Consider the following 72,089-nt stretch of genomic DNA (forward strand, 5'->3'; position numbering starts at 1 on the left):
TGAAAAAGATACTTCTTACGACAGACACTGTTTGTTTGATTTTTTTTTTTGTCATCGATCAAATAACGTGTAAGTCTATGCAGTACGTCTAAGCTTTAATGATACACTGAATATCATACGAAGATTAATGAGACACTGAATATCATACGAAGATTCCAGCTCGCTGAAAATGAACTGAAGAGAGCTGATCTCTGTAGTTTGTATCAACAAAATCTCACTAACTGCGAACATGAAACCAGTCATGGTGAAAATCCGACTCCTGTAGGACGTACATACCTTTGATCGTAACGATTCTGTTATGTTACTATGAGGAGCATAAGGAAATAATTTTTGAAATAGTGTGTGAATTTAGGATTCTTTTTCAAAGTTATATTTCGCCACCCCTCCTCCTGATACAATTAAAACTTTAACAGCCGTCATCCAAAATTTGTTTGATGACCGTATAACTGAATTATACCGAATTGAACCTACAAATCACAGGAAGTCACTACAAACTCAAATAAAAACTCGATAATTTTTATGTGTTGTATAGCTAAAAAGAATCACCGAGATCTCTCAATGAGTAAGGGCAACATAGAGGGGAGGCATAGCTTTCCCGCATGAGCCCCCATCGGTATGAGTGACAGCGAGCGCAGGAAATTGGCTATGTGGAAAATAAGCTGAAAATGTAATCGGTCGCATTATATTTTTGACTCGTCGCCATCACTCCTATACCCTTGACAGCGGGGGTAGGAAATAGCGGTAGGATGGAAAGCCTTCGATGGAATCTCGCCCCTCTGACAGAGGGCTGACTTCTTGTCCGGAATGTGTCAATACTTGGCTGGAATCAGAAGCGATAATGAAATACGTGTCGACGTCTGAATATTGGTCTTCAACTTAGCTGTGGACAAGATCGGGACGATAAGATTCACCTGGGAGGAGATGGTTAAATCATTGTGAAGGGGAGTATGAAATGGATGATGTGTAATTAGCTTAGCAAGCGTTACCTTAAAGTGCCAAAATCGACGGATCGCTATTGAATGTGATATTTTGATGTTTTGATGAGTATCATACACTTCCAAGACATGACGCACAATCTGAGCTGAGAAGTGGAAGGGGATTCCCAAATATCTTATCACCTGCTTTTCTTTACGTGCTCATGCCAAACTTAGATGATAATCAGCGTTCTAAGTGAAGTTCGCACTGCAGATGCCATAGCAATAATAAACTATCATCTATCCCTACTTTTTTAATGTCTCGAAAATAATTATGAATTTTCGCAAAATATTTGACATTTCTGTAGGTATTTACAATTTCTTAATATAAAGCTATACTCCGTTCACCGAGGTGAACCGAAAGCACAGACACATACAGGGGATATATCATAATGGTTCCATGACACTTGCTCCTGCGACAATTGCTCCTATTATATCTGCACGATAAGCCAAACATAAATTCTACACACTAACATAACCCTAACCCTAATCGTAATCCTAATCCTCACAGCAAACTAAACCTAAAACTCTGTCACAACCCTAACCCTAACCCTAACCCTAAGTCCTTGGAGAAAATTAGACCCGAGCAATTGTCGCAGGAGCAAATGTCAGATAGTAGAGAGTAAGGATGTTAAAACACAAGCCTGACGTCATCTCATTCAAACATCAACAGACTACATCTAAGAATCTCCGATAATCATCAGGAGCAAAGCTTGCACTTCGTCTTTGTACCCACAAATATTGTGGTGATGTGGCCTTTTCCGTTTGTACCCCCCCCCCTTCTCCATCAGGCTCGACATACACTGACACTTTCAAAAAGAAACTCAAGACCTACCCACTTGAAGAACAATATCGATGATTTCATAATACATGGATTATTTGAATTTCCAACTGATTAACATGTTTATTTCATCTACTGTTTACGTTCACTAGGCAATTGCTAGGTGTAATTATTTTGAAATGTACGGCGCATATAGAAACAGTAAAGGCGTTATACAGATGCACTTATATACTTTTAAATACAAATTTTACATACTAATATCATCATTGTTTTATCAATATCATTTTGTTTGTTTGTTTGTTTGTTTGTTTGTTTCATTTTCATCTGAGAAGATGCATGGCTGAATGACCCATATTCAGCTACATTAGCTGCTCTTCCATGGGGTCCAGTTGGATGTGAGGCGGGACCACTTTACCGGGTTAAACACCTTGCTCTTTGCGATGAATAAATGAAGCGGGATCTTTCACGTGCATGAGTTGTGACTTTGTCACACAAGGGACCTCCATTTTATGTCCTATCCGAGGGATAGAGTGTTTTGCCTCTTGCTATGGGACGGTATGATTACACACAACATTGCTCAGTGGGACTCGGGAATCGGACCCTGAAATATCACCCCCCCCCCCCCCCAAAAAAAAAAAAGAGCGATTCTAATAAAGTGTGGGACCCACACTTTATTACGATCTCTTTGGTTTACTTTGTTTTTGGATGTTTCAGTCATTCCAAACCCGATTTTCATCAGATAAATCTTGAATTGCTCTTAAAATGGTATGCCCTGTACTATATCATAAGTGTTTTATTGGTATCTCGCAAAAAGTTAAAAGCCCAATTCTCATCTCCACCAATACTGTATCCATCCCTTTAAGGTTAAGTAAGCACCTCCATTCTCTAAGCATTGCTTTTAGTGATATCATCGTCATCAGTTATCATGTACTTCCGGAAATATTAGTTTCACCTAATCTAGTTAAATTTTCAATAATAACAATAACAACCGCCCTCCCCTCTCCCCCTCCCACACACACACGACAACATTCAAACATCCGGCTCCTTGCCTGTAGACGCAGAGACGAGTGAATTCTGCTTCGCTTGTTTTTCTGTGTCACGGTCTTCCGTCTCAGTTGCGGAGATATATGGAAGAAAAAAAGGGCTCCCATTCCAACTCTTATTGATGTAACTCTGTTGACTTACCGTGCTAACAGCACGTGCCTCCATGTCTGTGAGTTATTTCTCATTAAGGAGAATGAATTTTGTTTGCCTGACAACCAACGGCAACACAGGTGAATTGCAACACCTAAGCTGACGTTTGCAATTATGTCTTAACTTGAGTTGGCGCACTGATTGCGGACCTTACTTCCCGTGATTTTTACTCGCATTCCTCAACCGAATTCCTGTTTCCTGTGACTTAATTGAAATATGTATAAAAGAAGTTGGTAGATGTTGTCCTATATAGCAAGAACCGAGAAAAGTTTATTTCGTCTCTCTCACAACGTTATAGTTTGTACACTAGTGTTCAGTATCATTTTCAGTTTTTCATTCAAACGCAACTACGTCGCTGTCTCAGATCCTGATGCTAGTAAATCTTTACTGATCATTGTATTCTGAAGTTATTCAATCTGGAATACTAGCATGTATTACACTTTAATAACAGAAACATCGAATTTTCTTTATTTATTGTGCACGATCAATGGAAAATTGTGAGGTGAAACTTCATGATTTCGAATCTTTTTAAATTTTCATCCAATTTTGATCAATTAATGTTCACTATTGTACTTGTAAGATTTTACTCTTTTTACCGAACTAAGATTTAACTAGACTTGCCATTCCTCTCTAAACCTCTAAAAATAGAGAAAAAATAATAAGAAAATATAAGATTTGTTACCACGACCTATACAGAGTGTTGATTACGCAACAACTGAGATATCACTGAAAGAAAAGTTTGATTTTGTTCTCTCTGATGATGGACCTATATACTTTAGTATATACACCTATATATGTTAGTATATATATACACACCTATATATCTACATACTTTACTATATATTATGCTATGTACCCTAGTATGTACTGGAGAAGTGTTTAGAAAGTAATGATGACGCTTAACCCGTTTTTGCTTTCAAAATCTTAAAAACGTCACGGCGGAGGTAGTAAAGCATTCACTCGGGGAGGTGGGAAGGGTCTGATTCAAGAAACGTACGATACAAACCTGACTTTGGTTGTTGGTGATGGTTATTCTGTACTTAATCGTGTTCTCCTGGAGGCTGGATGACAGATGTAATATTGTCGACTGGAGACATGGGACTCATCAGTCCCTTCACACACACTGACTCAGTGCAGAGAGGTCTGCATCAGTTCTTATCTCATCAAGTTTTGTCATGATTTCCAATCGTATCCAATAATGTGATAACTAAATTAGTCTAATTTTCACTCTGAGAAGCAGACGTTAGAGTGGTATGCACTCTTATTGTGAATCCGTGATAAAGCTGCGGGCGCGTGAAAGGAATACGAGACAAAAGAATCTATTATATCTATTTTCGTTATAAAGATAGTGCATTGACCTTAATATTTTCTTTTGTTACCAAGTATTGTCTTCTACTGACAAGCCGTTCGCAAAAGTCAATATTAGTACAGCACTATGTACACTCTTGCTCATCTCATTACCGTATTGAAGATGAGTGATATCCAGCAATCTCTACCGAATCATTAGTTGTTGGTGGTTTTTTGTTTTTTCTAAGAAATCCGAAAAAAAAAATTGAGGCAATGAATGCATCGTATCCGTATGTTTATTTATCCCGGTTTATTCTGGGGTATTCATCGCATTGATACTCAATAATGCTATTTTCAGTAAATTCCCCATCCTGTGCGTTTGTTTTCAGGCCTGTATAAAAGTGTCACGTATCAATCTATCAGAAACCTCAAACATAATAAGCTTTACCGCAAAATTAGAAGCCTCTTTTGACAGTAATACAGCATTTGATAGTAAGATAAAGCACACTCGTGGTAGGAGTTGTATCTATACATGATACTCTCTGGGGTAGTATGGTCTTAAGTCAGTCTTTAAGCATTATTTCTGGGTAATACAAACCCCGTCATGGCTAGACGAAATCGGCGTCAACTTTATTTAACTCAGGATGTGGTCGCGATCTAGGGAAAGGTGTCGGCACGGCGGGCGGGGAGAGAGAGTGGAGTGACACATGGCTCGTGTGTAAGGCGCAGGATGGACAGGATTTAAGTCCGGGAGCGTGGAAAGTTTGCCATGGTTGCCATACCATCTTTTGTGCCGAACAGGTGAGGGGATATAGGAGAGGGGTTATATGAGTACAGGGAGAATACTCCACGCCTGTGCTTGGAACTAAATTCGTCTCATTTCACCCTTTGTAGTGTGACGTGTGAAAATTTCCAAGATTTTGTTTTCTCTTTCCTACCAGCTTTATAAGGTTTGTAGAAGAGAAGCGATCTCCAGGGAACGGACAGGAGTACATATTTTGTTGTACTAAACATGCACACACACGCACGCACACACACACACATACATATGACATGTATATGACATGTGTGTGTCTGTGTGTATTACACAGGGAAAAATGTTTAATTCCTATATCATAATGTGACAAGTAAAATGAAGGGAAATGCCTAGCTCTCCTATTGAAAGTTATCAAACGTCTCACGTGAGCATCAAGGGAAGTGCAGGTAACCCAAAGCAGACTCCGAGGTGTGGAGGCTTAGGGGCTGAAGAGTAGGTAAGTCAGGAGAGTATACCTCATACTCCAGTTACAACATTTCTTTATTGATATATGATTATCATCATTGATCGTGTCACTGAATAAAGTATGAAAAGACCATTTGAAATCACCGAGAGTTTGGAAATTACACCGACGCACGCTTTTGTGATGATTGGGGTATTAGATAAGGAGATATTGCTGAAATAGTTCGCACGGTGATGGAAGACCTATTGATAAAGCATTAGAAAACAAAGTGAAATCTCGAAATTCCTCCTTTTTGATGACACGTCCTACCTTCTTTTTTAATGATAATGATAATGATAATGATAATGAATAACATTTATATAGCGCTTAATACTGATGTTTCTAAGCGCATCAATCCGGAAAAAGAAAAGAAGAAAGTATAACATGAAAGTTATACACAGATCTACACAGAGAGGGTAATCCTAGATAGAAGTATAAGAACAAACGTAAACATTATAATGGTAATAATGTGACGTTTCTACGAAAGACAAAGGAGAGAAAGTTGTGTATTATTGTGATAACAATTACACAATAGATGTGATGATATTGACAATCTCTTTAATCGAGAAATCATGCTTTGGCATATTAGAGAGAAAAATGAAAATTAGTTGTCATTAATTCTAACAGAGTATAAAAATAGAAAGTAGCTTGTGTGAAATAGACACGATTATTGTTTGTAGATAGCATACTACGGCACTGATTATCGAACATAAATATGATTATAGTTAGAACACAAGAATACAATTACAAAATACCAGCTTTGATTACTTCCTTATATCAATAACAGCGACTTTAACAATAGTTCAGAAAAAATGCTTTGCACTGAGCCATAGAACTCTTGCCCTCTGTTAAATACACTCGTACAAAATTAAATTCTGCAAAATGAAATTGTCGTTCTCTTGACAGGTAGAGATACCGTTAATGAAATTATCGCCTACTTTCCAGCGCTCTGTGATAATTGCAATCTCCTCGGACATCTAAACATGTTGGATGGACTTTTCCGTACTGACATCTAACATCTATTAGCGATGATGAACAACTTGTACTTGATATTGAGGGCTTCACTCACTTGTCACAACCAACGACGAAAACAGGTAATATTTACCTTCCCCCATTGTGCAGCAACTCTCTGTCATCATCGCCGTGTTCTTTTGTGACTGTCACTGAAATGGCTTGATGTGATTACCGGACAAGAACAAAACAGAAGCAGAATTGATAAATAGGAAGAGATAGGCATTTGCTTACCGGCAATAGAGCTCTCGCAAAAGCGTTGGAAAGGAAATCAAATTCATTACGGAGTATGAGAAGGGGGAAGTGTAGCGCGGTCGTGGTAGTATCTGGTCCAAATTGGCCTAAGGGGAGATGTTTCCCCTCTTATTTCATCCCAAATCACTCTGGACACTCGCAAGTAAAATCTATGTCATCTCCCGCCGCTCGAGGAGTATGAATGAAGCAGTGTGCATGGCAAACGATGATAACTCGTTTTAGGTAGATGATGGCGTCTTGGAGGTAGGATGATGCAGGATTACTAGATAAATGGTCATCCTTTGCTTCTTTTTTCCCCATTCCTCTCACTCTCACACTTTCACTCTCCCTCTATTCTTCTGTATGTCTCTCTGTCACACACACACAAACACACGCACACAAACACACACACACACACACACACACACACACACACACACACATGACCACAATGTGCTCCTGTACTCACTGCATATTCAATTTAATATAAAATTCCACCCATCTCACTTATCGAAGCTTCTGTGAAATATCAAATTTACGCATCTGTCATATTTGTCTGGATGCGTAAACGAGTCAAATAAATCAGTGAATTGTACATGAATTCGGATATTTTGAATATGCCTTGGCTATCGTTCCTGATTCAAACCCATTTTGTCCGATGTACTATGTTTCAAATGCGCATGATTTCTTGTAATTATGATTTAATAATGTGTTCCTAGACGATGAATTTTCTTTCGCATGATCTTATACTACGTATAGATGTTAATGTCGTTTTTAACTTTATCATATCTCTCCCCCCTTTTCTCTCTGTTCCTCTTTCTGTCTCTACCACTCCCTATGGCAATAATTTTTACTGGCAAGTCACCGTCCCCGAAGCCGGGGAGGAGCTCATTTCCTCTTACAGATTGGATCCGTGTACTTCATTAAGACGTTCTTTCAAACAGGCAAAATTCATTATAAGACAGCCTTATTGCCTCAATATCTTTGATTACCATTGGTTTGGGTCAGTGATGTGGTGGATAACAACAAACGGTGGTAGGTAGGCAAGGCAGGACAAGGACAAACACTGTAGAACACCAAAGTTTACCTGAAGGGAGCCAAACAAAGCTCTGTACTCTTCACACAATACACGATAGATCACTGATCACTTAAACATAACTTTTAGCTCTACTCTGTTTAAACGGAGCTCATAAAATGATCAAATAATCAATACATTTCAGACGTACAGTTATCAAAAGTAACAGTTACCCAAAGAATTGTTTGTATTCAAGTTCCATTAATCATATTAATACAATAATTCTTCAATTCTAAATGTTTTGTAGTCCGAGATCTGTTTCTTTTCTTCTTTTTTACCCTCTGAACTGTCTTCGATCTGGATCATCTTTTTACTTCATCACGCAGATCATTATAACTTCGACCTCTTAACTCGTTGAGGACGAGTCCCGAGTATACTCGGGCAGGTGTCTATGGGAAATGCATGTTATAGCAAAATCAAACCGTCCTCAAAGCAAAAGTCGAAACTTTCACATTTCAAAAAGTCTGTCGAATCATGAGTCACTATTAAATGATATCATGACGCAAGTAACATTAAATTGATTCTACAAAAAAAAAAAAATCTCTGGAAGCTTGTAAAAGGCCGCGCTGCCAACTTTCCTATCGTACATCTATCAACAAGTTTCCACAATGGTAGAATAAAGAGTGAATCAAGCTGAACGAGGGAACGAAGAACTCTATACCTACAATAGCTCTAACTCTCATCTTCGTGTTGGGTGGGTTTCTCCGAATTGCAGTCACTCGAGCTGGGTTTGGCCGATAGAGTCCCGCGGACTTAAGGCGAGGTGTGTCCAGCCAATCGCATCAGTCATCGGCGGACGAGTTTCTACACCAGACTTTACTGACGAGTTTTCACTCGCCAACCTTTTGAAAAATAAAACTTCGGCTTTTCCTGGATATGGCAAAGCCAGGTTGAGCCGTGGAAACTGGAGCATGGTTTAGCAGACAAAGGGACCGAAGCGGAGTGGCGATTCGACGTCAGCAGCTCTTGAGTAAGCCAAGTGTCGTCACCTCTCCTGGCGCGGTACAGTCCCTGTTTGGCCGCGGCGCTCGAGCACTGACATTTTAGGTAGGACTGGTCTGTACCTTGCCTGCTGTGGAGGAACGGAGAATCGTGCTGCAGAATTGTTATGAAAAATGGTGCGAAGCTGTTTTATTATTGGATGACTCTCGATTGTATCTCCTAAGATATTAACCTCTTAACTCACTTTAATCATATTCTCACCTATAAGCTGTAAGCGATAGTATTTTTTTTTTTAACCATTGCGAGGTACATATGTTTCGTTTGTGTACCCGTCAGGGAAAACATTTTGTGTACATATCTGGTTCGCATGGACAGAGGTTACGATCAGAACTCATCAATCGAATCTTTCGAAGATTTGCGAGAACAAAAGGAACCAAAAATCAAATTCTAAACACATTGTCGTTAGGTTTTTCGCTATAAAGAACATTTCGATATTTTGTATTCATTTTGTCAAATAGATGTTATCACTTGTATGTTTTCCCCACACTCTAAGCTCGTTTTGACATCCCAACAATTACCAATCTGTTGAAGAATGAAATAAACATTGAATTTAATTGATGAGTCAATATGAATAGAAGAATATGGGAACCAAGTCGAAAGATGAACACATGACATTAATATGCTTGCATTCAGATTTCACATAAATACAGTAGATTCCATTCAAACACCTTGATGCAATTGCTTTTCTAAAAAAAAGTTTCTAGTATATGAGATGAAAGGTCCTGAAATAAGTTGTAAGACAGCATGGAAGTTACTTTCCTCCCTTACCTCCTTAAGGGGCTACTCTGCCCAACACGAGAAACATCTATCTCTTGAAGTCTGCCGTGCTTCAATCGTGTCACACTCCATGTTTTAACTGTAAGCGGGCAATACTTTCGTTCCTTTACATTGTTTGCGGGCCTACCGTCAACCTGCTCAACATGGCTGAAGGCTAGACTGGTAGACGCCACCATTCTTAAAATCACAACCTTCATGAAGATGATAGTTACAAAGATTATTGTGGTGACAATGATGATGATTATTGTCAGACCAAAATTGTGATTAACAGTTAAATGTGTAAAACTTTATAGACTTAAGACTTGCAGTAATTTTCATCTTTATTATCGATAACATGTCATCATCATCATACCTCGTATGGAGGGAGCTCCTTGTGTGACTTCTATTACACCTATCACTATTTCTCATTAACGGAACAAAAGTCTACTCAGTCTAAACAGTAGATTGAATATAATCCAGCGCTATAGGGGTATATCGATTCATTAAGCTGTTTGTGGGGCTGGGGTAATAATTCCAGTCCTTAATGTCGTAGAAGAGTCTGGTGCGTGCGTTGCTTGGTCCTTCGTGAGCCATTTGATAGACAAGGTCTATTGTGCGATGTGTGTAAGTCACTCTTCGAAACCTGACAACCTACAGAGAGCTTTAAATCGCTGAATCTAAGGTTTGCGGGATTAGAGCAATTATTCATGTCACAGCAAGCACAGTGAGTCAGCATAATATTTGTCACATGCTGGATGAAAAAAAAAAAAAGGTTGTCAGGTACATCAGAATTTAAGTAGAAGAAGGGAGGGAATGAGAAAGAGAAGTAGCAGCTACCGTGTAACTTAAGGAAGCTTTTTTAAGCTTGTTCAGAGACTATGAAACAAAAAACAAAACAAAACAAAACCCTACGCGCGGTGTATAATGATGATGACAAAATCACATTGTCTATGCTTGGTTTGGGCAATGGTCCAGACATTGGAAGGCTGGTACTCGTCACCAAATGCTCTTCGTGTTGAGTTCTTTTTTTTTTTTCTTTTTCAAGAATAAACATTGATGAATTTAATCGCACGTCGAACAAAGCTTGTCAGTACTCTTGACAGGGAAATGAACTATTGAAATAAGTCAAAATGATAGCTATCACCCATTTTAGTAGCTTGCAGACAATGTGTTCCTTTGTACATGTATTTATTTTGCTCTGTTCTCTTGCAAAACCCTTTTTTCTTTGGTCCCATCAAACTTTCCTAGATTCATACGCCGTTGACAAGGTAAAAGAACTTGTGCTGTTATTTTTGATGCAATATTGATATACGAGAAGTATGAAATAAATTGAAATTGAAATTGAAAGTATCAACGCTGAATGAAATACAAGGGAGAAACGATGTTGCAGAGGCGTGACAATTTTATTACTTCCAACGAACTTGCCCTTTATACTATAAACAACACATTCATTTCTTGCTCTCTGATAAAAAAAAGAGAGACATAATTATGCCACTTTCCTAGAAGCCTGCGAAATACAAAATTTCCGCCTGAGATATGACGTCATAGGAAGATATGAACATTGTCGGTGCTGTCCCGGCGCAGCGGGCAACTATTGTTCACTGAAGCGTGAAATGTCATCACGCTTCACTAGGCACAAACATCGCCATAACAGTGACGTCATAATACTCGTAAATGAGACGTAATGAGTCCACCGATTCCCCTCCCCTCTTGCTACAGCCTGCGTAAAATTGTGCGGTGGTGCGTTATGGCATAATGAGACCCTACCAGAAAAAAAAAAAAAAAAAAAAAGCGGTCTCGCAATATCACGCGGTAATTATGATTGCATCACCGCCATAAGAACGTAACACTATCCCAACACATCAGCGTGTCGTTACGGGAAACGTGTGAGCATAACAGGTCAATAAATGAACGCCAGAGTCCTGTCATAAAGAATAAAATAAGCTCACATGGAAGCAATGGGGAGATATCTATGTTTCTATCGTTGTGTTCATCACGTGAGGAATATCTACTCTAGGTTTTTCCAGGCAATAAGATGTTGGATGTTAATTTCATCGAACACGTGATTATACATTTCAATTAAATTCCACATGATAAAGAGAAAGAAATATGAAGGTTAACCTTTCTATCTACATACATGTGTTTTTAAGTTTGTTTGTTTAGTTAACACTAACCTTTGTGCGTCAAGATTTGTTCTTTTCATATTTTAATTCTTAGCTTGAAAAGGGGTGGGGGTTCTAATCAGACTGATGTACATTATTCACAATAAACAATAATAAAGCAATGAATAAAAGACACACATTAGTTTGTTGTGTTGTTGTTGTTGTTGTTGTTGATAAGATGTTTTCAATTCCCCTGTTATTACACGCTCTGACATATCAGCGGATAATGCCCTCATTTCGCGACTGTTTTGTTTTAGTTTGTTTATTTGTTTACTTGCGTTTTCGTCATGATTGACTGGCTTCTACACGGCCTCGCTTAGATATTACGCAAGAAAATCGTCAACCATTATAACAAACACTATTTCGAAAGACTGAATACCGAAATTCGGGGCTTGTCAGGTTTATGAAATCGTGATTATAAAAGAAGGAACTTGAGGATATTCCGTGCACCTAAGATTAATCAATTAATGACAATTCCCTTGACTTAATTGGCAGATTTGCATTATTCTGCGTGACCAAATACTATAAGCGCGGGAGTACTTGAGACATTTTGAGCGATGAACAATGAAACAACCTTGGGCTCGTTTTCAAAGCTCGTAATCCGGCTTTAATTTTCAGTAGAAAAGGAGAGGCGTTTTTTGATCCAGAAATGGATGGCGACCCAGCCCCTTTCGATAAGCATTTTGCCAACTCTGACTTCCACACAATACAGTACAAAAATAAAGGTGATTAAAAGGCAGTGGGTATAGGTTAGAATATAGAATATGCACGAAAGTTGAGTTGTTAAAAAAAAGAACACGATTGTGCGTTGCAACACTTCAGAGTTTGTCTTATCATTGATTACATGAATTGCGCAAACAGTGAGATAACAAACTTCATATCATAAGTTGATATAAATCCTGCAGCCCATGGCAGCAATGTTGCCTCCATACCAAGGGACAATTTCTAATGTCAAATAGCCGTTATTCGGAAAAATAGGTTTAGTATTCAGACCCATGCAGAGAAACCCCACACCTGGTTTCGTGTTGGTTTGTTTTGTTTTGTTCTATTTTTTTTTTATTTTTTTTTTCGGGCATTATAGTTACTGTTTGTTTATCTTCATGATTTTGCATGTTTACAGGCAAGTGTTGATAGTCTGCTCCCAAATGGACGAATGATGCTTCGGGGCTAGGCAATTAAGAGGCATCATGGAAAAGTGTCTCTGTATCCTAGGTTGTCATGGCAACTGTACGTGGAAAGCTGCAGGTGCTGGCGGAAGGAGTGGAAGGATGAAGAAGGTTTTGAATCATTTGCACCACACCGATCCTGATGGGAAGATTTGCGATTTCATGCACCCACCTTATCCCCACTCTAATATCACGGGGGAAGGAGTTTCCTATTGGCATTTCGCTCAGGTGCGGGGACTTGACTTCCCTATAGCTGGGAGAGGTTCTTCAAAAACCAACCAGCCAAACAAACAAACAAACAACAAATGAACACATGCATGCCTTGAGCATTGATACAACAGAGTAATACGAAACGCATACTTTATTGTTTCAAAGGCATTGACCATGGCAAATTGAGACGTTGTCGGAGGAGACTTAAATTGATTGTTTTTTTTCAAAGGGTATTCGGGAAAAGGGAAATTTGCTTTCAGCACCCTTCTGAGATGTTCTGAGGTTGAGAGGAACCTGAGAGTTGGGATTGAGCCATCTCAGTCTGAAGCTAAATTGTGCATTAAACACGTGACAACAGTGGCGATGGCCGTCTTTCTTGTTAATACCCAAAAGCTGTCGTGCCTCTCTGAATCATAGCACAAAGTCACAAGCCATTAAACCTTCTCCCTTGAAATCGTTTCTAGCCACAAGAGCATGGGACTAGTGTTGCAAGATTCATTCTTCCTAGGGGTCATTTTACGAAGCGTACATCAAAGAAACCGAGTACCCCTAAACAATCAACCCCTAAACAATCAAATTGTTATGGTTATTCGTTATTTCAGTAGATAATAGATATAATACCGTCTATTATAGAGCACAAAATAGTCGGCGATGACCATGGTAAATGCTAATCAATGAAGGTTGATCGGAGTCAGTAGAAATCAATGTTTACATACTTTTATGCAGTATTAGTGTACATCATAAGATGTTGATAATTCCAGTTGAGTACTTCACGCAGTTGCCATTGCTGTCTATCAGTATCATGTGATTTTCGCTATCCAGTCAATTTTTTGAGCCGTCTGCTTCTATCTATATGTCCAAAGAACATAATACATGTATAATGATTATCACTATAGCATCTAATAGAATATGAATAGAAATGTACGTACCATGACATTGTCCTGGCCCTCAACTTTCTAAGTATACTTTAACATAGAATGATATTCATACAGCGCCTACATCATCATTGCTATAAAACACTTCTTCATTGATTGGATCAAAACATGGATTTACTCCAAAATGCTCAAGCTTTCATTACGAGAAACAAGCGTAGTTTCTCACGTGCACGCCATACAGTAATCTGTGAACATTCGGCTTCCTATGTAGTAATATGAGTTACACATGTGTGTGCTGTTCCCTGTTCGTTGTAGGTGAACAGGATATCACTTTCGACATGATTGATAGTAGAGGGTACTTTCTTGGCATCATGTGTGAAAAATGATTTCTACTGCAAGCATTCAACAAGTTTCTGAAATGTTACGATTACCCTTGCCCAAAATTCGATCGTGTAAAATGCCGAAAGCAATTATGGTATGTCGATATCATAATCGAAGCGGCGGTGAAGTGCGCTAATTTTAGATGCATTTTGGACGGCTACGCGTCTTAATGCAAGAATAAATCTCTTTCAGAGCACACTTCCTGTTTTCTGGCTGTGAAAAGAAAACGCATTGTGATTAATCAGCTTTCTACTGTAAGAACTCTGAATTCAACTAGTATATCGTGTACACCCAAACACACGTTATTAGGAGAACAATGGTAAGAAATATTTTTCATACTGCAGTGCATTTCCGACACTTAATCTAAAAAGCAAAAGACCGGAGTAAGTAGAATAACGACAGGAATGTTCAGTACAAGTACGTCTCACTATACATTTCAATTATCTATATCATAATATTATTATTATCATACTCTGTCTGATAAATGCCTAGTCATTTTGTCAATTTTGGTGTGTTGTCATCCAGTTATCCGCAATTCAGTTAGAGTATAGTGTGTGTCCCTCTCTTCATAAGTCAGATATCATACAGATATTGCCTTTGTAGTGGTGTAATACAGTATAACGCCTGACATCCCCGCGAAAGATGTATTTTTCCAAAGAGAAAACATTATCTGGAAGACACCAAGAGACTGTCAAGTATTAAATTACAAATATAAACAAGGCAATAATTTTCTCTCATTATTATATTCGCTGTATGAATATACTCATCATTTCATACTACCCCAGTAGGCGGTCAGTAAAATTATGGGATTTTATTACTTGGCGTGACGTCACTCAGGCAATATAACAATCCGAGTTAGCCAATTGGTGCATTATGACCGATCACCTACCGATTACATAGGTCATTGATGCACTAGTAATCAGTTATGGTATACTTATACTCAGTGGAACTCGAAGAGAAATATATATAGTTACATAAAACAACAGCAACATGGGAAACGCGCTGGATGTGTGCACATTGTATGTGTGTGTCTTCCTCGGAAGTGTTTTCTTCTTTGTTGGTTTATTTTTGTTTCTTTTGATATTTCATTTTCAGGTGTGGAAGTGTGTTTGTGGGTGGAGGGGAGGGGAGGTGAGGAGGAGAAAAGTCATGAAACACACTTTTCTTTGACGTGAAACAACCTATAACGCAGTGAAGTCTTCTACGCGTAATTAGCGCTCCTCGAGAATCATAACAAATGCTTAATTTTCCTTTGTGTGGTACAAACTTGTATGACGTGCAACATGGGTTGGGATTGTACTACGACTTTCTGGCATTTCAAATTGTCCATTGCTTTAGTCTCCCTTTTACCCGAGTAAAGGATCAAACGAACACTCAGTGAGCGTCAATGTGTGGAGACAGAGGATAATCACATAGGCTTCGCTTTATGGATTGTTGCATCAAATAAACGAATAGAGGTAGGCCCAATATCTATATCTAAGAAATTTTTAGGCAACAATCTTACATGAAATTTGACATGAAATTTGCACAGTATATTAAGGTGAGGCAGGGAGGTTTTCTTCTCACCTCCCTTGATTGGTGAGGTAATAACCAACTGGTATAGCGTGTAGCAATCCTAGGAAGCGAAATTATCCTGCTATGGTTGCAATGGATATGATTAATTCGCTGTTACTGATCTGATAAGAAACGCTAGATCAACTTAGTGCTCTGAAGAAAAATATTTGTATCAATGTTTTTTTTTTGTGAATATGTCATGACCTATCGGTTGTCTACAAGAACCGTCTCCACAACTTGGTTTCCTTCTCTCTGGGGAGTCAAGAGTGCTTATGAATTCAACCAACGGATTTTAAGCAGCCGCATGAGGATCGCGAGAAAAGAGTCGCCTACGCGCCGCTTTCCTCTCGCGAACGTCTGCAGGGGTGCACGGAAATCAAATACACCTGTCTCTATAGGTAGGCAGTAGTATTGCCTCTGCTCCTAACCCCTCGTTCTCCCTGGCTTAAATACCTTGTGTCCTCTTCCTTCTTCCATTGATGCATTTATTGCTGCACCAATCACACACCTTTCCTCGACCTTTGTCACACTGTTTCCACCATGGTGACATCAAGGGCAGGTACGTGAAATCTTCATTTTTTTGTTTGTTTGTTATGTGTGTGTCTTTGTAAAGTGACACCTATCCGCCTTTACTAACGTATTTTTAAAGATAAGCAGCGCTCTACCTTTAAGTCAATCATTTACTTGCTTCCATGTATTTTAACTGTTCAAATATTACTCAATAACATTGTTTAACAGGCTTTGAATTATATTCTTGTATTAAGAAATAACGCAGAAATAGAATCAAATCAAATCAAAATAGATAAAAATCAGTTTGATATCATCGATATCATCATCGTCATCATCATCATCATCATCATCATCATCATCATCATCATCATCATCATCATTATTATTAATGTCATCAATTAAATTATAGTCAGTTGTCATGGATTCGATTAGCGCGTTCGATATAGCGTACTGGATGAGTGGAATCAAAGTGTTGCTATGACCCAGTCCTCGGGTAAATGGTATCGAAAATTATCGAACCTGATCGCGTCATGTAAAGTTGTTCTCCCGGCTGGATTTGTGCAGCATTGTGGGACCGTGATGAGTCAAATTCAAGTAATATGTCATTTTATCTTTGTCAGCAGTCTTCATGTTGATTAGGAGACGGAAGGAAGCTCACTTTCGAAGTGAATGTCACATTTTAATTTGTATGGAAGGTGATATCTCTAGAGGGATGATAATGGGAGGAAAATGGAAGGGGAAAAACTTGAAGAACAACTGGAGGACACACCAGATAGCAGACTTTCGCTGATAAGACGTGTTCGGTAGGCACCACAAACAACGAATGGGCTCGTGTTGATATATTTTTGTCTGTTTAAAGGTAAACTTTACAAGGATGATAGAGCTAGTGTACATACACGAGGCAAGTACCCGATCTTCATTATGTTCATCGCTATCAAGTAAGGGTTATGAAATGATTTCCGGGCATCAAAAACAATCATGAAAAAAAGAAAATGTAGAACAATGATAAACTAAAACACTATAGCATAATAGTACAATAATTATGATAGCATGATAATGTATAACTTTTGATCAATATCAGCATGCGTTATATTTTTCATGTTTTCATTGGTACATATCGCAAAACGGAAACCATAAATTCAACATGATTTAATGACTGGAGTAACAGGGTGTTAATTGCCGGATATTTTTATACGACTAATAAGCAGAAAATATCGAAATTCACTTATTTTAGAATATACATAACAATCTTAACTACTTTATTGGAACAGATTTTTGCATATGATGCGGAAATAAAAAGTGTAACGAAGGAAAAAAAATAAGTTGCATCACTTCGTTCGCAACACAGATAAAAAAAAAAAAAAAGATAATGAAATCGTAAACAACCTGCTCCTGTAGCACGGGAAGGACGCCGGTGTCACTGAATTCGTGTTATCTTAAATAATCAGCAGATCCGATAAGGAGGAGTCATTCAGAGTATCATCTTGCAAAATGTAAAATTAATTGATATATCTTCCACCAGTATTGATAATTGGAATCATACAATCGATCGCCAGCAATGGATGACATACTGGCATTCCTTTTGTTCGCCCAGGAATGGGGGGGGGGGGGGGTGACGGAAAGGAGGGGAGTGCATGGTTATAAGCAGAGGATGCTGGAATGTTGGGAACATGAATGCTACTGTTGTTGGTATCTCGTGTCGTCACCTCCTTCCCGTACTGTCAGATAGCGCGAGGAAATAATGGGCATCCTGTTATTTTCTCTTGTTGTCCTGAAAGCGATAACTCAGTTGGGAGAAAGTCAGGTGTATTCATTAACCTTAGCTTTCTGAAAGGAAAACAACTATGTTGTTGATTTTAGTGATAGCGTACAGCTCAGCTGGCCTCCATGACATACACTGGTGTAAGAACTCTCAGTGAGCTCTCAGTGATTGCATAAATTTGCATAATTAATTGGAAATGCAGGGGCAATGATGACAGCATATCAGCGTCTACACACAACGTAGTACGATATGATGCATTTTTTTATTGTCTGTGTTCTAGGTATCACCTTCATAATCATCATCATAATCATCATCATATCATCATCAATGTCGCCATTATCATCGTCGTCATTATCGTCAAGAAGCACCCGTACGGTGCATCAACGAACGTACCGCCACAATCTGGGCGATGAGTGGCGTTCGCAACACGATGAGCACAGATCGATGCGACGGTTGAATTGTTTCAAAAGTAGTTTTCCCTGATACACTTACGGAGTCTCCGTTTATCAGAGCGATATAAGGGAGAGAGCGAAAGATAGAGGGAGAGAGGGAGAGAGAGGGACAAAAAGTTCATTCCAATATCACGTTGATTTCAAGGGCTACAAACCGCACTCGAGCAAACAACGGTCTGTGTACCTGTTAACCATGATTCAACTACTGACACTCAAGAAAGAATCAGCAACAGTGATCTTCCCTTGATAATGTGTGTATGTGTTTGCAACTGTGCGTATGTGTAGGGCGCGTGCGTGTGTTTGTGCACTGTGTGTTTGCAAAAGTGTGTATGTGCGCGCCGTTTTGTGCGATTCTTAATTGTGTGAGAGGTACCCCGTGTCGGCCATGAATCTAGGGAATTAAACGTCGGCTACACTGTCCCGTATCACAAATTAATGCAAGAGAAGGTGAGGTTAATATCAGTCGTAGAAATAAACTTACTATTATACTAACGACACCTCTTTTATTGACAATACTTTGCCTGGGCATAATTCTTTGATTCAGTGATTTTTGTCAGCAATTCCTGCATGAAACTACTGATATATCAGTACCAACTCTCGTGTTCAAAGTTTTGTAAGTTTCCAGGTTTTTTTCAATATAACGCTTCTATAAGTAGTGATCGTGAGGCACATTAGAAAATACCTTGTGAAAAAATATTACATTTTACTACATTACAGATAATCGTGTTATGACACGTTTTCAATGATTTTGTGGCATTCACCTTTGTTTAATCATGAAATGGTTGAGCGAGTGAACACAGGACCAACAAGGGAATTGGTGCATGACCTCTGTATAGGGCTTAGCCCTCGATAAATGAAACTTAATATCAATAAAGAAAATACATTTTACTCACTCGACTCTTATCTCAGTACACACTCAAATTAGCCAATTAAAACTAGTCACGAACAAATGATAGTTTAAAGGGTGTGTTTAAACAGCGAAGTGTTGTCTTGCTTTCAAACTTTATCGCTGTTTTTGTTGTTGTTGTTGTTCTTAATATTTACTAATTCGTTTCACATGAACATACGCAGACAAAACAAGATCAGCCAAAAGTACAGTGTCCCTTTGAACAAACACATACAACACATACATGCAAAAATCCTCGGTCTAAGGATTAAATTAATATGTTTTTGTACAGTAGTATCCCTTTCCTATTCATTCTCTTTTGTTGACATGGGTGCGCAAGGGTTCTTCAAACTCCTCTTCAAACACGCTATTTATTAAGCAGGGTCAAACTGTCAGGGGCCGAGTAGAGAGAGAGAAAGAGAGAGGGGGAACCACTGTTACACGCGTCCAGGCGTAAACATCAACAACATGCAGACAATGTTGTCTTCATTGTGACGTCACATTTGTATACAAAAGGACGGGACGATTTCACATCGAGCAAAGCTGTACATCCTTCAAGGTTGCTGTATTCATTGGACTTGAGACATTCGAATACCAGGGCCTCTTTTAGCATTTTGTAGTTGTTGCTCAGGAAGTAATCTCTTCCGGTCAACGCAGGATGAACAGACACTTGCCAAGGAGAGACCATCTTTACACTGAATAAAACACTGAAAACAACCCATCAATAATCACGGAATACTATTTTAGACTTGCAATCCAAAATAAATAAATAAATAAATAAATAAATAAATAAATAAATAAATAAATAAATAAATAAATAAATAAATACATAAATAAATAAATAAACATACCAAAAAACGACTTCCATTTTATAATCACAGACTTTTCTTCAGCGTTATGCAGCCTATGCTAAAATCCATCATGTTTCATACGATGGAAATAGTTTCACGTTCTTGCTGAAAAACACAAAGCTGATAGCAAGCTTTTTCTTTTTTTTTCTTTTTTTTTTTACTGTGGTTAAATAAATAAACTCAACTCAACTCAACTCAATGAAAAAGGAAATACTCACCAGCGCAATAGATCGACGATGATAGTAATGTTTGCGAATACAATAAGACGACTGTCATAATATTGGTAATTATAGATACATCAGCAACTACAGCAACTATGCCTGCACGAATGATGAAATCGATTTTATTGATTTTTGTCAAGTTTTTGTCTTCAAATATTTCTGCTGTATCAGCGTCAAATTCCTCATCTTTACTTTTTCATTGCGTTGTCACATAAATTCAATTCAATTCTCAATACATTGCTAACATTTTAAGTAGAACTGACTTACCACCACTTCATCAATAGCGTGAGGTAGCTAAAGAAAGAAAAAAAATCCTGAAACCAATCGTCTAAATGGAGATATTGGCCTTACTGTTAGGCGTTGGGGAAAACTCAATGGTAAGCCAGCTGTGAACTTGAGTGAAATGATTATGTTAAGCGAGGACGATTTGACTGAAATAAAAGCATACAATCAAGTAGTTCGTGTTGATAATCTTATCTAACATAAAGGATTAAAGCGATGATTAGTTTTGGTTTAGATGGGAGCTCAGATATCAACTTTTTGTGAGATAATTAGAAACCCCTTATAAAAATATCAAAGCGCATACAATATTCTAGAGTAATTTAAAGTTCACTTGAAGGAAATCGGTTTTGAAATTGATGAGATATCTAAAAACAAAGTAAGACAAAGAAAAAACAAGGTGGATCCCACCTTTTATTAGGACCACTTTGTTTTGGATATCTTAGCCATTTCAAAACCAATTTTCATCAAATAAACTTTAAATTCCTCTTAGAATTGTATGCTCTTTCATATTTCAAAAGAGGTTTCCCTTTATCTGAGATCTGAAGCCCCATCTCAACCAAAACTATACCATCCCTTCAATGTTTGGCGTTTTCATGCCATCGCAATTCCAAGATGCTGGTTGGTTGAGCACCGAATCCTCCAAATCTATGGGAAACGTCTGGTAAAAATTCAGCTACAGCTCCAAAAGTAACTTTAAAGTCGTGTTCTGAAAACATCTTTTCTGTGACACCTTGACTTCGCCTAGCCGGAAGAAGTGTTAGGGAGGCTTCCGAATCGCTTCGTATTCTTTTTTTCCCTTCAAATCGATGTGTTGTCATTGCAGTACCTTTCACAGGTTGATAACCAGAATGAGTCCATGGTCTGTTTATCCTGAACCACGTGACTGAAGCGAGGTCAGCAGCTGATCACTGTTGGTGGAGTTGGATCGAGTCTCAAGTGGATAAACAGCTACATAACACATGGACACTGATGTAAAGCTGACCAGTTGATCCTTGTTTGACCACAACAAATATCTAGTCAACGTCCATTGAACATTGGACTTAAAAACTTAAAGGCATAATTCACCATTTGCAGATGAAACAAAAACCCAGCATTAGTGCTATAAAATAGTTCTAAAATGTGAGTTGGGGATACAAACAACCGCTGTAAAAATTTGAATCCATAAAATTGATTTTAAATATTGTTAAATATACAAAATGTAAACAATAGTTATAATAAAAATGTTTCCAGACTAAATCGTCTACAGTTACGGTTTACTGAGAAATATACAGATATCTCTTTATATTTTAGGCTTTATCGCGAAAATTTTATATGATAGAATGTTTTGTGATACAACAGACCTACACAGATGCATTAAATGTCATATCTTGAAAATTTTTTAAATCACTGTTCCCAAAGGTAAACAGGACCTTTAAGAGCTAGACGAGCTCCTTCTGAGAGTCGGAGCGTCTTACGATTATGTACTATATGCTCGAAAACTTTCACGCCAACACCATACACGACATTAATACAAAGTGTTGACATTTGTTATACTTCTGTCTAGTTCTGCTTTGAAATAACAAAAGTGCTGGGAAATGCTAGTTTTGGTTAGCCTTAGGTAAGGGAAGTTCACAGATACATTCCAAGAAAGTGTTAAAATGACAATTAGTATCACACAATGGGAAGAGACGTGTGAATATCACGACGATTTTTAAATGTCATGAGTGTAAGTACTATCGTTGCCGTCCTTTTTTTCTGATTATAACGATTTTCTTGTGAATATTGATGAAGATAATAACACAAATTGACAAAAAGCAGTACTTGCATTCAGATAATGATTATATGTCATATATATCATCATCATTAGTTTGTATCATTGTTTTCATTACCTTTCGTTATTATCAGAACAAGTATAAACAGTGTAATCGTAGTGAACTTAATGATTGAAACGTTATCGAAGACTCACTGCTGCATGTTCTGTAATCGTTACTATCTCCTAATCATAAGATTGCATTAATCATGATCAGACTGTCTCACGATTTTAAGGATTGATTGTTGTTTTTTGAAGGATTCTCGTGTAGTAATAACATTTGACTGAGTATATGCAAGGCATCATCAGTAATTCAGTAAGCTTTTAAAATACTGTCATGATCACGTGGGCATAAAACTATTTCTAACATCTAATAAACTGAGAGGAGCTTATATTTACTTTTACGAACGAACAAACAAACAAAACAACTTATTCTGGTGGGATATGAGGACAATTAATCAATGTCATGCATGACAATCCGTCCTATTCGCATTGAAATTATTTACTACTACTCAATATCAGGACCTGTACAATAAATTGGAATTTATGCCTATAGAGGCAGAAGGTAAACACGGAAGCAAGATATACAATAGGTAATGATAGGGCAGATAATGAACAGGGCAGGTAATGTTTAAAGGTACGGTTTACCATTGGGAGCAATGATTTACAAAAAAAAAAAATATATCGAGATATCACATTTGATGCATATGTGTAGGTCAGTGTTGTATCACAAAACATCCTACCACGTTAAAAAATTGCAATAAATCCTAAAATATAAGGAGATATCAATATTTTTCTCAATAAACTATAACTGCAGACGGTTTAGTCTAGATTTTTTTTTATATTATAACTATTGTTCACATTTTGTATATCTAACTATTTAACATTAATTATACTGATTCAAATTTTTACATTGGTTGTTTCTATCCCTAACTCATATTTTAGAACTATTTTGAAGCGCTAAAGCTGGGTTTTTTGGTTTTTTTCGTCTGCAAATGGTAAATTATGCCTTTAACGTTTGACGTTCCAACACGAACTGACATGTCTGGTCATTTTGACACCAATAACTGCTTGCAATTCAGCGGCAACGTGCAAAAAGAGCATAATTTAGCCTCCATGACGATAACTGCTCATAAATGAAAATTGGGATTTGTATATGAGAACAAATGTTAACATCTTCCATAGTAGCTTGGTATCTTCACTTTATTTAGAAAAGGAACCGTCATGGTCAGCCTGAACTAACTATTTCATAAAAATTCTGTACTGTCAATCATGAATGCAGTTAGAACAGTTGCGTTATCCGATAAAAGCTTTCCCCTCACGTGGACTACAAAATAATAATACGTGTAGTAAAAGGTTAAAAACTCGCCGTTTAAAAGTACATGGAAAGTGCAGTTCCGGGTGTGTATATCTCCCTTTTTTCTTCTTTTTTTTTTCTTTTGTATTACCACGAGTTGCGGCTGGAGTCTGATCAGCGATCTGTGGCAGATTTAGCAAAATACTGTGGGTAGCAGTCCTAGGGCTTTTGGGGTTGAAAAATTCAACAAAAGATCAAGAAAAATGTGCGGAGTGGCACGGAAACATACCGTGTGGTTCGTTGTCTGTTTTTAGGCAAATCCAACAGTTTCAAAACTGAGGCAACACCTTTTTTTTTCCAGCACGGTACAGGGGGAGGGCACGAAGTGGGTTTTGGACTCGTCGGACTCCTGTCTTACTTACCTGGGCTCCAGTCACTCGTATTATCAACCCCCTTTACGACACGATGCTGCGATCACCCCTACTTGGCACTATCGACGAGTCCACCTCCTCTACTTTTCGCGCACATGAGGCGCTGCGCAAAAGCCCAACGTTGTGCTGGTTCTGCTTCGAGCTTGCGGGATCTTTCACGATATAAATACGATCTTTCACTGTCGAGGGTCAGAAGAGAGCAAACTGATTGAGAAGGTTGGACCGGTACCGGTGACTTGTGAATGATACAGGAGGATATTCGCTCATCAGCATCAAGGCCTCCCGAGCTCATCGGATCCACCAGCAGAGTGAAAGTCTGTTGCTGCCAAACGACCTTACGGGTTTCTGACAAGCTTCTTGTAATTCAGTCCCAAGCCAGACGCTGTGTTTTCAGTCAAATCTTTTGCAATACGTGAGAAGTGGGAGGAAAAAAAAAAACGAGCTGAGGAAAGAAGGACAGTTTTCCTCTGAAGGCGAGCCTAGTCAGAGTTTGAGGCTCGTTTTAGTGATCACCTGTAGCTGAACACGTCAGTCTCGATATGTTGCCCGAGCACACTCCCCACAACTTGGCCGCAACAGGCGGAGAGATGCAGGATACCAGCCGATGGTCCCTGCTGCAGCATATCAGTGATAATGTTATTGGAGGCGATGCAACATTTACAGGACCTTTTGGAGAAAAGCAAGGTAGGAAATATATCTGGTATTAACCCCCCCCCCCTCCCACATCTCACACCTGTAAAAGAAATAAAGAGTAGAAGGAGAGAGAAAGGGACAACTATGAGAGAAAGATTTAATGAAAACATACTTTTCCCACGTATATAGCCTTGGCCTATACGGTTATATATTTTTTACGTATACTTGAAAATGCGGTAATGTGTGTTTAATCTTATGCGGTAATGTGTGTTTAATCTTATGCGGTAATGTGTGTTTAATCTTATGAACACAAAAGATAAAGATACTGAGGTCAGCTGTGAGGTTACAGGACGTTCGTTGCCTCTAAACAAACACGGAAGACTCTACACAGACTGCAGTGAAAGTATGTAATTAGCAGAACCTACCACCAGTGCAATTTCTGTTGCAGAAATTTATGGAGCTCAGATTAAACTGTCTCATACACCCCAATTATATCTTAAGGTATTAGACACTAGCTGAAGACAATGCATGTTTCGTTCCCATGGTTGTATTAACAAGAAAGTTATTTTTTTCATACAATTAGAAGTTCTTTGATCATAGGTTGACTCGTTGATCCCCCTCGACTGATTGACACGTCATAACTTCTCTATTTTCCCTAGCTACTCGATATCATTTTGTTGATACGTCAGGCAAAGCCAGGTGTACTTCAGGCAAACTTGGTTGTCCCAAAGCCATTTGGAAGGAAGACTGTGTAGAATCCAATAAGGATTTTATGATCTTGTCCGTAAGACCATGGAGCTACAACTCCATGGTAAGACGGAGGAGCGTATATAGACACTCGTCCTTACATCCATGATGCCTGCTATACTATCTCGCAGTCAATCGTGACATGGGTTGGCTCTGAATAGGTTCATGAATGGAAATCAGTCGTTTTTACTCTCCTGTATGTAATACCTGCACAAATCGACGCATAGCAAGAATGGAATTTTTCCCCTTAAAAGGTAACTGAGCACCTGCACGCCCGCTTTTGCTTGTGCAAATTGGGCACGAGAAGTGCTCATTTTTTGACAAATGAAAGCGGAGGCACGAGCACAATACACATTTCCTAATCGGATTGTGTTGCAGGTTTCACGGGACTGCCAAACGCCGCGCAGTTTCCGTCGCGTGTATCGTGTTCTGCACGGTAGGGAGCTACCGGCTTCGACGTGCATGAATGGGAAGAACGTGACGCTCCAGCTGTTTTTCACCTCCCATCTCCCTCCACTACAGTTACACAGTCGGCGACATGACTCAATGTCTGTCTGGTTTACTGGTGGTCACTTTAAACACATGGCAAGCAAGCAGCGATACTTTAAGCCAGAGAAAGTTCCCGATTGAAAAGTTATTTCATGTATACCGTCGATAGTGTAAGCATTTTCCACGTGTATATTTTCCAGTTGTATAAGAACGTAGTGGGATGGGAGGGACCTCCACTACCTGTACAGACTCAGCACTGCTGTCGACCTCGAGCTCCGCTGCGATTGCCGTGCTCTTGCACCTCCCTCTAATACGTAATACTTCTATGGCCGAACTGTGAGTCCAAGGACAAAACCAGACAACTGCAAGTTCTTCAGTGGTAGTGTCCAGGGATGTGGTCATTCAATGAGACGAAGAGATCTTTGATAGAGTCCTCCGGAAATTCACATTCGAATGCTATTATACGCGTATAAATACGTTTAGGATTTAACGAATACATCTATTTCTGAGAAAGAAACAGGGACTGTGTAGTTTCACTGAAGTCAAGAAGAGTAATATACGCACAGATAGAAAGACAATTTCTTACAAATATTGTAAACATGCAGCGTGCGGCACATGATATCTCATCGTAATGTAACATCTGGGGAGCTCAGACAAATTAATACCCTTTCCCTTTATCTCTTTATCTCGCACCGCCTCTTTCTATGCACTTTTTTTTTTCATCTAGCAAGTACCTGGATCAATCAGAAAATCCCACCGATTTTATTTACTTGGGTCACATTGCATGCAGCAGGAGATATTGATTTCCCTTTATGAACCACGGAGTGACACAACATTAACAACTGCTGTTTTTAGCATTTTAATCTGCATGGTCATCACAAAGAAGTGTTGGATACTGTGTTGAATGTTGTTTAACAAAACTACTGCAACAATCAATTAATTTTGACCATCGCAGTATGGTTACATAGGCCTACATTTCTGCTTCTTGTTGCCTAGAGGTTTTCGGGGGTTCAATGCAATAATTTTCTGGAGAGAAATGGGAAACAGTCAAGGTGTCTGGCGGGCAAAGCTGGCCCCATGCTGTTTTTCCTCGCTGAAAAATCCCCAACATGTATGTTATAGTGTTCAGGCTGGGTTCTGTGATCTCTTGTACCTCGTTCACATACCACTTTGTGTAACAAATAGCGTCAAGCCGTTCTTGCGTGCATCAGAAATACAATGCAAAAGTAATCGGATGACTGATAAACAATAGTTCCCGCCACTGCTGCCACCCATATTTGATGATAATAGAAAATTGGTGATTTTAGGTGTCGTCAGGCTGCCGAAGTCTCGATCTACTAGTTTGGGCTGCGTAGGCAGAAGACCCGTCTATCCCGACCCGACGCCTGTGGGTCAATAACTCGCCAGCCCCTGGCCTGCGTAACATTCAGCGATAGGAGAAGCCACGATGCGCAGACGACACTGTTTGTTGTGCTAATAAGCATGATCTGTTACATTAAATACACAGATCCCAGCTACTGATCAGCTGTGAAGACGATAACCTTGTAGCTGTCGCTAGTGAGTGACAATGTTTTTGAGCAGGTCGTCACGGTTCTCGCCTCTCAGTTCGTATTGCTGCAGAAGGTGGTGAAGAGAGATTTCATTATTAGGTGTCTTACAGCATCATCTTCAGCCGATGTCATCGTAATGCATATTCGTGCAGTAGTGAGAAAAAATGGAAAAGACATTTGTGTACATGTATATCGAAGGGGTTGTTTGTGTATTCACTTGTCTGTGATATACCTGGTGATCAAAATGTTAAATGAAAAAGAAAAAGAAACCGAATATCCTATTATGACGAGGAAAGAAACGCACCAAATTACCGGGAAGAATGGAGATAAACATGATTTAAAACTTTTGTGACGTAATAGTCTGTCTAAATTTTACCCCATAAAATGCGGAGTTGGTCCCTTGTGGCGTTCTCAAATCTCACCGAGGGGAGGCTAGACAGTATACCAGACTCTTCGTCCCGAGCAGACGACCTGTAACCTTGATGACCGTCTGGAATCAGACGAGCATGATTACATAATGATCAAACGTTCTCTCCCCTCCCTCCCCCCCCCCCCCTGTTCTTCTTCTTCGTTTTGTTCTTGTTCTTCTTCTCGCTGTATGTGTCAATTAATCTATCTTTCTATGTATTTATCCATCTATCTATCTATCTCAAGCTGTAGTTCTTCGAGATCATGTTCTCTCCCCTGTAAACCCAAACTCCCTCCTTTTTTCTCTCTCTCTCCCCCTCTCTCTCCCCTCTCTGTCTGTCTGTCTGTCTCTTTCTCTCTCTCTCTCTTTCCATCGAGGAGATAGTTTGGCTCAAGAACTTTAAAAAAATGCAAACCTGCAGCGAAGAATGTTAGAAAGTGTATCAGTCCGGCTGTCCAGACGGGGTAAGGTCACCGCTCTGTTGTGCGATTACGTCGTATCATTATTTAACTGCGGCCTTTGTAACGACAATTATATTATAGGACCATACAAATCCACGGCTTTTATTTCTACAATACTACGTCTGATAAACATTAATCTCCCTGAGTGTTTCGCTTTTGTATCAGAGAGTGCTAAGTCTAAATTAACGGCAAGCGCAAGGCCATTGGAGACGAGGGTTTTTTTTTTTTGGTTTTGTTTTGTTTTGTTTTGTTTTTTTTTAAAGAGGCAGTCTTTGCAGTGAATGCTGGCTGAAATTTGTAGACGTCTTTGCTAAGTGTCCAGTCGGAATGTCAGACAGAAAAATGAATGAGCGAGCTTGTATGTCTTCTTCAATCGTCAGAAATCAATCAATAATCTCTGCCTGCAGGAAAAATAAAACTAGCCACTAGCTCGGCCCCAAACTCTCGCGATCAAAATGAACTAAAAATAAGTTATGGTTTGCTTAAAAGTCGTAAAAAAAATCGTGTTGCCCTTGTCAATGTTCGGCTGATCCTGATTGAAATATATTTTCCTATTTGAAAAGAAGATGAACAATACTTGTGAAATATGCTGAAGCTCCGCCCTGGTGGCTGATATAGGAGGGCCACGCATGGCCCAAACTGCGAAAGTAGGGGTTTATAGGCCTACTTCCATCATAGCATTTGCTGTTTTCCAGGAAAGTCCAGTTAACAAGACATTGTTAACTGATATGTCGACCTCGAAAATCAAAGTGTGACTAGAAAACATCATACAATCTAAACAACTCCAAGAAGTAGTACTATGTTGAAAGAAAAAGATGAAGGGACACCACCAAGTAAATCGAAAAATCCATGCTGCCCGTTGTCGGGTATGGATCGAAGCTCCTGAGAGTCTGTTGTGATCTGTCGGCAATTACAAGCACAATTAGAAAGGTCAGTCTGGCTATACGAGTGTCAATAATCCTGATGCATAACTTATGATGCGGACAATCAACACAGGGGTCAGGAGTACCACCTCTAATCGTAGCAGGTCCAGGTCTAGATCCAGGGACTTTGATATTGGGTCTGATTTTGCATATCATATGCTGTTCTGGTCGGCAACGTCCGGTGCTTGCTAAATGTGATCATCCTTAAGTAAGCGTATGTATGGACTATAGCATGGTAGCAAACATTTCTGTTTTATTTTATTGTTTTCTTCACCCGGCTTCATCGTGCCTGATTGATATGTCGTCACTGTTTGCACTGACCTTAACATCAGATACAGATGTATCCTCTCAATCGAACGGCATTGCAAACAGACGTAAGTGACATTCCAGAAAATAATGAAACAACTTTGACATGTAGGCCTTATACTTATCCTAAAATTCATCATTCTTTTAGAGAAATTCGACTTAATAACGATGGGAAATTTTGATCGGTCTTCATAGCTGAAGTTCAGTGGAAATGTGACTGCCTTTGATTTGATAATTTGTATGTACAAACTTGTTGAGGGGTTCTATCTAGAATGGTAAGACGTCCATATGGGCTGACACAAGACGTTATTCCCCCATGATACTTGACGGTAAAGAGTTCACAGGTGAAGAACATGAAGCCCCTGCGTAAACCTCCTCTGCCCAGTCCAGCCGTGTCCCCAGACAAGGTCGGCGCACTTGTGCTTCTCCGACAACTCGCTCCAGGGCCTTTCGTTTACAGAAGACGTGTAAATGCGAAGTGTCTAGTCTAGACGAAGCTTTACATGTGAAAGGGACAAATTAAAACAATCTGATTGACGTGATCGCTAGTGCGGGAAGGTGCAAGATTGTCGGCGATGTTGCTGGGTTTTTTTTTTTTTTTTTTTCAGAGTTGTTCTTACGTCAACAAGTCATTGTCTTCAAATAGAAATGTGGATATTTGCAATCGAATAGGTGACGACCTTTGATTTGACAAAATATCAGTACAGTTTAATCTAGACTCGATGCTACCTCTTTGTACTCATTCATACACCAAAAAGTGCGAAAGTAGCTTCTGTCGCAGTAGAATAATGACAACTCTTGAACAAGCCTGACAAACAAACTACATACACTAGAAAGATTATCATTGTTGAGCTGATTGTATAAGATAATCTTCCCTGTTGCGATTATTGGGAAGGTCCTATACTTCCATTCCAGTGTATAGACAAGACAGTGTAAGGTTCAAAATTTATATTTTGTGAAGACTTCGCTGGTATCCACAAAGAAGTTGCATACTCGGTGTTGCAAACAGCTTCTTCACCAGCAAATTCATTAGATGGCATAAGTTATCCATTTGTGGAATCATAAGCTATTACTATAACTCTGTGATAGACTTGATTGTTTCCCACATAATTTATTTCACATTTCGCTTGTCATAATGTAGTGTTCAGCATCTATGTGTCCCCTCGTTGCCCTCTATATAATATTTCATTCCTTTCATTTTGTTTCTTGTTAGACGTAACAGACTTCAGCCACTGTTTTTTTTTTTTTTGTGTGTGCAAAGATCTTATCGATGGCATACCCTTAATGAGCAAGTATCTTGCCTGTAATCACGGTTAGCTTTACAAAGTAATGGAGGGGAACGCGGCATACCTTTTCTCTTGGTCTATTCGTCGAATGATCTAAATTATTTACGAGTGCACAAATCAAACGTGGGTTTACACAACAGTGTTTGCTCTCTCATGTTCAGTGAACAATATCAGCATAATATAGACAAAAAGACAATAAAAAAAGAACTTATCTCATTTTAAGGGTCCCCCGCCTTCATAATCACGAACACAATGAGTCGTGGAGATCGTCCAAACAAACATGTGATATAAGTTCTATAATCCAGAGACAGCGTGGCATTAAGTTCATAAATGTGCTTTTCCCCCATTTCAACATGCAAATGTTAAAGGAGACCTCCAGATGATTTTCAGACTTTTACATATGAACAACTATAAATTGGTTATACCGGGTACAGAGTCTCAGAATTTATAGTGATTGGGATGAGGAAAAAGAATGTTTTCAAAATTTATAACAAATCACTATGAACAAGGATGATGACATCCTCACTAAAGGCCTCACTAAAGGAATGCACAAGTTGGGGCTCAAGGAAGCAGAACAAAAGAAGAAGGCATGCATACATTATCCACAGGTGAACTTGTAAACTGGCAGTATTGTAATGGGAATTACACTGCTACATTTCTGAAATATGTGAGGCTCCTATGTCATCATCATTGTTCAGTGTAATTTGTTTAAGGTTTTTCAAAGTATTTTTTCTCTGCTCAAGGACCACAATAAATTCCACAAATCTACACATGGAGCTGTTGATTTATGTACTACATGATGTGAAATTATGAAAATCGTCTGGAATGCCCCTTTAATAACTGATATGCTTTGAATTTGACAACATTCCATCTTTGTGGTTGAATTTTTGGACATTATGGTTTTATGGCAGACCTGTTTAAGCCTACACAGTATAACTTCACCGATTTGGTGGGGTTTTTTTAACGTAAAGCTGCAGCACAAAGGAAGTAATGTAACCTTAATCAGGGACCATTCTATTTTGTTTCTATCTCTTCCCAGTGTTCTACTGTGACTACACCGCATCTGGAAAGTAAGTTCAGTGTTTATTTTGGTCATTCTCGACATTCACTTAATTTTGATTCATGACTACTGAAGGCGATAAGGTACTGTCATTTGCGGCAATATGACAATTTAACAGTTGTTTAGAAGGCCCATTTTGTCATACTTTTCTGTCCGTTAAGTCCTTTACCTATGTCACAAAAAAAAAACAACCCGAAATTGAAATGCGTCTTTTAAATGTGATACATATTCGATATTATTGAGGAAATAAAATGTACCTCGAACCTTTTTTCAATCATGAAAAAATCACATATTTCGCAAACCTGAGAAATGAGAAACATAGGAAACATAAAACCTTAACAAACCCACAAAAACATGCCTGTCTTGACTGAATTTTGTTTGTTGAGAAAATTATCAGTATAGAGGAACAATGAGCCAAAATTAAATTACCTTTTATGAAACTATGTCCAACGTCATGAACGTGAAGCCATGTACATTATCCAAATAGATGAAGGACCAAACATGTTTGATTTTGTTTATGGCGATGGTAAGAAAGAGTCAAAATGACTCTGTATGTCTTCGTATAATCCATAACGATTCTAAGAGTTCCTTGAATGGCCTTAATGGTCATGCCAGATATGATATACTTATGCACAGTCCTGTATTTTCTGACAAAAGCTTAATAATGGTTCTGTTTTCCTTATGTTTTTCTTTTCGGTTTTCCAGACAGCTCAGATTCATCGAAGATTTTCTCACGCGTCACGTATTACCACTTTACGCCAACACACACACCACGACTACCATTACATCCAGACAAACAACACAATACAGACACGAGGCAAGGTGAGTACTTGGCAGTCGCCATACAAAACCATCACAGATCGTATATAGGTTCAAAATTATAATGACAGTAAAATGAGTATGGAAGAAGGGTGCCCTCCTCTACTGGCTGTAAGGGTGGTCAGATTTGTGATAGTGAACCATAATTTGGCCTCTTTTTTCATATTACGAACTATGAATGGAATAAAACGTATCAGTGCTGAATGTAAGAGCTTTGTACCCTCGCTGTTATAGTGGGAAAAGAGAGTGTGGAGACTAAACTGAGCAAAAAGGAGATATTAAAAGTTGTCCTGTGTACTTTGTTGTGAAAATTTATGGTCTCTATGGTTGCTCTTGCCATCCACGTTTGGTTCGGGAGGGACAAGTGGCAAGTTTAATCTCGCATTGACGCTGTCATCTTCTATTACTAGAGGTGACCGGTAAGGCCAGGGGCAGGGGCAGTGCGAGGCTCTCTGCTTGCTGCGTCATCCGCTCGTCAGTTCTCGCAAATTGCGCCGGTGTTTTCGAAAGTCCCGATGAACTCTTCAATGACCACTTAGAGAGCAAGCAGAAGATGAGAAAGCGTTTCTCTCTTGCTATATATTTGGTTCCTTATGAACAGTGAGATAATATAGCAGCTTCTAGAATCAACCACAAGTATGAAACAACTAATGACATATCCATCAGAAAGTCGGTCCTTGCGGAGCTTTATCTTCGATATATTCCATATGATAATGTGAACAAACATAGAGATCAGAATTTGTATGGTTACGCCCTTTAATAAATCCATGCTATATAATTCATCTTCGCTTCCCCCCCCCCAAAAAAAAAAAAAAATCTTAATGAGTGATATCAAAAAATTTCATTCAACCCACGTTAATCTTTACAGAAGGATCTAACAAATAGGCGACCTCCTAAATACAGCGAGCCGTATAAAAAAAAACAAAAACACAAAACACTTTAACTCATAACATATTTTCCAGATATCATTTTCGAGGTCCTAGTTTTCAGTGGATCCACTTGCTTACTCTGTTTTGCAGTATTGCATCCTATAAAATATGATGAAGAACACTCTGTGTTTCCATACAAGCAAATTAATCAAATTATCAAGAAACAGTGATGTCGAATACATCTAGTGTTACTGATTTCTATCCAGACCCCATAGGACGCGCTGTTTGGTGCATGCGAGATTTTTTTTTTTTTTTTGCTTTATATTTGCTTTGACTGAATAGCGATATGTTGGTAAAATTCCTTCAGCAATTACCAAAAATCTAAGCGTCCGATTGGTAGCGGATGCCGGGCTAAATAAGAATTAAGACCGACAGGTTTTGTGAACATGCGGGAAAATCGGTTGCCAAAATTGGGGCGATGTTGAGATAACGAAGAGGAGGGGCAAGCTTTGACCTACTTTGGCTACAAGTTTGCTCCAATTAGCAGGCTGCGCTGAGCCAGCTGTATCGGTCATGGAGTTATAGATCACATCATATTTGTGCACGGCAGAACATTTATGACAGATCCGTGGCTTGTACGGGCCGCTGGAATAGCTCTTAAAGTACTTCGGGCTTCGAGGTTATACCATGGCGCTGACCTACGCCTTCTGGAATGTAACGCCCGTTTTCTTTACCTCTTATTTTCTAAAATTCTAAAATCATGCGGGTTTTTTTTTGTTTGTTTGTTTGTTTGTTTGTTTTTTTGGTTCTCCGTCATTCATTCTTCAATGCCCACAGTGTAACCCTACTGTAGTGAAATCATGAAATTGTGTTGAAAATAGCGGTAGCAGTTTTCACGTTAAGAAAGATAATTGTCACGCCCAGCAATGTTTGCTTTCGTCACAATGCAACATACTGTACCATTGCTGCCTTCATTAATATCGTCATTATCGCTATATAGTGTGCTGAGGCTTCCCTCTTGTTACTGCTCTCTTTATTATAACCACACCAGCAATTAATATTATCTATCATTAGTCATGTCAATTACGATCACTTGTAGTTTCTGCATAATAATTATATTAATCATTTCATTGACCTGTCCCCTATTAAATTTGTTACATGATTGTACCATCAGTAATCTCTCGACTGATCGTTGCTATTGACGTTTCGACTATTGAGGCTATATGTTTTGATGTGGATGAGGATTTACAGGTCAAACAAAAGACACTCCCAAACAGTAGGTGTCGTCTTGCGGTATTCATGGATGGCTTAACACCTCATGCAACGCCTACTGGTATCGGAGAACAATGTATGTTACCTATAAATCTGATTGTTGCTGAGGGGGAGGAGGAGTCGAGAACATTAACGTAAAATCAGTGAGAAACAGCAGAGAAAGAGAGAAGAAAGGGAAGAGAGGGACTGGGTTTCAGAGGAGGAGGAGAGAGAAGAAAGAGGGGACTTAGGAAGGGGTGTGTTTTGCAGAGGGTGGTTGATCATGGGCCAAGTCCCCTAGTCCAGCCGCGTGGAAGGGCCGGGTGTGTGCTACCCTGACGGTGCTGACTCACTTGACAACTTCGAGCCCGCACAAACCACGGACACTCAAAAGGGAATTACCCCAAGACAGCTGCCACTTTTTGTCCTCATGTTTTCTTCCATGACGTTTCTCTCTCTATCCTCTCTCTCCCTCCGTTTCTCTCTCTGTTTCTGCGCATATGCTACCCTGAGTCCCCTTCTATCTCTCTCCCTCTCCCTCTGTTAGTTTCTGAATCACTTCTGACTTGCTGGCTATTTTGGAACAATCCTGGTGGTAGTGTATTGGTAGCGCGCCTGCCGCGTATGCCGAGTAAATCCCTTGTTAACCTTGGGCGTCTCAAGGATCACAGTGTTATGTCTGCGTGCGGAGAGTGAGGGGGAGAGTGGCTGAGACCTTACAAACAGAGAGAAGACGCGATGAAGATAAGAACATTTCTTTTCTACCTACTGGCAAGACATTAAGTCTTCCGAAGAGGAGAAAAACAGAAGATAGACCTCCTCAACAGAATCAACTTACGTTGAAGACCCTTAAAGAGAGACCTTGGTGTCAAAATAACCATAAAATCCATAATGGTGCTGTATTAAACGAGAGATTAATATAAACAGTCTTGAGACTTGTTTTTTTTTATGCACATAATCATGCATTATGTAATGCAGACGAACAATCCTCTTTAATCTAGTTCCCTTTTTAAACTGCAATGCGTCTACCCAGAACACTGACCGGGCAAAATAAAGCTTGCCAGCTCAATACACTAACCAATTTACGGATTAGGCTATAATATGGTTTGTTAAGGGATCCAACTCGCATTGCGAGTGATTTCAATATTTACAAACCTTGGTTGTACAGCGCTCTGTTTGCTGTGTTTGGAGGGCTTTTCGATGTCACTAAGTATAATAGTTATAATTCATTCTAAAGAAATAAAACCAGCAGGAATATAACTGCGTAGGATTAGTGCATTTTATAGAGGGGGAATCCATCCATTGATTTCAGCGCATGTCGTAATATCTGCCGTGATCGGTTTTTTTTTTCCCCTTCTCATTGCAGATGTGGGGATGTGTACCATAATCCTTTTTACTCATTGTCTTTATTGTATGAATACTTTCCTCCATCCTAAAGAAATTGTCTTTGGTTGGCTACGACAGCTAACAATGTGACTAGTTTCCATTCATGCTCGTAATTTCGCATATGGGGCTGATTACTGTCTAGGAGCTGGGCTCGGAAACAGTATTTATATTTCCAGTCTAAATGTAAATGCGATGGATGAGAAGTTAACATTGAATGTTTTAATGAAGTCTTTGAATCTTTACACAATAAATATCTTCCATTGTTTCAAGACATAGTGAAGGAATTAAAAAATGAAAGTATCTGAACGATAACTGACGTAAACTGATAATCGAAAAATGCGTCACAACAATAACGACAACAACAACGTAACTAATATCATTCGTTCACTTATTCTTCATCTTTACTCGTTCTTTCTGTCATTGTAGGGACATCATCAAGCAATGTACGAACTGTGGGGACGACGATGCAGTCATATTCACAGGCAGTGGATCAACCGGAGCCATCCACAAACTCATCAACGTGATGGAGATGAAGGGCGAACGGGCGAGGAACACGGTAAAGTATTGTCTCTCACGTGACACCACGAGTAGATCACGTCCGATAGAGGCCCGTATGCACCTCGCCCCTAACATTTGATAACAATCACAAGGGATTAACTTACATACCTACATTTTGATTGGATGTTGACGCAAGTTTTTGCATGGAGTTCACTTAATGATAGCTGTATACCTACCACCTATACTATATTTTCCGAACTGGTTATGGCAGCGTTTAGTTGATGCCGACTTCGACGAAAAATGGACTCAGCCAAAGCTGTGGAATAGTTCAGAATTTCAGAACTCAGAAGCAATAATGAGTATAATTTTTGTACATTTCTATTCCTCTTGAATACCATCCAAGGACATCAATTTTGCATGCCATGTCATTTGATACATAATATATCCCCCTCAAAAAAGAAGAAGCAGAAGAGATACTAAAGTAAAATATACAAATTGAGCATCGTATCGCCGTATGTCTCCACCCCCCCCCCCAAAAAAAAAAATATATATATATATATATACAAAGTTTAGATTTTTTTGTGTGTGTGTGTGAATAGAATATTACATCGTACCGCCGTGGTCACCTTTCGTTCACTGCTTAAACGATGTCCCCGTAGCACAAGGCGTTGGTTGACGTGTTGTTGTGTTGACAGTGAAAGTCTGAGTCAGGGGTATTAGCCATCGTAATGAAATAGAACTCGTTGCCATGTCGTGGTTTGTACCACTTCCTGTCTTGCTAACAATTTCAAATGCCGAAACATTTTTCCAATTACCAAATTGTCATTACATTTGTAGCTGAAAGCGGACCGCACAGAGAGAGGAGGAGAGTGTGATAAAAAGAGAGCGAGATAGGGAGAGGTAAATAGGACGAGTGTGAGCCAAAAAAAGAAAAGAAAAAAAAGATAGATGATTAAATAAAGAGGGATCACTTCTGATGATCTCTAGCTAAATCTTTGTAGCGCTTGCTATGAATATCAGGAATAAAAATGAAAAGGCGAAGATGATAAAAGCAATCAAATGTGTAGAAAAAAGTAATATCGAGATCACAACTGAAGCAAATTACTTTCTAAGTAAACATTGATATTTGAATATTTGTTAAAAACACACGAAATCGAGTTCAGACGATACCTGTTCGAAACAGAAAGTTTATTATCAAGAAATGAAATAAAACTTTAAGAATCACTAAGATGCTTCGAGGTTTTATTATTGATTACAACAAGCCTTCCTGACGCACCATCACTCCGCTTCAGTTACTCTTTTGTGTCTCTGTCATGATCCAAACATTTACAGCGCGCTGCATTCACTTTGTCGCTTGTAATCAAAACCGTTAGGAAACTCTTGGCAAAAATGACAGGCGTCGCTTTCAAATACGTACTGTCGCCCATTTGATATATACATACATATAAAGTTAGATTATTTTTTGTGAGTGTGTAATTTGGTCGTTTTCATCAGGTCAGTCCTGGGTTGAATCTGGTAAAAACAAATTGGCTGCTGATTACAAGCGATGACACGATTGACTTTTATTCTTCCCCCTCGGCGTTTGATTTCGCCTCTCTCCGTATCGAGTTATTAACTTCTGTGTGTTGGTCGCAGGAAAAGGCGGCTTTCCGATGCCAATGTGCGGCGGATCAGACAAAGATTAGCGTTTAAGGCTTGATTGCACGTCTAGCTCACTCAGTGTTGAAAGGTTTATCGCATTTGTATAGGTCTTTGCTGTGTGTCGGATAGATGTGCATTTGTGTGTATATGTTTTTCGTTTGTTTGTTGTTGTTTTGTAGACAGTTTAGTGTTCTTTCCAGTTAGCAGTATAATGCATGTGACATTACACCATGGATAAATGTTGGTTGTGAGGGCCGTTGCGCTGGTTTAAAAAGCACTACCTGCGGGGTATGGCACATCAGCTACTGTTTTATAGATAATATGATACGCATTTTTATCATTACATTATCACGGCAGACTTTAATTAAAAGAAATATGAATTTTTGCCGTAAACACGGACTGTCGATAAGGGTTTTTCACAAAGACCACCTGTGATTATACATAATGAAAAGAAAATTAATGTGATTGTAAAATGTCATTCCTTAGATACTACTACATGTAGTATATAGGGAAAGGTGTTTTGAGCCTCAATAAGAGTAATAATGCGCTTAATCTTTTTAAATAGCCCCGTGCTTTTGCAGAGGGTTATTTTGTTGGACAACCTATTACTAGTATTAAAAAAAAAAGATATTCATGGATTAATGGCTACTGAACGTGGAGCTTAATGATGCCTTTATCCCTTTTATCGGATTTTCTTTTTCATTTATTCGACGGTTACTTTTTTGCGTTTTGGGGATTTATAGTTAACTGTATATCTCTCTTTTTATCTTGGTTTGTAGCTTTGATGTTGCTGTTTAGCAGAGAATATCGTCATCTTTTAATACTGATCCACTCAATCAAATAACATGCCCGTAATTGTGTCTTCTGACCATTTTCTGACACAATTGATTAGAGAGGTAAAATGATTGAGAGCTATCACTGACTCCCTTTTTCTTTTATATCACCCTCTTCTCTGCAGGTTGTTTTAGTCGGTCCTTTCGAGCATCATTCCAACATTCTACCCTGGAAGGAGATCGGTGCACAGGTAAGTCTTTAGATGGCTTGTTTTCCGACGTTTACACAATAACTAGCTTTAGATCTGCAATGCAAACGCTAAAACGACGCAGCCTCCAGTGTTGGACAATGGAAACAGCTGTCTCGCGCATGTGTAGAACACCATTTTTGCCTTATTAGCGTCGTCTTAGCGTTTGCGTCGCAGATCTAAAACTCGCCATTAACTCACATAGATATCAACAAACACGCAGACCCAATCAAACACCGTCTCACCCTTTGTGGCCCGTCTTTAACGTCACAAGCACTCACCGACTTACCCCCCCCCCCCCACACACACACACACATACACACACACGCAGTGCTATTACATCAATGAACACAGCATCAAATTAACAATTAATATATACGTTGAATAGTATCCACACACCCACATAATATCATCATGTGAAATTTAATGTAAATGTTTAAAAGTCTTATCTTGCCCGTTTCAATCATTAATGTTCACAGGCATGGCCTAAAGTAATGGCACGTTTTATGGCCACCGCTGCTGGTTCGGCCGCGCGAGATATCGTCTTGTAACTAAGCATAAATTCGAACTTCCCTTCTGCGCCTGTCGTCTGCCAAATGCTTTAACTCAAGACTCTGTGTAGAGCTTTCCTATACCTGGTGATCAGTACAGGATACATGCACGATGACGCTGCAAAGGGGCGAAGGAGCGAGAAGAAAATTAAACGTACAAAATAAACACTCCATGACGGATTTAGAGATAAAAATGCCACTCATTCGCTCCTTTGCCGCGGAAGTGCTAAATTGAAAATGGAGGATTAATTACACCTCAATTAGCCTACCGTATTTAATACACCACAGAGTTTAATTAGGAAGTATAGGGAGTAACATTATGAAATCTCGCAGTATGAATGTTACTTCCTATATTGTAATCTGAAAGAAACATAAGTAGCATGTGAATGTTCCAGTCAGGTGTGTGGGCAGACTTAGTAGCACAACATTTGATATACAGGTAAATAATGTACAGATATATTTTGGAATAGAGATACAAAAGGCGTTTATGACTGCATTTAGTTGACAGTGTGAATACAGACGAAGTAGCACATTACCACAAATATTATTATTCTCATAAAATGGTTTGAATTACAAGTTGATTGTAGTTCAAATATACAACACACAGCACAAAGATATGGATGATTATAGTGACTTGTCTCCCCCAGAGAAATTTATGATCTGACAGCCATATGTATGGCAATTGCGCTCACGCCACAAACCACCATAAAGGAGGGATCACTTTAGCGTCTAAGCATTCATGTCTCAAATGTAGGCCTCCTACACTTTCAACCTCATTTTCAGTATTCATATCTGTAGGACTTATACACGATGTTATAAAACATGTTCAGTTCCTTTTCATTATTCTTTCAAACATGATCACACACACAAGGGCATAAATGAGAAAGACAAACGCAGAAGTGTACCAGATGGTTGCTTAAAGAGCATTTTTTTTTTGGGGGGGGGGGGCAATTGCAACAATTTTGGCCAAGAATAGTACTAGGTTAGGTGGAAAATTGATCTGAGAAAAGATAGATTTAAAAATAGTATGCATTATTTCTTTTCTCTCGTCGCATTTTGCTCTTTCTCTGTCTGTTGGTTTTTCCCCTCATATTCGAGAGGAATAGATTGTAGTGAGAGAAGCGCAGAGTTGAAATATCAATATGATGTTTCGATTGGCTGGCCTTGACAAAGACATGTCGAAAGCGTGGCGACAAGGCTAAAGGTTCATTACGCCACAACACTTGGCTCCAACCGACACCCGACGAGTCCGTCCCGCAATGTAGAGCGAGAAGCGAGAGAGCGTTGTTCCATCCGTGCGTTCGTCGAATGGTCTGTGTTTGTGCAGCGGTCTGTGTTATCAGCACTCTTTTTGTTAGATTATGCCAGTATTATATTAAAAGGTGATGCAAATGCGTTTGCCCGTCTTGAGTCTTCATAATTATGAGCTTCCTTTTGATATACATGGCGTGCATACTACGTCTTGTTTATCTTTCCTCTTTTTGTGTCTGTGTGTGTCCCCAATTAATTTCTGGCATGCTTTTGAGTAAAGCAGGCATGATTCCGGAGCTACGAATCTAGGGTAAAGGCATAGAAGCTGAGAAAGATATTTTGTCACTACTGAAGTATGAGCAATGAAGCATGTGGCCGAACATGGGAGCCCGCTGGCACCGCACAATACGCAATTAATCGTGCAAAGAACTATTTTGCCCTCAAAAGCAGAAACACAAGCGAGGAAGACACTGTAAAGCGCTGTATTCATTTGCAGAGATTGCAATCTAAGGTAGGCAGTATACCTGTATCTATTAGGCAAACGTTCCGAGAACAAAATCACCAAGTATTGTAGGCTGTTGTAGATTTTCCACATGGTTTTTGAAGTACATACATGCATGCGCACAAGACCAGCTAACTTGTTTCATTATAGTAACAACAATTAAACTAAACCTCCGATTTATGCTGAAACAGTATTATGGCAGCGTGGCAGCTTTGAGCGGTTATGAGTTACTTTGTCAATGACGTCATAATGGCCTGAATACGACCTTTGCTAGCATTGTGTAAGCAGCCAAGCAAGACACGGGCAGGTCTGTATCATCGAAACAATTAGTCAGCCAAAAGTCAATTTGGGGAGGGAGAAAAAAAAAACACTTTGATATGCCAACAGTCAGAAACAAATCAAGCGATGAGATATTGCAGAGAAATCAGTCAATGATCACCCAGGACTGTCATTTTTATATCTGCGACCTCGTGTGTCTTTTTTAGTCCACCTCTCAGCTCGTGCCCTACACTGCAGCGAAAAGACGGTCTGAACAGCTGAGAGACTGCATCAGAGAGAGTCCCGCGGCAGATGGCGTGAAGAACACGTCGTACTTGTCTTTTTTTCTCTCTCTCCCTACACGAGAGAGGGTTTTGAAGGGGGTGACTAGATGACAAACATCAGAGTGTCGTTTTGTCAGTCGAATTGTTTCCTAGCTTCCTTCTTTTTTTCCTCCGACACAAACCTGATTTGCTGGAAATTTGTCAGCTCTAATTCGCCTCCTCGTCCGCGGAGCGCAACTGTTGCGCCAGGGTGACAACTCTGTAAGCTCGCTGTTTCTATGGTAACCGTAGTTTACTCATCCCTACGACTGGGCGACATATACAGTACCACGACAAAAGTTTGTAGCAAACAGCAGGCGATAGTTCATGCGTCCCTGCCGCTCTTCTCTCACCCTCTCTCCATCTCTCTCTCTCTCTCTCCCCTCCTTCTCCCTTTATCTTTCTCTCTCTCTCTCTCAATATTATCGAATATTATCCATCCACCACCGACCAACCAATCTGTTTGTTTGTCTATTTACCTATCTATTATGATGATAATGTACATATCTATATATCCATGTATCTATCTATCTATCATTCGATGTGTCTATTGTCTATGCATCTGTCTATCTACCCATCTATCTATCTATCCATCTATTTATCGGTCTATCTATATATCTATTTATCTGTCTATCCATATATTTATCCATCGATCTATCTATCTATCTATCTATCTATCTATCTGTTTATCTATCTATGTCTCAGCTCAATATTCGGTGTTTGTGTGTAGCAATTAGTCTTTCTCGATGTGATCGTCTGGGTCATACACATGTGTCGCGATAAAATGACAAGTGAGCGGAATGAGCATATAAAATCTGGAAATTTATGCGAACAGATAAATCTAAATAATCAACATACACAGACACATTTAATGCAAAGTTATAGTCGATGGAAGCGGTTGAAGTTGTTAAACAGCACACATCGCTTTTTTAGTCTTGTTTATTGTTTTGCTATATATGGGAATATAATTTGTCAATACATCAATGATCACCATACTGATTAACTAACTGTGATATAACAAACCATCTTACATGACTGACCGTCCCAATGCTAATTGATAAAATCATATTCTGTGCAAAGTGTAAAGGCAGCCCCGATGACGATTCTTCCTTGTTTGTATCCACGATGACTTCTATTTGAAATTGATTTTTTTTCAGGTGGTCAGAGTACAGCAGACAAGTGAAGGACTCGTGGACCTGGAAGACATTGAGAACAAATTAAAGGTAAATATCTGACACAGTTCAATGTTGCATGCCGCGTACCCGTTTGACTGTCACGGCATTGATACGAAGCTTTCGAAGTATTTTAGAAATATAAGCGTGTTCTTCCTTAAAACTACGCAGTGGTAAATACAATACTTGACATTAAGGCTACTAGTGTATTCTCTTGCTTGTCTAGGTATCATTACTCTGTTATTCGCTGGCTGTAATGTACTTAATATGGCATCAACTCAGAAAGATGATAGTGTTTATGACCTGACTTGCAGTTATATGATAAATCTTTATTATGATAAAAATATTTAGTCACACGCTTTACATCGTATGCATATGTGACAACTTCAGGGACGCATTTCTTGAAAGGGTAAGGGGGCATTTCTTGAAAGGGTAAGGGTGTCTCTGAGTGCGATAGGGCAAGATTGTATGTGTGTGTGTGTGTGTGTGTGTGTGTGCGTGTGTGTGTTTGTTTGTGTGTGTCTTCGTTTGAGAGGTGGAGCATGACTCGTAATAATTTCGGCAGTAGCGTCTAGTCTGGAACGAATCTAGCTTGGTATGAAGCACAGACCCCGGGGAGGCATCGATTGACTACAGGCGGAAGAGGAGGAAGAAACATGGCGTTTCGGGTTATCTATTGGCCACTATCAGGGTAGACATCTTGAAGTGAGAAAGAACGGAATTGATTACATGTCATGGCGTAAAGGCGGCCTATTTCAGGCTGAGTGAGTCAAGGAAGGTACAGTGTGAGAAACGAAATGCGTTGAGCCGACACTTCTTCGCCAAGCGGTATGATACTGGAAATGCGATCTCGCTACTCACCGGATTTAATGCAGTTTATCCATTAATGGCTCTCCTTCAATATAGCCACGTTCGATATACACTCTTTAAAATACTTCCATACACCCATGACTCGCATTAGTAGCCAACATGTCAAATTTGCTAATCGTTAGGCTGATATAGCACACAACAATACATCGTTACCATTATTTGGTCGACACCTTCATTACATATCCTTTCTACACTGTAACACAAGTTGCTATGACGTCTGTATGGATGATTATTAAGAGAAGACATCAAACATTGGCGATTTGAATGATTGATTGACTGTGTGATGTAGAGGAGAGGATGACACGCTTGAACCTTTCACAACGCATGATGTGAACGAGAGAAAAGAATGATAGTGAATATAGACGGCAATTTGCAAACAAATATCCACTTTGCACGGGCGACTTATATTTGCGATTCGGTTAATTGATTGACAAATGTCTCCCAGGTTGACGTAGTTTGATTGATAGTTACCCTATGAACAAGATCATTGTGCATCTTTTGTTTGATGCGGTTACCAAGCGATTACATTGTGTAACATTGGAAATTTATGACGTCACAATTCTTTGATAGTGATGTTTATTGCTTTTGTCCAGATTGAATGACCGTTGAATCTTCATATCTGCATACAACAGTAATGGTCTGGATAAACTGGCAGAGTATAGAAACGAGTTAAATCTTTGCGAAGGGGAAAGAAAATGAGCAAACCAAATCAGGAAGTCCTAGCTCATTTTTGTGAAATCATTAGCCCACGACACCAACAAAAGATGTAGAAAACGTGATATTCTTTCATGGTTACAGTTCTGATTTCCATGAAATATGTCTGCTGGACGCGCTGCATAAGACAAAATTTCCCACCGGTCGTAATCCCAAGTTATTATATTTTCCTCAGTGTCTTGAACATCTTTTCTTTTTCTTGTCTGTGAGCACTTTCTATATTTCTGCTTCATCCCCATCCCTTCCTCCACCACATCATAATCTTTTTCACTTCCCCTTCGATGTGTCGTCACTAATACACTTCATTGTATTCCTTTGATCTCTACGGAGCAGATCTTTACGCAGACGCACGCGCACGTGCTGGGCTGCTTCTCCGCGGCGTCCAATGTGACGGGCATCATCACCGACACCCACGCTGTCTCGGCACTCCTTCATAGATACAACGCTCTCTCCTTCTGGGACTACGCCACAGCAGGTGAGGTCATCACACCTGGGTTTGATGTGCAGTATCAGAAGCCCTTCCTCTGTGGGGGGGGGGGGGGGGGGGGGAGGGGGGGGGGGTATAGTGCTTTTACTAGAGTGGTAGTAGTAAGTACTGGTGGTAACATTTAACTATCAGTATTATTATTAATAATGGTAATTATGCTGATGATGGTAATATAGCAGTAATCATAATGATGAAAATAATGTCAATATTGATAATGATAACGATTATGTTTATAATGATTGTAGTAGTAGCAAAAGTAGTAGTAGCAGTAGTAGCAGTAGTAGCAGTAGTATAGTAATGATACCACTACTACTGCTGCTACTACTACTACTACTAATAATAATAATAATAACAATGATAACAAACAATTATATTAACACCCCCCCCCCCCAAAAAAAAAAAAAAACAGTTGTAGCAGCAGCAAAAAGAAAGAGAGGAGGATGCGTTTTTCATTGGTTGTTTGTTTTATAACTCGAGCTTGAAGTAAACGTTCACTGAACAGACAGGCAGGTTCCCGCAATTTGTTCGAAGTTATACGAATGCGTGTGTATACGCCACGTCAGGGGATTAAAACGTCATCTCGAAGCCATTCACGAAATGGCAACATAATTATGATTATTGCATTATAGAATGATCGAGTGTTTATTGTAGTTTAATCATCGGCCTCATTTTCAAGCAACCCCTCCCCATAAAGATGCTTATTAGTGAAGAGCATTTCCTGTACATATTATGAATGCCCTTGCTCATCAACTTTGACAGGATAATTAACCGTAAATCACTCGATACGAATGGCTGAATCACACAACATTGTTTTCAAATAGCAATTTAACCTTTCAATGGTGCGATGATACTCTCATGACTGTAGCCACGATTAATATTCTCAGCTACGACAATGAGAATTTATTGTTTTCCCGTTTTGTTATTCCCATTATTTTTCAGCTCCATACCTTGATATCGACATGAATCCATCGGGTTTCGAGTGAGTAAACACTGAAGTCGCATGAACTTTTGGTCATCTGTTCATGTTAGATTTTGTTCCCGACTGGCAGATGTAAGCATATGCCACGTAGAGCGGGACTGTTTCTGAGAACCGTGCCAAAACGACCCGTGCGCCTACTGGCTGCAGCTGTGTAGCATTAATCCTAGTGTTCGCCTGACGCTATTGTGTCAGTCAATGAGTGAACCGCATTTAAGCTAGCTAGGGGATCAGTGGTAATCTTACGGTGATTAATAGTACATGAAAAGTAATGCACAGATTTCATTTACTTTTGCACTTATCAAAACTTCAAATCAAGACGCTGTTACATGAATTCATGCCATTTGTTGCTCATCACGCCTACTGAGCGTGGCACATGCTTTCCATGAGTCTGACATGAAAAGAAAGGGAGTTTGAGGCATAACCCCTAGCCATGGTGAGGACATGAAAATGAGATCTCAGACGTCGATATAATTATTATCGGACTTTAAAGTGATCCAATGGAAAGCTATGTGATTCGTTCATCAGGAATTACGCAATATCTTTGCGTCAGTGCAACCTCACAGGAGTATTCAGCAGTATACAAACAGCGACTGTACATCTTCACTTGTTGATAACAAATGTTAAGATTGCAGTACATTGCATTCATCGAAGTCCATAATATCATTCATGTTTCCTAAAGTCAACGAGTAACGTTGATATTATACATTTAGTACATTCATGAACTGTGGAAGTTTAACAAGATGTGTCGTTTGTTCTACGTTGTCTATTTACAGGCATGGTACCGACTGTTCGAAAGATGCAGTCTTCGTATCCACACACAAGTTCGTTGGAGGAGTCGGAACGCCTGGTACGTGAAAGAATCCTACCTATACTCCTCCTTTATGTTCAAGATACCCAAATGGTTGTCTCACCGACTTTATCCATGTATTGGTGACGCATAAATCTTGGTGAACATTTTCGAAGAATTGAGGAGGGAGGGGTAGGTTAGTTGTTACTGTGTGTTTGTTATAACAGCTTTTGTCATGGGGGGGGGGGGGGGCTTAGGGAGCAGCGAATTGCTTCCTTCCTGATGTGCCTTCACCCCTTCTGCGGTTTGACCCTAATCGGGCCGGGGAGGACACGGGATGGAATGGGAGTAAGCGTGATGATCCGGCCAAAATATCAAGTTTGCAAAAAGGCGACAAGCCCAGTCAAGCCTAATCCAGGGGATCAGTCGCCATGTGTGGGTTGAAGAAGAGGCTTTGTCTGCTCCTCTGCGACTGACGGACGACCATGTACCTCGATGGCCCAAGGTGCCAAGTCATGTCGCTGTCACTGCTTCTCCAAGTCATGATGTTACGAAAGAAAAGTCATCTTTCTTCCTGTGATGATATCAAAGAACAGCCGGTGCTTTTCCGGCAACTCACTGAGATTCCGGTCATTCATTTGAGAAATGGTTTTTGGATCAGTCCATCAGACTTTCACGCCCACCAGGAAGTCCTGGTCTCTCTTGACCATGGTCACTGCAGTGTCCAGTTTAGACTCTTGTAAGAGTATTACACGCTCCTCCCCAGAGACAGTACAACTGAAAGAGTTATGTAACTGTATGTTGAGTTGTAATTGCTCATTACATACCACATGAATCACTCTCTTAAAGGTTAATGATACGGACAGAAAGACCACGAGAAATTATGTTTTTGTTTTCAGTCTGTATCTGTTTGTTTTGACTGCAGGTATCCTAATTGCCAAGAAGAAGCTCTTTGTAAACAGCGTGCCCCACGCCCTGGGAGGAGGCACGGTGCATTACGTAAGTATACTGAGATGAGAATAGCTTGCTACGTCCTTGGCGTCTAAAATTAACTCCATCCTCACATCCTATTCACTTTTCTCGTAATCATCCGTTTCATGGCATGTGCACACGTGAAATCTGGCGCAATGTTCTGCAATGCCATTAACTACAGAAAGGTAGTTTTAATGTGAAGTGATCGTGCAGTGAAGTTAAACCCTTTAGCATATGAGCGCTGGAGAGGGAAAGTGGTTAGGGCTCTCTTTCGTGAACATTGAGGTAATCTCGTAAGGTTGTTGAAATAATATAGTAGTTATCCACTCAAGTGTAAATCGAACTTCCTTATTGCTGAGAGAAGGAGAACACGAATACACCAAAAGATTGGAAATGATGCTTCGTCATTCCGTATGTCTATCCCGAAGACATGTTGGTCTTAGCCATATCAGGCTAAGTCTGCATCCACTAGGGGACGTTCTGCAAGCCACATAATGTAATGGTAATGAGTACGATGTGTTGAAAACGAACGAATACACAGCTGACACACGTCACAGTTGTAATAGCCCACATGTTTTTCTGTGGAGTCAGTAGGTATGAAGTAAGGTAGACTTTGGCACCAACTTTCTATCGTCTGTTAGGACGGGAGGGTTTGCTTTTGTTGACTGTAGACATCTCCTTCGTCCTCTTCGCCTATGTCAAGTGTTATACTTCAGAAGAAGCTTACGGTCTTAGTTTTCTTCGTGCTTTGCTCCGTTTTATTTGTGTGAAAGCATGATGAGATGTAAGAGAGTATTGAGATTAGTTCTTGTTACCATTCCAGGTGTCAAGAAACATGCATCATTACCTGAAGGACATTGAGGCACGTGAGGAGGGTGGAACACCAGCCATTGTCGAGTCCATCCGCGCTGGACTGGCCTTTCAGGTTAAACAGGTACAACATGGACAGTCATCTGTTTTTGCTGACTGAGTTGTTCAGACTTTAATTTTGTTAGGTTTTGGGAAGAGTAAATAGCGAATCTTGATCACATTTTCAGTGTCTGGACGAGTATTCAAATGTATAATTGAGAGTACAAGATGCCGTGATACCTTACGTACATTAGCTCCAGTTGATCAGAACAAGAGCAGCGAACATGCTATTCCGTGTCTTCGAAGAGCCATACATCTGGTGTAGACATTCGGCGCTCTTAGCAGAATTTGTCCTCTTGCCTGTTTTAAAATTACACACAAAAAGAGACCTCCAACGTGCACTGGTGTCAACTTTTGATTATACCCAGAATCTACTGTTTTTGCCGGATCAATCTGCTTTTGACCTTGCGAAATGTCAAACTCAATTAAGGGCAGAAGACTGACTCGAACTGAGCGTTGATGACTCACGTATGTAAAGCGTCATTTCACTGGGACAAGTTGTAGCCTGCGAGTCCTCTTTATTTACCATTGGCTGATTTTCGGCAATGGGGTAGCTAAGAAAAAAAAATGTTCTTTTATGTCCGCCGCCGTGTCATATGCTTCCACATGGCAAAACGAAAAAATGTTTTGTGCCTTTATAAGTTGGTTTAAATCAGAGAGATATTTTCATGCATTATGTGACACCTATCGAGATGAGCACCAGATGTGAGCATGCTGCTGATGTATTATGTTTTGCAGCTCTCTGTATAGGTAATATACCGCAATGATTCCAAATAGAATGACATATGTGTATTGAAGTTAATAAGATTCTAGCAGCTTTACACTCTTTCTCTATTCATTTATCAATCTATGTGTTTATCTGTCTGTCTATCTATCTATCTATCTATCTATCTATCTATCTATCTATCTATCTATCTATCTATCTATCTATCTATCTACCTGTCTATCTAGTCTATCCATTCATTTGTCTAACTTATGTATCTGTCAATCTATTAGTTAATCTGTAATGTCTGCATTTTCTATCTATCAATCTTATCTATCAATCTATCTATTTATCTATCTATCTATCGATCTATCTATCTATCTATCTATCTATCTGTCTATATACCTGTTTATCTAACTATCTATCTATCTATCTATCTGTCTATCTATTTATATATCTATCTGTCTATCTATTTTTCTATATGTCTACCTATAGCTATCTATTTATCTGTCTATCTATCTATCTATCTATCTATCTATCTATCTATCTATCTATCTATCTGTCTATCTATCTGCCTAGCTATTTATCTATCGTCTGTCTGTCTATCTATCTACCTATCGGTCTATCTATCTATTTATTTATCCATCTATCTAACTTCTCTCCTCTTTTGATTAATCTTTGCAGGCTGTGGGACCAAAATTCATAGAGGACAGAGAAAATGAGCTTGCAAGGTGAGTAAGAGATTTCCGTGTAGACTTAATCCCTTGTTTGTGATGTCACCCAAGTCATAGAACAATTTCTTGGCATGCCTCTAGTCAACTGCCACAGGAGAAAATTTGCTTTTCTCTCCTTGGCAATGGCCGGGACATGAGGAAAGGTTTTAGTCAACAGGATGAACACCAACGTACTTTCACTTTAATGAATGATTCAAAAGTTTATACATCTCGATATTATTATTAGCTCCATGACTTCAATGAAGCGCTAAAAATATACACACTTACAAGCTTCTCCGGAAATTGATTAATTCTAACTGATAAATGGTGAGTATAAATACAAAACCATGAATCTTTCTTGTGGCTCTTTGATATGTTTATTTTGAGTACTTCTTCTATGTATGGAAATTGCGTTGTTGTAGAGTATTCTTTGTAAGTACTGTCGTGGCATTAGAAGAACCATATTTTTCACTTTGTCTCAGCAACGTACAGGACGAGTTTATGTCATGATGGGAGTTCGTTCATTCACATTCACACACAACGCACACACACACACACACACACACACACACACACACGCATACATACACATACATACACACACACACAGAAAAAAAAAACGAACAAAAATATAAGAATCTAGAGTGCTACATAACTCAGAAATGAACGTCAAATGTTGGAGATCGAGTTTCCAGCAATAGCGGGGGAATAAGTAATGTATTTAAAACACCATGTCAGAGACATCGCTTTGCACGGATCGTTGTGAACTCACCCTATGTTTGAGAGCTCGGTTTGGGGATATAATTAGATATCCCCTCAACATATCCCCCCTTTCCTCCCAGAACTAATGTACGCCAAGGAGAAAAAAAAAATAGTTGACATACTTTTCGACTTCATGAAGTTTTCGACCAACCGTCAAATTCTGACAGCTTCAATTTAGTGACGAGAGGTGCTGAGTGTCAGAGACAGTGACTGAAATGTCTCTTTTTTTTCCTGTAATTGCCGAGAGATAGATGGCAGAGAAAAGTAATCAAAGGTGATTTATGATCCGACGTGTTTCAAATGTGCAGCAGCATGATAATTACAGACGTAGATATCTGACCAGAATCCATATCTCACTGGAACATTTTGCATCACTCATGTGCTATTTAAATCATAAGCATACGGTATCACCAGATTTGGAATGAAACCGAATTCCATCGTTGGTGTGGATGCATAGTTCCTTCTAAGATTGCAATTATCCGCCGAACTCTAAAGGAAAGTGCTTACCAGACAGATTTAAACGTGTTGAAGAAATAGAAAAGTAAAACGTCACTGAAACTGTTGATGTTTTGCTCCCTTTAACATTACAGGCGAGCGTTCGCACGGTGGCAACACAACGAGAATCTAATCGTCTTGGGCAGTCATGAGGTGGCGCGCTTGCCCATATTCTCCTTCCTTGTTCGTCATCCACAGACAGGCAAGCTGTTACATCACAACTTCATCGCTGTACTACTCAACGATCTCTTTGGTATTCAGGCCAGAGGAGGTTGTGCCTGCGCAGGCCCTTATGCACACGTGAGTTCTGCTTCATTCATGCTCTAACATTTATCTGACAACGTTACTGTACATGCTCAGGACATAGATCTATTGCATGTGATCTATAACCATAAGGGTTACTGAGATGGATGATTTATTACAAAAAATAAGAAAGAAAAATAAACAAGCAAACAAGCAAACAATATTGTGCTTTTGACAGATCCAAGGTGATGCTCAAATAACATCACTATGAAACATAAGTTTTTGCTGTGAACCCATCAAAACAAACGGCACAGGCTTTCAAATTACGCCTGTTGAAATCATTGCACATTAAAAATTGCAATTGGCTGAGAGTGGAGAGCAAGACAAGAAATAGAAAAAAAGTCAAGAAGAGTTCACGGGAGGCTCAAGATGAATTAGTATTTTTCCTCTTCGCTCTTATCATAAGTTTTTGCATCGATTGAGGTAGGCCGTGGCGTGTATCGAGGTGTACTTTAAAGCTCATCTGTCATCGGCCTACCCCTCTTGATGGGCTTGTTGGACTAGCAAACGCCCCATCGTGGGATTACAAGCGGAAGATGGATCTTTAGGGCGATGATACGCCTGATCATCTGAGATATCCTAATCTTTCAGAGCCGAGAGAACTCAGGAGTTATGACTTCTCTCACTTTCCCCCTCGCTTTCTCTCTCTTCCTTTTTTTTTCTTTTTCCGTCTTTTTAGTGTTTTCAACTTTCTTTCTATAAGTCAAACACGTTCTGTGAAGACTATGAGTATCAAATGTTGAGAACACATGCAATCGCGGTGTGATGTCTGAGTAATTCTTTCCAAATTTGCCCCCAATTTTCTCCTTTCACGCAGGATCTGCTGGGAATCTCGGAGGAGAATGCCATGAAATTCTTCGAGCTGATCCGTGAAGACCGAAAAAACACCTGTAACGCGGAGCCGGTCGAGGGAGTACGGTACGTCCCTATGATCATAGTCCAAACACCTGGTGTATTCGTCAAGTTTCCATCAATACATTAATTTCTCTCTTTATCTCATTTCATTCGTCTTAGTGTTTTTTAGGTTAGCTCTTCAATTTAATATTCAGTTGGATGTGTTTTGGTGCAATCTGCCAGAAAAGGTGAAGAGTTGAATCTATATTTCCATCTATGAGATATGAATCTTTTCAACCGGAGGGGGAGGGGGGATTTCACCATTACAATCCAGGCTTACACCCTACAATTCTTGCTACATCTCGCGGTCTTGACACAGGAACACACAAAGATCTGACAGAAGGTCGAAATATTTGATTTCATAACGGTTATCCGTGCAACTGTTCCTGCGATTTGGGCGATTAAGGTTATTCTATCATCAAAAGTGCCTAAAATCGCCCCAGAATGTTGTGCTCCCAAGTTGTTGCTATGATTCAGTGAGTCACACTGTGACTCATATCTACCTCATTTTTTCTAGGATTTCTCTATCTCACTGTCTCCTTCTGATCAAGCGCTCTAGACCTCTTGCGGCAAGTTTTCCCCTCCCCTACTAACTCTCCCCTCCCCCTTTTCCCCTCCTCCATCACAGACCTGGATTCGTCAGGATTAACTTGCCGTACTTCGCACCCGATGACGTCATTGATTACGTGTTAACAGCTGTTGACCTCGTGGCTACCCATGGATGGAAGATGCTCACGCAGGTTGGTAAATCATAATATTATTCCTGCATTTAAGAGTTCAGTGTGTGGCTGGAGTATACGGATTTGAAGTAGTGATACAAGTTTTGGTGGTAGTAGGCACAGCACTTTCATCTTGGAAGAAATACGGATTTTCAAAAGACCATGTCATTCATTACTTCTTGAGGGAGAAAACATAGCAACTGATGATTGTTGCAAGTAAAATTTATTATTATTTTTTATGATGCACACATTTTCTCACCTCGGGTACATAGTATTAGCTTACCCCCCCCCCCCCCCCAAAAAAAAAAAAAAAAAGGAGAAGAAGAAGTAGAAGGAGGAGGAGAAGAAGAAGAAGAAGAAGAAGAAGAAGAAGAAGAAGAAGAAGAAGAAGAAAGGGCAAACAAACAGACGTAGAAGACCCCTTCTCCTTTATTGAATTTAATTTGCCAAGTAGATCAAAAGCTACTTCTGTTTTAGCACGAAGGATTCTAATCAAAGCGTTGAGATACTCAGTATCTTGATGAGGTTCCATATTTGGTTTTTTATAATGTTACGCATGTGTAGATGTGGTCCCCGATAACAGCTATTCCACTGTTCGTAGGGTTCCCACTGTTTGTTCCTATGTATGAATTCAGAGTTGCCACGAATAATTCAGCCCTAACTCCTAGTCCTGATTCTTGATCCTCCTTTGCAGTACCACCATGACGTAAAGACCGGATCTTGGACCCATCGCTCTGGATGTAAGGGGAGCGGTCCAGGCTATCTCAGTCTTTTCGATATCAGCTACAGGACGGGTCTGTTCCAGTTTGAGGGCGCTAATACCTCCGTCACGTCATCCCACAAGAAGCAGCCGCTGCAGGTTGGTCGTCAATTTAATGATCATTAAATAGTTCTCTAATAGTTACATAGAGATCATCTTGTGACGGCGTCGCGTTTTATATCCATGTTGACCATAGAGGGTGACATTGCTTAAACTCATTTCGGATTTCTATTTCGCCTTAATATGCAATCTGATGTTTATATGCCCGTCTCAGAGCATGCCTCTTTTGCTGTTTGGTGCTCTCAACAACTTAGGTGAAATTCATTTTGGTTATAATTCACTCAACAGATTAGTTTGCGTTTGACAGAGCAATCTCCTGATCGTAGCAGATGATGTGCCAATGTATTTATGTTGACGGGTACTTTACCATGCCCCCCTCCCCTCCCCCCCCCCCCCCCCCCCATGAGACAAAAACCATCTTCTGCGTTTTATAACTTTCGTTTCGCTTCCTTGTCTCTACTCGTATTCATCCATTTCGTAATTTGTTATGATGAAGATTGTATTAAACATTCCCCCTTGTATGTTGGAGACTCACTTAATAAGAATATTCATTTTCTCTTTTCCTTGTCTATCAACAGCTCCAAGACTACCTGAACTTGGCCCTGGAGGAGTTCGAGAAGGCGGCTAGTGGATACATGGTGATTTTCTTTTTCTTTTTCTTATTCAATTTCAAGTCAATTAACTCTGGCTTTCATATTCTAAAACAAACAAGCAAACAATCAAACAAAGACAATAGGTTTAGATATAAGCGTTTCTGTCGTGTTTCAAAGTCAATGCATAATTTTAGTAAATTCACGAACTTTAAAGCTAAAGATATCCTAAAGGTACTGCGTCTGTCTTTCACTCAACCCTCCCGCCTGACTTCAGGAAGTGGACAATCGAAACAATAGCGGAAATATTCACCATCTCTCTCAAAACCCATGTTGTGTGGTACCGAAAACTTGTACTGAATAAGATCTTAATTTATTAGGCTTCTAACGACATCCTAAATATGATATTGAGGATTAATAAATCATGCTGCCTATTTCTTTGTATGCTTAACAGGCCTTCGAGTCACTGAATGACGAAGAGGTGTGTCTGGACGACTACCAGCAGTTCTTGTGGTTCCTCCAACCCTTCGAGGCGGCCAGCTTTCTCATGGCATCCTGCTGGGAAGACTACGACACGGTAAGCTGCGGAGATAAGTCCTCCAGTGTGCCCGAGAGTGAGTGCAACAAGACACCTGCCAATCAAGGCTACACGAGCAACCAGGGGTCCAATGTCCATCCTTATACCGAGGAAGTTGCTATGGTCCCAGCTGATGCCAAACCGACCAGGACTCCACCCATCGCACCGGTGATGTTCGGCAGAGTTCCCCCAATGACCTCATCGTACTACGATGACACGGCAGTCGTCCCCGACGAAGACACAGTGTTGAATCCAGCCTTCCAGGAGAGCTTCTACATGTACGGCGGAGATGCTATCCTATCAGGCGTCACTAGTGGCGACTGGCACAAGGCTGGTCACGTGGACGAAATTGCCTTCATCAAGGGAATCGATGACCGGGCAGCAGAACAGGTGGAATATAACTACCAGAGGGCCTACAGCCACGAGAGCGGCTACAGCACTGAAGAGGACGTGTACTGACGACTAGTAATCAACGCAGAGTGATCCATTGTGTGTGTGACTAGTCTTAGGTAGTCAATTCGACCTTTCAAGGTCACAGGCGAAAAAAAAAGTTTCGCCCTGTTGCATTTTTGCGGTTCAGTTCCCCATTTGGACTCGCAATCACGCCGAAGGGTGTGTTTCGTACAGATAAAAAGAACAAAACAAAGAAAGATGCATCAGTAGTTCATGTCTTGATGTTAAGGTGCCTATCTCTGGTCATTAATATACCGTCACATTTCTCTTTATTTTGCATTGTGATAATGGATTATAAGATGGTTCCTCTTTACGGTTACTAGGCCGAGGTGGTCGTTGTGTGATGTTTGGATGTTTGACCAACAAAGGTATTGACCAGCTCTCAAACGATAGTCATCCTTTCGCCAAGCCCGACATGAAAAATTTGCTACTTTCTGAAGCACGCCCTCTAACAAGAACACATGTAAGCAGCGGCTTCTGATCTCGGGGCGGATGCCTTGGAGTGGAGTGGTAATATTCCACGCAGTGTCGAGTCCCTCACTCTACTCATTGCGTTTTGATTCTTCTTATCATCTTTCTATGACACTATCTCTGATATTCGTCAAAACGTTGAAGATGTGAACCAACTGTTAAATGCAGTTGCGATTTGTGATTGTGCTATCATTTTTTCTTGCGTTGCACCTCCAATAATCGTCTTTTCCCTTTTTATACGGAACGACGGTGTACGGTCTATCTTTTTCCCCCACCACTACACGGCGTGGTATATATTTGTGGTTTCGGCAAATCATAATAATTTATATCCAAAGATGAATTCACATTTGAAAAGTCAGATTCCCTTACAACATATCGGTAATGACGTGTTTATTTATGTCGAGAATAATCTTCATTCATATCTTGCAAAACTGTATTGAAAGTAACATACATATTCAACATAATGATTTCACGAATCGCTCAGTGAGATTCAATTCAATTCAATTCTGTTTGAGTTATGGACAGTACTTAATCGTGATGTTTTGAGCATGTATCGTTGAAATAATTCAAGTTATTGTAACACGCAATGTCAAGTAGATTGGTGTTAACATTTATTGTGTCTTCTTGATAATATTTTACATGTATGTATATTAGTACTTGAAAAACATTAACATATAGAATGTGATAGCATCCAGATTCAGATTCTTCAGTCTTGCTGTATTGTAGCGCTGTTAAGCTATATAGGCCTACTGTTTTCAGGCTTGTTTGATATGATGTACCATAGTGATTGTATATTTTAGAAGTGTGTTGTACTATCTGCAATGAAGTTAAACATAATGTAGGCAATGTATGCATCTCCATTCCATTTGGTTCCTGATGTATGTTTATTGTCAGACATTGAATTTGGGAGAGATCGTGAGGGAATTTTCACAACTCTTGTTGAGAATGAATCCACCATTTTGTGCATGAACCATTTGTACAATGTGCAGACCTAAGTGGTCAATTCCATTCTTTTTGTTCCTTTTCTCAGTATTTCGAGTGAACTATAGACCATGAATTCATGCGGTATGTACCTTTATTTCCTCTTACGACTCTGAGTGGTGATAGACAAGGTTTATCCGAGTCATCTCTTTCTAGGCCTTTGGTTTTATGACCTGAAATAAACTTTACTTCATCCTGATAATTACTCTGTGTACAGCCGAACTTATAGGCATTGGAAAATGTAATATTTTTATAATACTATTTGAGATATGAGCTTTGAAATATTTTTTTTGCCATTCTTTTCCCTTGAATTAACTGCGTTAAGGATTTTAACTGCACGAACCAATATCAGTGTTGTGACAGCGTGATACTCCAAAAACTAAATTGGACTTAGATTGGATCGTTATACCAATTTAATACATTAATTGATTGTGTAATGAGTGTATAAAGGGGTCTTTGAAACATCCTGCTGAGGGGATGATATATATAACAAACTGTGCCTTACAGATCTGTCAAACTTTTAAAAAATGTACATGTGTATAGAATGGATTTGACAGCACAACAGTGACGTGTACATAAAGCTAGAGTAACAGAGGGGAATGTTACAGGAGGGGAAATGAGGATGAGGGGGGAAAGCGTGTTGCAACATTTGGATCGATATCATTTTGAATCGATAGTCGTAACGATGATTTTTAACAGAAGGCCGAGGTTGTAAATAGTTCTTTCATAATTATTTTTCGATCTATTTATTACGTGATTATGTCACCGTCTATAGTGTTGCGCGATATCAACTCGACCGAGGTCGACGCTTCTTCATTATGATGAATCAAACACGTTAAAATCGTTTACAGTCTGTGGAATAAAAATCCATCGTGGACGTTTTCTTCATTTTATCGGCGATATCATGTCACTATTTCGTCAGAAGCGGCCCACGGTAATTCTGAAGTTATACTAGAAAAAAAAAGTAACTTCAATGGTCTTGTAAATATATTCAGTTTTTATCGGTGGTGTCCTCAAAAGACGAAATGAGTACAGTTGTATGACAATATCGGTGTGAATGAATAAGTTCGATGTCAATGGAAAAGTGAAAAGATGAATTAATGACGTAATTGATGAAGGATTGATGACCATCCCTACTTCCAAGAGGAGGAGAAAAAGGGATGAGAAAATGTGTGAACTGTAATGTGATAAAGAGTATGTTATTCGTAAGATGTCAAATGGTGCCAAAGAATGGGAGCATGGGATAAAGAGACTGGGACTAATTCTCATAGTGACGTCAGGTGGTGGTAACCATACTAATACATTCAGTCTTCATGTCTCGTCTTACTGTCAATAGCTTGAAATACTACAACGTCAACAATACGGTGTCGGACGCTTGACTTGTATGCATTTTCCCCAGATACGTATTCAGAGTAATGGACAATAAACTAATCACAAAGTGTACTAGATCAATTATTTTCACCTGTTGTTTGTTGGATGGTTTAATGTTATTTGTTATTGTTGTTATTTTTGCGTTTGTATGTGTTTATGTGCGCGTGCGTGAGTGAGGATATATTTGTGTGTGTGTGTGTGTGTGTGTGCGTGTGTTTGTGAGGGTGTGTATGTGTGCGTGTAGACGAATGAGTCAATAACGACATAAGTTGACATAGGAAAATCACCAAGGCACTCTTTCAGCACCTCTCGACATTTTTACCAAAGGTTGCGTTGACTTTTTGTTTATAATTGTAATGCGTGTAATGGTAAACATAATATCAATACACACTTACACACACCTTCTTTTTTTTTTTAGCTCACACACAGAGACACACACATTTTTACGTGGATTTTTACATTTTAGATTAATTGTGGTTTTGGTCTCGCGACTCCAATCTTGTGCATGCAGTTCTTTCCGCGCTGACGATACGGTCGTTCGGTGGTCAACAATCCACATTCTCTACTTTCGGTCTCTTGTCACACGTTATAATTTGTATTGGTCATCGAGGAGGCCGCTGACTGATATAGCTTTAATTTCCCTGTGAATTCAAAGGTTTCATCTTACGCAAAGAAATGTTATTCCCAGTAGGAATGCCTATAGACCTCCTTCATTGTCAGATATTGGGACAATAATTTTGCCCCTAGACAAAGTAAAGGAAAGGAAGAATTGTCCATAGAGTTGAGTTGAGCGTGCTTTGCTGGCATTTTTCCTAATTCACTCAATAAAATATTAATAAAGAGCGCGCACTGTGTGTACAATGCAATTAATTATACACAATTATATCAATTAATTTTAGATAATTAACATCTGAGAATAAGACATAATAATGATTAATACTGAAATAGACAGCCAAACAAAAAGGATATTATAACGTCAGGTTAGACTGACCCTGGTCATCTTGTTTAGACAAGTATTTCCCATCAGACGGAACAAAAGTGTGCTAGACAGGAAAGAAACAAGACAAACAAAACAAGTGTTTATGTTTAACTCATGTGATGTGTGCAATAGTATAATCCCTGTAAAGATTCAACATTGACTGAATTCTTTAATTTGGGAGAAATGACACATATATAGCCCTATTACATCGCCAGCATAACTTTAAGAACCTATAAAGATTATTCAACTGAACATTTTTATACAGTTTCACTCTGTGAATCGCACCTTGACCAGTACTTCAATAATATATATATATATATATATATATATATATATATATACATGTATATATATATATATATATTGTTATGGATACATGTGCATTGTATTATCATTTCTGGGCACTTGATTGTTCCGCGGAGGAATATGTAAATAAAGAGTTCGAAGATGACCGAGATCGACCAAACACCTTGTTTGAGAGTCTGGGTATTTTTGGTGGTTATGATGGTTCGCTAGGCCAAGTTAACCTCCCGTAACAAATTGGGGGCACGTCCGGGAGTTTGGCAGGGTTTCTGCGGACTTAGGTGATTTGGTCGGGCTTGATATGATCCCAGGAGTGTTTTTTCGTTCTCGCTTGGCCGATGAATTTCGGTGAGTAGCGTGGTGTAGCACTCTATGCTATGTCGTGGACATGGGCGATCGCGATACAGTTTACGTCGCGTCGCGCAACTACGTACAGTACTGTATGTAGTTTGCATCGTGATTGTTACAGTTTACTGTATGTGCAGGTGTTACGATTTGAGAAAGCATGATGCGTTTATGGCGTAGTGTACGTAGTGTGTGTGTGGACGCGGAGTGATATGTTATACATTTTGATGTAAATCGGTCGTCTTTCTGTGTCTGCGTGAGGGAAGCACACGTTCGTATTTCTTTCGGGATCGAAAGGGTTAATTTGGCACGTTCGTAGTGTTGAGGATGGTTTAGTCCAGTTATACGCTGCGCGTGTGTAGTGTTTGCGTGGAAACGTTGGTCAATTATGTAAACGTTGGTCGTTGGTCCCGTACGTGGTGGTTCGTGTGTGGTTCAGCATACGGGTTATTCTACGGCGGTTCATGTACATGTTATTCCACGGCGGTTTGTACAGCTGTATGTGGTTTAGCATACAGGTGATTTCACGGTGGTTCGTGTGTGGTTTAGCACACGGGTTATTCCACGGTGGTTTGTATGTGGTTTAGCATACAGTTGATTTCACGGTTGTTCGTGTGTGGTATAGCACACGGGTTATTCCACGGTGGTTTGTGTGTGGTTTAGCACACAGGTAATGCCATTGTTGTTCGTGTGTGGTTGAGCACACGGGTTATTTCAAGTCGATTCGTATGTGGTGTAGCATACGGGTTATTCCCAGTCGGGTCGTGTGTGGTATAGCATACGGGTTATTGTTTATAGTGCGACTGGTTTTCTTCAGTTGAAAAGAGTTTTTCAGCTGGCTGGCTGGTGATAGTCAGGTTTTCTTGTTGCACTATTAACTGTACATTATTGGTGCATAATGGAGAAAGATCAAGAGTTTTCCATTGAGAAGTTTGTGGATTCACCCACAGTTGAGGAGTTGCTAACCTTGAAAAAGGTTGATTTGTTGCATGTTGCAGAAAACTACAAGGTTCCTGCTGTGAAGAGTACAATGAAAAAGTCAGAGATTACACAGCACACAATCAAATTTCTTGTAGATGAAGAAGTATTTCCCCTCCAGGCATTGCGTAGCATATCAGGTAGTCCCCCTGGTGATGTGCAAGGGAGTGTAGAAGTACGTCTGAAAGAGCTTGAACTTGAGAAAGCGAGAATTGAGTTAGAGAGAGAGAGGGTTTCTCTAGAAAGGGCTCGTCAAGTTGGTGAGAGAGAGTATGGTGTAAGCGTCAGTGGTGGGCATTTTGATATCGCCAAAAATGTCAGAATGGTCCCTGAGTTCGATGAAGGAGATGTGGATAGATATTTCCTGCACTTTGAACAAGTGGCGGATAGCATGGAGTGGCCGAAAGAAAAATGGCCTCATCTTTTGCAGACGAAGTTAAAGGGAAAGGCATGTGATGCTTATGCTTCACTGTCACGCGAAGAAGCTCAGGATTATGCAACAGTAAAAAAAGCAATCATGAACGCGTACGCCTTGGTTCCTGAAGCGTACAGACAGAAATTCAGGAATAGTAGAAAACTAGAGTCACAGTCATTCAGAGAGTTTGCAAAAGTGAAGGAAATTGCCTTCACTCGTTGGCTGCAATCAGTAGGCGTGGCTACTGTTGAAGATTTGCGGGAACTTGTGCTACTAGAGGAGTTTAAGCGTTCACTACCTCAAGAGGTGCGTACTCATATTGAGGAACAAAAAGCAAAAACTTTGTTGGTAGCTAGTACAATGGCTGATGAGTATACTTTGTCCCGTAGTCATGGAAACAGGTATGTAGGAAGCAAATATGCAGCTCCTAATCGTCTAAGTGTTGGCAAGAAAAATTCTAGCAGTAAGACAGAGGTGAAGGCTGGTCTAGTGGTAGAAAATGAGACTGACAAGAAAGGTAGGAACACTGAGAAGCCTATTGTGTGTTTCCATTGTAGGCAACCAGGGCATGTGAAGTCTAATTGTCCCGTTCTGAACAAGAAAAAACAGGAAAAAGACAAAGAAAAGAAGTCTCATCCAAATGGATTGGTGAGTCGTTCAGTTGAATCGACAGGTGATTGGTGTGAACAAGTTCAGAGTGTGATTAAGTCGGCTGATCAAGACAAGATTAAGTCTCAGTATGAACCATTCACTTCTGTAGGCTATGTGTCATTGGTAGGGTGTGATGAAGCTAGAAAGGTTACCATCCTGCGAGATACTGGTGCATCCCAGTCATTGATTCTTGACAGTGTTTTACCTTTTGGGCAAACGTCGTCCACAGGCACAAGTGTATTGTTACAAGGAGTAGAAGGAGGTTACGTTGAAGCCCCTCTTCACACAGTCGATTTGCAGTCAGGCCTAGTTTCAGGAAGGGTGAGCCTTGGTGTTAGGAAGTCACTTCCTATGGATGGTGTAGCATTGATATTAGGCAATGATCTTGCAGGAGACAAAGTGACTATTCCAGTGGTCAGTGCAGTCCCTTTGGATAAAGAAGGAAATGAGACAGCTGCATTGGTTCAGGAATTCCCTGAAGTTTTCCCAGCTTGTGTAGTCACACGTTCCATGTGTAGAAAATCAGAGGAGTCTGAAATGAAGGCTAGTCCAGAGGATATCAGTCTAGAAGGGAGTTTCTTCTGTCGGTTAGATGATGTAGAAGCAAGTAGAACCGCAGCATCAAAATCACATGAGACAGGGGATGAGTCTCAGCCTGTAGATGAAAATGAGATTGGGTTGAACAAGAGCTCTTTGATTGACGCACAGAAGAATGATCCACAGTTGGTAGCATTGTGTGATAGTGCTCTTGCTGAAGAAGAAGCACTGAGTGAAAGGACTTGCTACTATGTGAAAGGAGATGTGTTGATGAGGAAGTGGATGCCAGTTGACTCTTCTAGTGATGAAGAATGGCGAGAAGTTCACCAAATTGTCATTCCAAGAGTATTTCGTAAACATATCTTGAGTGTGTCGCATGAGTCAGCTCTTGGTGGTCATCTTGGAGTCAATAAGACGGTTGACAAGATTTTGAAACATTTCTTTTGGCCTGGCTTGAGACGGGATGTTTCAGATTTCTGTAGAACTTGCCATGTTTGTCAAGTGGTGGGGAAACCTAATCAGAAGATTCCTCCTGCTCCCCTAAAGCCCATACCAGCATTTGATGAGCCGTTTAGCACAGTTATCATAGACTGTGTTGGTCCTTTGCCAAAGACAAAGGCTGGACATGAGTACTTGCTCACTATGATGTGCGCTTCTACGAGATTTCCAGAAGCTGTGCCACTTCGGCGTATAACTGCACAGAACGTTAGCAAGGCGTTAGTGAAGTTCTTCACAACGGTTGGCTTGCCAAAGGTGGTGCAATCAGACCAGGGTTCCAACTTCACTTCAAAGATATTTCAGCAAGTGATGCGTGAGTTGGGTATCAAATGTGTTACCTCGAGTGCCTATCATCCACAGAGTCAAGGCGCTCTGGAGCGTTTTCATCAGACGCTGAAGAACATGATGAGAACATACTGCTTTGAGGTCGAGAAGGACTGGGATGAAGGCTTGCCGTTGTTGCTTTTCTCGGTGCGAGAGTCTGTGCAAGAGTCCTTAGGATTTAGTCCCTTTGAGTTAGTGTTTGGACACGAGGTTCGTGGTCCATTGAAGGTCTTGAGAGAGAAGCTGTTGGGTGAGGATGAGTCACCTGGTTTGTTGAATTATGTGACCACGTTCCGTGGTAGGCTGACTCGTGCACGTGAATTTGCAGCTGGACATTTGAGAAACAGTCAAAAGAACATGAAGCAGTTGTTTGATAAGAGGTCCAGGGAAAGAATGTTCAGTCCCGGTGAAAAGGTATTGATACTGTTGCCCATTCCTGGTAACCCTCTGTGTGCTCGCTTCTCTGGTCCCTATGTCGTAGAGGAGAGATTGAGTGATGTGAATTACATCATTCAGACGCCAGACAGGAAGAAAAAGAAAAGGTTGTGTCACATCAACATGTTGAAGAAGTATGTTGAGAGAAGTGCAGGTGAAAGTGCGAAGCCAGTCATGTATGTGGTAGGAGCAGTCCAAGATGTCCCTGTTCCCAAGACGAGGAAGGAGCTGATGAGATTCATCGGCATGGCCGGATACTACCGTCGCTTCTGCCATAACTTCTCGGATGTTGTGGCACCCTTGACTGATCTCCTGCGGAAGAACGTGAAGTTCCAGTGGTCAGCCGCATGCCAGTCTGCGTTCGATCAAGTGAAGGCGATCCTGTCGAATGGTCCTGTATTGGCAGCGCCGGACTTCAAGAAAGGCTTCAGCCTAGCTGTCGATGCCAGCGATGTCGGAGCAGGCGCCGTGCTGATGCAAGCTGATGACGATGGAGTGGACAGACCGGTCGGCTACTTCTCAAAGAAGTTCAACGCGCACCAGCGGAAGTATTCTACCGTTGAGAAGGAGACCCTAGCGTTAATTCTTTCGCTCAGCCATTTTTATGTCTACGTGGGCAGCACAACTCAACCGATTGTTGTGTGGACTGATCACAACCCACTGACATTCGTCAACAGAATGAGAAACAAAAACCAGAGACTGATGCGATGGAGTTTAATCCTACAGGAGTATAACCTTGACATTAAGCACATTCGCGGAAAGGAAAACATTGTCGCAGACGCCCTTTCTCGTGCTTAATTGAGACATCTCAGTATTTTGTCTTGTTGCCAGATGCAACAATTGTGCAAATGTATTTTATGTTTGTAACACTTTAAACAGGTGTAATTTGTTTTGCAAGTACACAGGACAGTGTGTGTACATCATGTATATGTATGTATCTCGCATACACTATAATTGTGATGCCAACAGCATGAATGGCACTTTGAATCTGTAAATAACAACATGGAAGTATCTTCAGACATGTTTGTGTTAATAAGGAAACACAGCAAGCTATAATTGTGCTTGAGTCACTCAACAAAAGAAGACACTATGAAGGCTGTTTTAAGTTATGCTAGCCATCAACAGTTGTCAAGAATGTGAGTTGTTGGTAAATTGATTTCAAACAGGTAGTGTCGCTGTTTGTATAGAGAATGTAGTGTATCGAGTAATGTAGGCACAGTTCAGGTATATGAAGTTTAATACTTGTACATGTACAAGTATTGGTTGGGTTTGTTGTGGCACATACCCTAAGTTTATTGGATGTTGCTTTTTTGGATTTAATTAGCATGTATACTGTATTAGGTACAGAAATTATATAGTTGACATGTACAAAGCTTTTGCTCATTATTATAGCTCAATCATAGCCTTGGCAAAGGTGTTCAGTATTTCACAGTTGATCCAACATACCAACAGGCATATATTTAAGCTGACTGTGTTATACCAGGATGTATACAGGCAGGTATACACTCACTTATTAAGTTTAGGTGTACACACAGGTTATCATCAAGTATATCTCATTCAGGTTCATTTGATGTTTTGTCAGGCAGGTCATACTCTTGGTGTTTTGGTATGTTGACAGGAAAGTTTTCAGAAACATAAGGAGGATATATGACATTTGTTGGTGTTTTAACGTTTCAATAGATGCTGACACAACGTGTACAGGTATATGTAAGTCGCATATCATGGAATATGATGTTTTGGTTGTAGGTAATATGATGTATACGATTACAACAGTCGGATTATATGCAGTTGTTTGTGGAAGAGATGACGTGTTTATGATCTTCGTACACAGGTTAATCATTATGACAGTGTAAAATTGACTTATATGTATGTTCTAATGAGGAACCATCTGATTTTGGTACAACGTGTATTGTTTGTATGCATGACATGATTGCATAAAGGTTAAGGTGTTGAGAAAGTTAACATTGCAGTATTCAGTGTTGCACAACTACATGCAATTCCAGTATGCTGTAACTAACAAGCAGCAGTAACTCACGAGAGTGTTAGTTTGGTACATGTTGAATGGTACTAAAGTCGTACATGTTTTATCACAGGTTGTGATGATGATATAACCATAGCATACTTTGTTTATGTGTTCTTATAATGATGCAACCATGGTAAATTCATGGAGTTATAAGGGTGAATTGGAAGAGGAATGTACAATGCTGTTCCAAAATATTGTGCCAAGGTACATAGAGTCCATTTGTGTTAAAACGTTAAATGTACTCTTTTAGGGGGGAAGTGTTATGGATACATGTGCATTGTATTATCATTTCTGGGCACTTGATTGTTCCGCGGAGGAATATGTAAATAAAGAGTTCGAAGATGACCGAGATCGACCAAACACCTTGTTTGAGAGTCTGGGTATTTTTGGTGGTTATGATGGTTCGCTAGGCCAAGTTAACCTCCCGTAACAATATATATATATATATATATATATATATATATATATATATATATATATATATATATATATATAATTGCGAATAGTGGGCAATAGAAGTTCACGACATTCTGGTATCATTGACTGCACGTAAGAAAAAGGCATAATGATAATTTCAGATGAGGGCTTGGAAATAAACACTTTCAACAAACATATGATTTCAAAGGTAAACTAGTCCGAGAAGTCATCATACTGTTACCAGGGGGGTGCCACCTCCCTGCTGTTATAGTGCGAGCAAAAGGACTGGCAAGAATGATTGCCCCGGGCGCGCAGCATGTGCATGAAACAAAGATTTGATAGATCATGAGATTGCAGAATGTGGTACACTGTATATAATTTTCAAGTTTACAGGAAGAGACTTTGATGAATTCATTACGCAAGTTTCCCTTGTGAATTTGTTATATAACTTAGTAACAGATTAAATCAACATATTTTTCCCTTGAACAATTTTCCTAAATAAAGACGCCCTAAATATCAAAGTCGCAGAGACTATAAGAATCTTACTTAATTTGATTCGTATTGATTCTGTGTTTCGATCTCCTCTCATTAAAAACCATGAAGTTTGTTTTCATACATCAAATATATATTATCCTTTATTGAGAAGAAAAGAGATAGAATGAGATAAGACTTCCAATAGCAATCTCATTTTAACCTATTAATCTGTATGTATATCTGAAGTGTATGACAAATTAATGTATTCGCATATTGTGTTCCTATAACACACTGCTGGTGGATTCAAAGCAGTGCTTCTCAATATAACCAGTGGACAGCGAAGCTCTTGGAGGTGGGTCGCGATGTCTTTAAAAAAGAATGAAGTCGATTTACACATGTAACTGTGCCGCAAAACTTTATAGGAGCCAGAGTAATTAGAAATGATTTAGAAGCGCGGTTTTAGAGGATATTATGAACGTGCCCAGTTTATAATATAACAATTTCCGTGCAAATCCATGGGAAATATATTTTGTACGGTACACGTTGATGACGTCATCAACCTTCTCAATTACATGCATGGTAATAGTGAACAACACGACTTCGGTATGTTCGGGGTGAAACGATGTGGTTATTAAGATAAGGTCTCTCACTTCATGTTCAATCAAAAACAAACCAAAACTTTGATTTACTATATCTTTCATAGAGAATAAGGCATTGTACATGAACAAAATAATTATCTAAAAATAAATGTAAACTCCATGAAAAAGGAAAATATCTTGGGAGAGAGTGATAGCCGTTATATCATTGTAATTCTAGAAATTTTCAATAATTGTTGATGTCCGGTTGAGAATGAAAAGGAATTAGAATGGACCTTCGAAGGTAAGAATAGGAAGTGTCGGTGGCAGGCCAGACATATCCGGCGTCTCATATTTCACATGTCAGGCAAACTCAATTAAAACCCATTTTTTCCTCTTTCATTATCGTTAATCAAACTGATGCTTGACGAAAGTAGGTGCCCTTTAGGGACACTTAAGGGGGAGACGTCTTTTACGTAAATGGTCTCGCACCTACCTGTAATTAATCCAAAACACACGAGATAGGAATATAACACATTACATTGGCTGATTGGAAAAAGTGCAGAGAATACACGATAGAAATTCAATGTAATATTTTGCGTTTGATATCTAATTAAATTATTTTTCTTCATTCCAGTTCTGAAATTTGTCATTTCTTACAGCTCAAATTCGTCTCAGATTAGTTTAACGAAAAACCACAGTTTCACCACGTCACGTTTGCACTTGTCTTCAGAACAAACGCCGGAAAAAAAAATCCTCTCATAAATGAAAGCGTGACCAAGAGTGATGCTCAAAGCGAGGTATTACGGTTAACCATCTGAGTGCCATAGGTATTATGTGTGCAATTTTTGCACATTTGACTCAATGACACAGAAAGGGTTAACCACATCTAATGAGTTTCTACCAAGCTGGCATTTTTGTATGATTTCCCCTGATTTCCCTCCTTTTGGACTCAAGACGCCACGTTTGGATCTTTATCTGATGAAAAGAGACTATTTACAAGTTAAAAACAATGAAAATGAAGATAAAAGTCCATTGTATAGTGTTTCTTTAGCAATCAGGACAGCCTAAAAGCTAAAGGCTATAGTCTATAAAGGCTAAACGTGAGCATGACTTTCCTACCTAGTGACATACCAACATGCATGATATTCATTTCTTTCAATGATTTCATAGATCAATTAATGTTTGTTTTTTCACTTTGACACTGATATTCTAATCTACCCTACACGCATCAAACCAACACGACATGTCCTCATGAATAAACACAAGTGTAATATCCACTTTATAAATCCTTATATGGCATGATTTGTTCATCGTTCTTTTCTTCATATTATTCTTCTCCTTGCAATCTTCCTTCAAACCTTCCTGTTTCTCCTCATATTTAATGTCTCCTTCTCCTCATCAGCCGTTATCTTCATCATTTTTATCTTCCCGTCCATTCTTTCTATGTGTTTTTCCTTATGCTTTGTTTCACCTTGTATTGTTGCCTTTCGTTTTTATCCTTTAACTTTCCTAATATTCCTTAATCCAACATCTAAACACTGCTATCACCATGTAGGCCTGCCCATGTTATTTATCTGCAGACAGGAAATTTATATAGTCATTTTGAAAAGATCGTTCACATATTGATATTAAACACTGCATATTGAATATTCATTTATTCGTTCATTTTCATATCTCCTTTGCGTTTGTACTTGATTCTTGTTAGAAATTAATGATGAATCTCATCAAGCGATCTGTGCAAGTACGATCATTACGTCAGATTGTTCGTAACAACGAAAACAACAACAACTTTTTGATTGAATGTGCAAAGTGCAGTGTAACCTACTATAAGACCTCTTTCTTTGTTGATATAATAGTGATAGTTATAAAGACAACAAGAATAACAGCAGGAATAATAGTGCTTAATTAAAGAAACAAAAAGCAATGAAAATAATATAATATGAACATTGATATATAATAGTTATCATAATCGTATTCAAAATGATGATTATCATAACAAAAGTGATTGATCATATTTCACTCTTTCGAAAGTTTATAAGAATGATAAAACTTATCCTAATATCATGCAGTCTCACCAGAAATGAAATAATTAGTTAGATTTTTTCATCCGTAATATAAACAGGCTTACACCATGGTGCACTCATGCACAAGTTGCTTGTTTTCCAAGAATCATTTTATTTACATACTTATTTGGTCCGTGACCTAAACGACTTTTGTATTGCTATGAAAATATTCAAAAACCTCATAATTAATTTTGTTGTTTTGTTTGTTTTTAGGATTATGTCCCATTTCATTAAAGCTCATGCCAGTCTTATTACTTAAGTCTATTTTGTCCAATTATTATCCAATATGTCAAGTTGAATTGAACAATGAATTATTGAGAAGCATGCAGAGAACACCAACTACCTTGATTGTGATAAGTAATGCATTTTTTTCTCAATATGACTCACATGCGATTTATATATTCATATATTTGGAGGATATACCTGAATCAAAAAGAAAAAGGGTTGAACATGGGAAATTTTCGCTGTAATTTGATCGACTTTGTGTTGGATTGGAGGCTCAACATTGGGCGAGGAAGCGGAAGGGGTATTTCTTTTTCACCTCCCTGGTTGGTGCATTTGTGCTCACTGTAACCAGGAATACAGTTGGAAAGTTCTACTTCCCTGCGAAAAGGCAAGACCATGGTATCAGTCACGTTTGGTGCTCGAGAGACACTCATCTCGGAAGACATGCTGGAAAGAAGATGTACCATTCGAACTCTCTTTCAATAATATTGATGGATGTCCATAGCGTTATTTCCCTCTGCAACCCCTAATGCATGGTTTGGATGCATGCAGCTCAAATTCATACCGAAAAACCACCTCTACTGTTAGCTTCGCACTTTCTCCTGTGCTTGATAAAAAGTAGAACGCACATGCACACACATGCACACACACACACACACACACACAAAAATGTGCCTTTTCTGGCAGTTTATTTATTTTCTTCAAGAGACTACACGGATGCTCCTAGTCCTAACAAAGGAAATTTATACACTAAAATAAAGGTTCGGCCTAGATTGCTGAAGATCATTATTTATCACCATGTTTGATGATGTTATGGAGCAACTACAGGTCGATGACATCACGTATCTATGCAGACGTGAGAAATCTGACCTCAGTCCTGTATTTTACGACCGATGTGGATTTCTCTCTGACTCATGACATCTATTCATGAATGTAAAAGATCCAGCGACCCACGGACACGGCCGTGGTCCGCAAAGACCGATCATGAACGACCAGCATTGTGCGCTGACCAGTCTCCTGCATGCATGCGGCTGGAGTAAATTCCATTTCCGTGCGAGATTTCCCCGAAAAAAATCAAACCATATTTTTTTTTTTTCCATTTTTCTGCTAAAAAAAAGCCCAGACTTCCACTGGAGGGTGTGCGTGATGGCTCGTCTTCGTTCAGTCCTCAATCGGCATTGGTCAGTTGTTGACCGAGTGTTGTCACTTGAGAGCCGCATCCGATCATCTAGCTACCCGCGCATGCGAAACGGAGTGGTTCACCATAGTGCGTGTTCAGCTCGCGCGTCCAGCTCATAGCCCGGAAAAAAAAAAGAGAAGACGATACGGTGGTAAGTAGTTGCGTAAGATTACGTAATATGCGTTAATGAGCTCTATGCAAATTAAAGAGAGGGTATAGAAGGAACGAACCAACGGGCTTATCAAGTCTTCAAGGCCTCCATGTAGAGCTCTTCCATTGTATGTGA

The 72,089-nt window shown here is 39.5% G+C and overlaps 1 protein-coding gene across 1 annotated transcript; it reads left to right on the forward strand.

Annotated features, from left to right (window-relative positions):
- Positions 1-24,941: 24,941 nt before the first annotated feature.
- Positions 24,942-56,561, forward strand: LOC140237829 (uncharacterized). Its single transcript, XM_072317759.1, has 18 exons — positions 24,942-25,086; positions 32,246-32,276; positions 32,972-33,088; positions 37,018-37,147; positions 39,689-39,754; positions 43,794-43,859; positions 45,726-45,867; positions 46,819-46,858; positions 47,632-47,705; positions 48,571-48,644; positions 49,441-49,551; positions 50,914-50,960; positions 52,295-52,499; positions 53,320-53,420; positions 54,025-54,136; positions 54,810-54,974; positions 55,514-55,573; positions 55,980-56,561. Exons 1-18 carry the CDS (start codon positions 24,942-24,944, stop codon positions 56,559-56,561), a joined length of 2,268 nt encoding a protein of 755 aa, XP_072173860.1.
- Positions 56,562-72,089: the final 15,528 nt, after the last annotated feature.

Source organism: Diadema setosum, chromosome 14, assembly GCF_964275005.1.
Source record: "Diadema setosum chromosome 14, eeDiaSeto1, whole genome shotgun sequence".
In the NCBI taxonomy this organism is placed as follows: Eukaryota; Metazoa; Echinodermata; class Echinoidea; order Diadematoida; family Diadematidae; genus Diadema; species Diadema setosum.

Bases quoted from the DNA above. Each gene is read 5' to 3' on its own strand.
- LOC140237829 (XM_072317759.1), top strand. From the start codon at position 24,942: ATGTTGCCCGAGCACACTCCCCACAACTTGGCCGCAACAGGCGGAGAG. The intron at 47,706-48,570 runs GTACGTGAAAGA...TTTTGACTGCAG, and splicing joins TGGAGGAGTCGGAACGCCTG to GTATCCTAATTGCCAAGAAG. The intron at 53,421-54,024 runs GTACGTCCCTAT...CCTCCATCACAG, and splicing joins GAGCCGGTCGAGGGAGTACG to ACCTGGATTCGTCAGGATTA.